At 44.4% G+C, this 72,089-nt stretch overlaps 1 protein-coding gene across 1 annotated transcript; it reads left to right on the top strand.

Moving 5' to 3' along the window:
* The first annotated feature begins 18,297 nt into the window (after positions 1-18,297).
* On the top strand, positions 18,298-59,381 carry LOC309523963 (uncharacterized protein). The gene is made up of 4 exons (XM_082208274.1): positions 18,298-18,396; positions 55,082-55,137; positions 55,428-57,331; positions 58,460-59,381. The coding sequence occupies exons 3-4, from the start codon at positions 56,320-56,322 to the stop codon at positions 58,627-58,629; spliced, it is 1,182 nt and encodes a 393-aa protein (XP_082064400.1). The 5' UTR covers positions 18,298-18,396; positions 55,082-55,137; positions 55,428-56,319; the 3' UTR covers positions 58,630-59,381.
* Positions 59,382-72,089: the final 12,708 nt, after the last annotated feature.

Below are 72,089 nucleotides of genomic sequence, written 5' to 3'. Positions count from 1 at the left end.
AAATGCTAAATGCTGCCCTTGAAGCACACAGCTCAGGGCTCGCCCACACTTCCACTTGTTCTGCTGCTTTCCCTGGGGGAACACTTGCTGTCTACGTTTGCTCTGATTCAGCATTAAGCAGAGGTGTTTTCCACCAGAGAAAGTGGTGGGACAAACGAAGAACAGCTTGGACTCTTGCCTAGAAAGCACGGAACAAGCAGAAAACCCATGCTTTCTAGGCATGGGACAAGCAAAAGTGTGGACAAGCCCTCATTCTGCTGGGCTCACAGTGGAAACAGGGAAGCAGTGATGCAGAAAGAAAGGTGCTTGCCTGCCGGGCATCCTGATTTGTGATTCTTTGTACTTTTGTCCATTTACTGTATTTATCTTTCCCAATTTGAACTATAAAATGGTGATTTTCTTGAATCAAAATGAGAGCACCCCTAAACATTTTTTTAGGAAAAAAAGCACAACCCTCAGCACATTGTAGTTCTTCTGGAAATACCCAGGCATGAAGGTTTCATGTCCCTGTAAGAAATGTTTGCCTTACCCAGAACTGGAGCTGTTAAGAGGTGCAACAGCTGTGGCAACACCTACACTTTCGAACTCCCTACCCTTTAATACCAGGTGGGCACCTTCACTGTACTCTTTTTGGTGCCTTCTAAAAAGATTCTTGTTTAGAAAAGCCTGCCCAGATGACGTTTAAAAAGTTCATGTGAGTTTTAATCTGTTCTTAGACTATTGTTATTTGAACTTTTCAAATATCTTAAATTATTGTTCTTGGGTGTGTTTTTTTGACATCTGTTTTGTAAACCGCTTTGAGGGTTTTTTCCCCTTTATACTCAAGCGGTATATAAATTTTATGAAGTAAATAAATTATTGTAAGAAATACACAAACCTGGGAAGGAGAAGACCAATTTCCTTTGCCACCAGCTGGGTTTCCCACCCTGAAAAGAAATATTACTAAATTCTACAGTTTTGTGTTTTTTAAAAGAAGAAAATATGATTGCGTGAATGAGGAACTGCGGAAATAAAAGGTCAGTTCCGCTTCTGGGAGGGAAATTAATGAGTCAAAAATAAGCAATGGAGTGTTTTGCAATGTCTTGAAGTTATATCAGGCACCTGGTGTGGTCCTGTCATGATGGGATTTAGGATTTCTTTTTCATGACGAATAAGAGGGAAAATAGGCAACAAACCGGGTGGGGGTTGAGAGAGGAGGGTAAGTTGAAGGCCAGATGTTCTTTGAGAACTGCATGACATGAAGTAATCATTTGACAAGAATGCAAAGGGAAGATCGATCAGTGTGGGAAATGGTTGTGCCCTCTCTTGCCTATGCAGACTCAGAATTCCCTGTTTGGGTAAGTGGCACATCTGCATGATATGCATAGTGAAATAAACCAAAAAACAGACCTGCAGAATCTGGGGAAAAATGAATGCAAGTTTTGAGGCCTCTCCTTAAAGACACATGTTCTTTCTAAGTAGCTGTTTCATTGGAGCACTGGCTAAAGGCATAGTACAAATAGGCTCTAAGTTGTTCCTATGCTCAGGCAACTTTAAGGATCTCCCTTTTCTATTTCAGTGTGTCTCTGCTCTGTTTCTGTTTGACTTAAGAATCAGGCCAAAGGCCAACCTAGTCTGGCATCCTGTTCTCACAGATGCTCCACTGAGAAACCTGCAAGCAGAACCTGAGCACAAAAGCCCTCTCTCAACTAGTGATTCCAAGCAATTGGTATTTAGATGCATACTTTCTCTTGACATTAGAGGTAGTATATGGCTATTGTGGCAAGTAGCCATTGATAGACATCTGACAAGACTTATATGCTTCCACTTTTGCCTTATTTATTTTAATTTATTTCATGCATTTATATCCCACCATCTTCTCCAAGGAACATATCTTCTCAAGGTGACATATGTAGCTTCCCCTCCTCATTTAATCCCCACAACAACCCTAGAAGGTAGGTTAGGTTGAGAGGCAGTGACTGGTCCCCAATGCCAGTGAGCTTCAAGGCAGAGCAAGGATTCAAACCTTAGACCCCCATTGAACACAAAGAGACTTCTGAGTAGACATGTACTATAATGTACTGTCCAACTTTTGGAGACCCAAAACTGGGATGTGTGTCTTCTAGGACATGCTCCTGAGCGAATCACATGATCCACACCTTGCTCTTGCCCTGAAAATGCTTTTTTGAGCTGAGATCTTGTGCTGCGAAATCGCAGGCCCCCCAAAAAAGCATGGTTTCTTTGGCTGAGAGTCCAGTGTGAGAGTGTACAAGATCATGGCACCCAAAATGGCTGCCATTATTTTGCGTGAAATAACAGAATGACATGTTTTTTTCTGGGGCACTTGGCTGGTATGCTATAAGATAACTGTATACAGTGGTACCTCGGGTTACATACGCTTCAGGTTACATACGCTTCAGGTTACAGACTCCGCTAACCCAGAAATAGTGCTTCAGGTTAAGAACTTTGCTTCAGGATGAGAACAGAAATCGGGCTCCAGCGGTGCGGCAGCAGCAGGAGGCCCCATTAGCTAAAGTGGTGCTTCAGGTTAAGAACAGTTTCAGGTTAAGTACGGATCTCTGGAACGAATTAAGTACTTAACCAGACGTACCACTGTAATTAATTCTTATATGAGTGCCTAGCTGTAGGCTCTGCATAGCAAAAGACATTCCTAAGCCTCTTTGCAGTTTTCCCTTTTGGGGAGAGTTTTTTTTTTAATTATTTTTTAAAAATATTAACACTTAACATACACTTATTGTGTAGTATTCTAGGGAATACCTGGTCTCAGATGAACCCACCAGAAGAAAGTTTCCGGATGCTAGGGAAAAAGGAAGCGCAAACCACAGAGATTCCAATGACCATTAGAAAATGAGTCTGAAGCAGGAAAAGTGCACTAATGAGGAGGGGAAAACAGCAGCTATTTAGGACCCCAGGGATTTCTACTGCCTGATGTCTAAACAACTCACTTATTAATTGTGGCTCTGACTTCACTCACTAGCTAGAGATATTGGCAGTTAGGAGCAGTCAGCCTGGCATGTTTCAGAAATCACTTAGAAGGACACCTGCACATTTTGCCTCATAACTTTCTTCTTAGAAACTTCTTCCTTTCCCTCTTTTTTAAGAATCTGGGGCTCCCGTTTAGGGGTGCATCTCTGCGGACACAGCATTAGAGCCCCGTCCCCGAACTAGGGACTGTAAATTACTAGAATTCCACAGTTTCTTGAAGGCCAAACCATGAAATCATATTGGATGTACACACATACCTGTCAACTGCCCTGGAAAAACTGGGACATCCCATTTTTGCCCCAGTGAGAGCATGACAGCCATTTTGGGTGCCTTGCTATCTCATAAGATCTCACCTGGAAAAAAGCGTTTTTTTCAAGTCTGTGATCTCACATGGCAAACCAAAATGCATGTTTTGGGGGCGCTGTGTCTGAAAAAGCCCCCCTTTAGGTCCACTAGCCCATGCGGGTACCATTGACTCATGTGGGATTTTGGATCCAGAAGATAGTGTCCCAGATTCAGCCCGCAGCGTGTTGGAGGGTATGTATACAGTGTCACCCACCAAGTGAAACAGTACTGGGGTCTCAGCAAACTTCCTGGTTTTGCTGTCTATAATTTATAGCTGGTGAGATGTGCTTGACCAGTGGTTCAAAAGTGACACATGCTTTCATTTCATATGGGCCATTTTGGTAGGTTAGAAAATGACTCAAATCACCACCTTCCCCCCTGAAAATCACCCTGAAGTGGAGAAGCAGCTCTAAGCCCCCTTACTTCCCCTTGTGGGCTGTTAGCTTCATATTGTTGTTTATGAGTGAAGCAGCTGGTGTTTCCCCATCAGACTTACTATCATTTTCCCTCGATAAGACTTAAAAAACATTACAGCTTTATTCCATGGATCTTGAGTATTCAATTACAAGCATGCATCATTAAACATTCCTCTGTTGAGAAGGTCGATGTTTTGGCAGGAAGGGGTGTTGATGTCTTTATGGACGGAAAAAATGGTTTTGTATTATATCAGTTACCTCACAAGATGCGATATTGGGATTTGGGGATGTGATCCTTTGGAAAATGTATTACAGGAGCCAGTTTCTCTCTTGCTAGGCTTGTGGAAGAGATGCTGAACGCAGATCATGTGCCAGGGAGGTGAAAATAAACCGAGGAATATCCTTTCTACATTAATCTATATTCACCATGAGTGTGGGTGTGTATCGGAGAGAGACACAAAGCTGAATACTAGAAAGAGTGTCTGTGTGACACTAGTGGCTAAACTAGGGATTATTTATTCATTTAGATCATTTGTACCCTACTCTTCAGCCAAAAAGCTTCCCAGAGTGGCTCACTTAACAATCAGTTAAAACAAGACAGTCCCTGTCTGCAGGCGTACAATCTTTTTTTTAAAGAGACACACAAGGGAAAGGTGACAGGGAGGGAAGAGGAAAAAATAAAATTCAGACCCACAGCTAGCACAGCTGAGGGCCAGGAGATGCCTGTTTTAGCTGGTTTCTCAGTAAACCCGCCAAGAGCGAGCCTCCTGCTTCCTGTTTCTGCCACTGAGGCAGCCTGAGGGAATGGCTGCCCCCCAGGTGCCAGCTGAGGCGAGAGGAGGTCCGATGGGGCTCATCTGCCACAACAGAGCCAATGGAGGGAAACCTGCTTCCCAGCTCTCCCATTAAAGCAGTTTGATGGAATGGCTGTCCCTAGGTGGCAACTAAAGGTGTACATGGTTTCCTCTTTTTATCCTTACAACAACCCCTCGAGGGTTGTTTCTCATTCTAAGCATCTAGGCTGAGAGACAGTGACTGGCCAAGGTCAGCCAGTGAGTGTATGTGGCCAAGTGGGGATTTGAACCCAAGCCCCTAGTCCTTTACTCTCAGCATTACACCATGCTGGCTCTTAGCTTAATTTACCTCACAGGGTTGTCTACATGTCTGGGTAGACTTGTCTTAATTTTTATTTTTATTTTTAAAGCAGGCACTGAAAATAGTACAGTCATACCTCAGGTTACAGATGCTTCAGGTTGCGTTTTTTCAGGTTACAGACTTGCCAAAACCAGGAAGTACCAGAACGGGTTACTTCCAGGTTTCGGCGGTCACGCATGCGCAGAAGCACTGAATCGCAACTCACGTGTGTGCAGATGTGGAGCTGCAGGTTGCGAACGTTGCTGGTTGCGAATGTGTCTCCCGCATGGACCACGTTTGCAACCCAAGCGTCCACTGTACAGTGAAGGGATCTGCCTGCTGTCAATAGACAAGGAGTTCCACAGTGTAGGTGCTGTCACACTAAAGGATTAATTTCTTACAGATGCAGAATGGGTATTATGTAGTTCCAGTTCCAGTGAGTCAAGTGAGTATTTGTGGGGTAAGGTGACACAAACATTTGTGGACTAGAGTACATAGAATTAGGTGCACATGCTAATCAGGGCAGCAAAATAATGTTCAAAGGCTGGCAACTCAAAGGGTCCACAGCCTCAGTAGCTCTGTCTTTTCTTTGGACGACATGCAGTATTCCCACCTCACATAAGAAGAATCCACAAAAGTTTGTCCTTAAGAGGTTTTCTAGGAAGATTTAAGGTGCTACTAGATTCATTGTTGTTTTCAAGTTGTAATGTATTGTAAAATAAATATAACTTCCAGGAGGATTGACCCCCCCCCCAAGTAAATATGTGAAAGAACATGCACCAACTAAATCAAACAAAAACAGTCAGGTCACCTGGATACGTGGGTGGTGCTGTGGTCGAAACCCTTTTGGGCTTGCTGATCAGAAACTCGGTGGTTCAAATCCCTGCAATGGGGTGAGCTCCCATTGCTTGGTCTCAGATCCTGCCAACCTAGCAGTTCAAAAGCATGCCAAAAAGTTCAAGTAGATAAATAGGTACTACTCCAATGGGAAGGTAAACTGCGTTTCCATGTGCTGCTCTGGTTTCACCAGAAGTGCCTTAGTCATGCTGGCCACATGACCCGGAAAAACTGTCTGCGGACAAATGCCAGCTCCCTTGGCCTGTAAAGTGAGATGAGCGCCGCAACCCCAGAGTCGTCTGTGACTGAACTTAACTATCACAGGTCATTTACGTTTACTTTTTTATGGTGTTAGACAGTGCTTTTTTTCTTCAAAAAACATGTTTAGGGGTACTCTCATCTTCCTACTCATATTGAAATACTGTCCCTCAATGAGAGACACTGCTTGTTTTCATTGTGCCAGCCAGCATGGCCCCCAGCATGTTGGATTGAAAGTTTATGATCCAATCAGTGAAGCTGCAAATGTTATTCCAAAGCAGCAACAACTCATCAGGCACACACGGCTATGTGAGAGACAGCAGTAGGAGTAGGATATTCCTTCACATTGTAAAGTTAAAAGAAAAACCAATTATTCTCCCCCCTTTTTTTATAATCACGAATATCACAGAAAAGTAGTATGGAAACTTGAGGAACTCTGCAGCATAAATGCCACTTGGCTGAATGATAGGCCTCAGCAGGGCCTGCTGGAATTGGACCTCCAAGAGCCTCTGAAGCAATGGGCCTCTGATCTCCAGTCTAGAGAGCCTATCTAGAAGTACACCATGTTGAGCAATGACATAACTATTGTCTTTTCGTCTGCTTTTAAGTGTTGAGATTCTATGGAACTGTCCACTCCATTTACTGGTTTTATGAATTTAAATTGGTTATGAGTATTGGTTTTATCTTCTCCCCTTGGCTCTTATTATAGTAGGTATTAGGGCTGGGTAATATGTCTTCCAAAACTGGCTTGAAGTCCATATCATGGTAATGGTTTCATAATTTTCGACCTAGCAATATATTGAAAATCATGCGTGCGTTATGCAAAAATCATGGTGTGGGGAAAACCATGAAAACAGCCAATGACTCTATATAGCTCCATCCTTATTTCAGACATCATGATACATTGGTATATCATGATGTATAGCTGGTGATGTATCCCGATGTTGAAAACCAGATATCGCTCAACCCTAGAAGGTATAGCATTGTTGTATGTATGTATGTATGTATGTATGTATGTATGTATGTATTTTTACTACTAAAAGAGAGCCAGTGTGGTGTAGTGGTTAAGAGCAGTGGACTCGTAATCTGGGGAACCGGGTTCGATTCCCCACTCCTCCACATGCAGCTGCCGGGTGACCTTGGGCTAGTCACACTTCTTTGAAGTCTCTCAGCCCCACTCACCTCACAGAGTGTTTGTTGTGGGGGAGGAAGGGAAAGGAGAATGTTAGCCGCTTTGAGACTCCTTCGGGTAGTGATAAAGCGGGATATCAAATCCAAAACTCTTCTCTCTTCTACTACTACTAGGGACGCGGGTGGCGCTGTGGGTTAAACCACAGAGCCTAGGACTTGCCGATCAGAAGGTCGGTGGTTCGAATCCCCGTGACGGGGTGAGCTCCCATTGCTCGGTCCCTGCTCCTGCCCACCAAGCAGTTCGAAAGCATGCCAAAGTGCAAGTAGATAAATAGGTACCACTCTGGTGGGAAGGTAAACGCCGTTTCTGTGCGCTGCTCTGGTTCATCAGAAGTGGCTTAGTCATGCTGGCCACATGACCTGGAAGCTGTACACCGGCTCCCTCGGCCAATAAAGCGAGATGAGCAGACAACCCCTGAGTCGGCCACGACTGGAGCTAATGGTCAGGGGTCCCTTTACCTTTACTACTACTACTACTACTACCACCCATCCTTCACCCTAAGATCCTAGAATGGGTTACAACATGAAAAGTTTTAAACAACCTGGAATCATAAAAATAAGGTGTCATTGGCTTTCTATATTGCTGTCTTTGGATTTTCTTTTTCTGTGCATCTTGTGCTCAGATCCTTCTTGCAGGGTTCTCACAGGGAGATCTGTTTGGCCGCTGTGAGATCAGGATGCTGGGCTCTGTTACCCCAAAGGGCTCTTTTTATGCTCTTATGTTCGGATTTATATAGAGCAATACCCAACTGTAGCTGCTCATCAGCTGCTCATCTGTGCAACAAACTTCCGTTTGTGCAAATGGGGCTTCCCCTTCCTCTCCCTCAGCAGCCCCTGCAGTCCCCCCCAAAAAAAAAACTGCTTCAGGGGGTTGAAGACCATCTAGAACAGATTGGTGGGTTGAGGGAAAGGGGCTGCAGCGGGAGAGGAAGGGCAAGTCCTGTCTCATCCTGTCTCATCAGTTATTTGTTGTTGTTGTTTAGTCGTTTAGTCGTGTCCGACTCTTCGTGACCCCATGGACCAGAGCACGCCAGGCACTTCTGTCCTCCACTGCCTCCCGCAGTTTGATCAAACTCATGCTAGTAGCTTCAAGAACACCATCCAACCATCTCATTCTCTGTCGTCCCCTTCTCCTTGTGCCCTCCATCTTTCCCAACATCAGGGTCTTTTCCAGGGAGTCCTCTCTTCTCATGAGGTGGCCAAAGTATTGGAGCCTCAGCTTCACGATCTGTCCTTCCAGTGAGCACTCAGGGCTGATTTCCTTCAGAATGGAGAGGTTTGATCTTCTTGCAGTCCATGGGACTCTCAAGAGTCTCCTCCAGCACCATAATTCAAAAGCATCAATTCTTCGGCGATCAGCCTTCTTTATGGTCCAGCTCTCACTTCCACACATCACTACTGGGAAAACCATGGCTTTTACTATACGGACCTTTGTTGGCAAGGTGATGTCTCTGCTTTTTAAGATGTTGTCTAGGTTTGCCATCGCCTTTCTCCCAAGGAGCAGGCGTCTTTTAATTTCGTGACTGCTGTCACCATCTGCACTGATCATGGAGCCCAAGAAAGTAAAATCTCTCACTGCCTCCATTTCTTCCCCATCTATTTGCCAGGAGGTGATGGGCCCAGTGGCCATGATCTTCGTTTTTTTGATATTGAGCTTCAGACCACATTTTGCGCTCTCCTCTTTTACCCTCATTAAAAGGTTCTTTAATTCCTCTTCACTGTCTGCCATCAAGGTTGTGTCATCTGCATATCTGAGGTTGTTGATATTTCTTCCGGCAATCTTAATTCCGGCTTGGGATTCATCCAGCCCAGCCTTTCGCATGATGAATTCTGCATATAAGTTAAATAAGCAGGGAGACAATATACAGCCTTGCCGTACTCCTTTCCCAATTTGGAACCAATCAGTTGTTCCATATCCAGTTCTAACTGTAGCTTCTTGTCCCACATAGAGATTTCGCAGGAGACAGATGAGGTGATCAGGCACTCCCATTTCTTTAAGAACTTGCCATAGTTTGCTGTGGTCAACACAGTCAAAGGCTTTTGCATAGTCAATGAAGCAGAAGTAGATGTCTTTCTGGAACTCTCTAGCTTTCTCCATAATCCAGCGCATGTTTGCAATTTGGTCTCTGGTTCCTCTGCCTCTTCTAAATCCAGCTTGCACTTCTGGGAGTTCTCGGTCCACATACTGCTTGAGCCTTCCTTGTAGAATTTTAAGCATAACCTTGCTAGCATGTGAAATGAGTGAAATTGTGCGGTAGTTGGAGCATTCTTTGGCACTGCCTTTCTTTGGGATTGGAATGTAGACTGATCTTCTCCAATCCTCTGGCCACTGCTGAGTTTTCCAAACTTGCTGGCATATTGAGTGTAGCACCTTAACAGCATCATCTTTTAAAATTTTAAACAGTTCAGCTGGAATACCATCACTTCCACTGGCCTTGTTATTTGCAGTGCTTTCTAAGGCCCATTTGACTTCACTCTCCAGGATGTCTGGCTCAAGGTCAGCAACCACACTACCTGGGGTGTACGAGACATCCATATCTTTCTGGTATAATTCCTCTGTGTATTCTTGCCACCTCTTCTTGATGTCTTCTGCTTCAGTTAGATCTTTACCACTTTTGTCCTTTATTATGGTAATCTTTGTACGAAATGTTCCTTTCATATTTCCGATTTTCTTGAACAGATCTCTGGTTTTTCTCATTCTGTTGCTTTCCTCTATTTCTTTGCATTGCTCGTTTAAGAAGGCCTTCTTGTCTCTCCTTGCTGTTCTTTGGAAATCTGCATTCAATTTCCTGTATCTTTCACTATCTCCCTCGCATTTTGCTTGCCTTCTCTCCCCCGCTATTTGTAAGGCCTTGTTGGACAGCCACTTTGCTTTCTTGCATTTCTTTTTCATTGGGATGGTTTTAGTTGCTGCCTCCTGTATAATGTTGCGAGCCTCCATCCATAGTTCTTCAGGCACTCTGTCCAGCAAATCTAAATCCTTAAACCTGTTCCTCACTTCCACTGTGTATTCATAAGGGATTTGGTTTAGATTGTATCTTACCTGTCCAGTGGTTTTTCCTACTTTCTTCAGTTTAAGCTTGAATTTTGCTATAAGGAGCTGATGATCTGAGCCACAGTCAGCTCCAGGTCTTGTTTTTGCTGACTGTATAGAGCTTCTCCATCTTTGGCTGCAGAGAATATAATCAATCTGATTTCGATGTTGCCCATCTGGGGATGTCCATGTGTAGAGTCGTCTCTTGTGTTGTTGGAAAAGCGTGTTTGTGATGACCAGCTTGTTCTCTTGACAGAACTCTATTAGCCTTTGCCCTGCTTCGTTTTGATCTCCAAGGCCAAACTTGCCAGTTGTTCCTTTTATCTCTTGATTCCCTACTTTAGCATTCCAATCCCCTGTAATGAGAAGAACATCCTTCTTTGGTGTCACTTCGATAAGGTTTTGTAAGTCTTCATAGAACTGGTCAATTTCAGTTTCTTCAGCACTAGTAGTTGGTGCATAAACTTGGATTACTGTGATGTTAAAAGGTCTGCCTTGGATTCGTATCGAGATCATTCTATCATTTTTGAGACTGCATCCCAGTACAGCTTTCGCCACTCTTTTGTTGACTATGAGGGCCACTCCATTTCTCTTACGGGTTTCTTGCCCACAGTAGTAGATATGGTAGTCATCCGAACTGAATTCGCCCATTCCCGTCCATTTTAGCTCACTGATGCCCAGGATGTCAATATTTATTCTTGCCATCTCATTTTTGACCACATCCAACTTACCCAGGTTCATGGTTCTTACATTCCAGGTTCCTATGCAATATTTTTCTTTACAGCATTGGACTTTCCTTTCGCTTCCATGCATATCCACAACTGAGCGTCCTTTCGGCTTTGGCCCAGCCGCTTCATCAGCTCTGGATCTACTTGTACTTGTCCTCCGCTCTTCCCCAGTAGCATGTTGGACACCTTCCGACCTGAGGGGCTCATCTTCCAGTGTCATAACTTTTATATGCCTGTTGTCTTTGTCCATGGAGTTTTCTTGGCAGGGATACTGGAGTGGCTTGCCGATTCCTACTCCAGGTGGATCACGTTTGGTCAAAACTCTCCACTATGACCTGTTCATCTTGGGTGCCCTGCTCGGCGTAGTTCATAGCTTCTCTGAGTTCTTTAAGCCCCTTCGCCACGGCAAGGCAGTGATCCATGAAGGGGCTCATCAGTTATACCGTGTCACAAACAATCTCAACAAAACTTTACAAAAACGAATTGCAGAGTATTTTTAAAGCCTTGTTCTGCTAATGGTTTAACTCTCTTCAGAAGGGACCTTTGGGATCAGCATTTCTCCTCACACATTTTAGCTGCTTGTTAACCTTAATTTCTTTCTCTCTCTATTTCTGAGAATTGTTTTCTCTAAGCACCTAGTTTAAGGGGGTTGTTTGCATTAAAAAACCCTTTGCCGTCATCCTGAAGGAATGTATCAAATCTGGTGTCAATAAGCTTAATTGGTGTGAAAGCCTAATTAGGTTTTGGGGCACTGATGTGGATTTTGCCCCCTGCTGAGACTACGATGAAAAATCAAGGGAGGAGGAAGAGAATCAGAAAAGGTGCAGAAGAAAGAAAGAATGAAAGAAAAGAAAAGAAAAGAAAAAAGAAAAGAATAAAAATAAAGGTTAACGGGAAAATCTTTTCTAGATAGATTGGCTTTCGGCTCAGGTTAGTTTCAAATATGTGAAACTAAAAAGGGCATGGAGGTGAGTTCTGTAACCTCTGATAGCAAAAGTACATCCTTTATATAAATTAACACTAGCAGCAAAGTTCACTCACACACTCCAAAAGGTTTTAGATTGTGTTAAGAGTAAGAATTACCACCAACTCCCTCACTGAGCCTTATGCCATTCTCATGCTTAGTGGGGGCGGGGCAGTCATTTCTACAGTTAGCCAGCGGAGGCAGCAACATTTCTCAAAATGTTTTTTGAGGGGTGGGGCAGAGACTTTTACTGCTAGTGGCAGCTGTGGCCACAGACACAGGGCTTTTGTTTTTTACTCTCCCCCTTTTGCCATTGGCAGTGGCAGCAAAAGAACTACAGTGGTACCTCGGGTTAAGTACTTAATTCGTCCTGGAGGTCCGTTCTTAACCGGAAACTGTTCTTAACCTGAAGCACCACTTTAGCTAATGGGGCCTCCCGCTGCCGCCGCACCATCACTGCGTGATTTGTGTTCTCATCCTGAAGCAAAGTTCTTTTTTTTTTAATAAATATTTTATTAAGTTTCCACAATAAAAGACAAAGAAAATACAAAATCACAAAAAAACTATACAATACAAAAATACAAACATTAAACACATCAAAAGAAAAAGAAAAAAGAGATAAAAACACATATAATAACAAAAAACAAAAATTCCCTCTTTCTTAATTTCTCATCTTCAATTAGCTTATTTTCCGGACTTCCTCACATCTCCCGTTCTTATATCCCTTTTTTAAAAAAATTAATTCAGCAAATTCATAACGTATTAATTTGTCTGTTGTTAATCCAATCTTACATTTTACTTTGTTGCTAGAGCCCCTGCAATTCATTTCAATGTCCTTAACATTCATAAATTTTACAATATTTCTGCAAATAAGTTTTAAATTTTCTCCAGTCTTCCTCCACCGTCTCCTCTCCCTGGTCTCGGATTCTGCCAGTCATTTCCGCCATCTCCATGTAGTCCATTAGTTGCATCTGCCAATCTTCCAAGGTGGGTAGATCTTGTGTTTTCCAATGCTTTGCGATGAGAATTCTTGCTGCTGCTGTAGCATACATAAAAAAAGTTCTATCCTTCTTTAACACCGATTGGTCCACTATGCCCAGGAGGAAGGCCTCTGGTTTCTTCGGGAAAGTATATTTAAATACCTTTTTCAGTTCATTATATATCATTTCCCAGAAGACCTTGATCCTTGGGCACGTCCACCAAAGGTGAAAGAATGTACCTTCAGTCTCTTTGCATTTCCAACATTTGTTATCGGGCAAATGATATATTTTTGCAAGCTTGACTGGGGTCATGTACCACCTATACATCATTTTCATAATATTCTCTCTTAAGACATTACATGCCGTAAATTTAATCCCGGTGTTCCACAACTTCTCCCAGTCAGCAAACATAATGTTATGACCTATGTCTTGTGCCCATTTTATCATTGCCGATTTTACTGTTTCTTTCTCAGTATTCCATTTCAACAGCAGATTATACATTCTCGAAAGTACCTTTACATTGGGTTCTAACAGTTCTGTTTCCAACTTTGATTTTTCCACCTGGAAACCAATTTTTTTATCCAAGTTATAAACTTCTCTTATTTGAAAGTAATGTAGCCAGTCCCGCACCTTCTCCTTAAGCTTGTCATAACTCTGCAATTTCAGTTTGTCACCCTCCTGTTCTAGAATTTCCCCTGAAGCAAAGTTCTTAACCCAAGGTACTATTTCTGGGTTAGCAGAATGTGTAACCTGAAGCGTCTGTAACCCAAGGTACCACTGTACTACATTGCCAACCAAGTGTGCCACATAATCCCATACATCCTAGAAGATGAGACAAAAAAAAATGGGTGTACTTGGAGAGAGACATAATTGAAAACACTCCCACCACAGCATACCCTTTCCTCCAAAACAATCTAAGGAAAATCCCCACAACACTAAACAGGTTCACAAAGACCATGCTTAAAGCAAGGAAGGAAGAAGAAGGCAAACTGTCCCCAACCCCAACCCCTTATCCCCCTGGCTCACCACCCACTATTCCACCATACAACACAAAATCTCCAGGTAATCTCACTCCAGTATGGCTCCCCTTTATCACATACACTGCCCAACAATACAACAACATGAACCCACCAACAGCATGTGATTCAATATAGCTACTTTAATCCAACAACTCCTCCCTCACACACGAACAAACACATCTCACTGCAGCCAACCAATCAACAACACCTTAGGCCACCCCAACCTCTCTCACCACCAAGGAAACATAACAAGCGAATAGAAAGAGAACCTACCCAAGTGACGCTGACTGAAAACCCCCACATATACACTAAGTAAAAAAACATAAGCTTTACCACCCCATCCCCTCTCTCTTGCTCCCCCTCTTTTCTTCCCAACCCTATACAGTGGTACCTCGGGTTACAAATGCTTCAAATTACATATGCTTCAGGTTACAGACTCCGCTAACCCAGAAATAGTACCTCGGGTTAAGAACTTTGTTTCAGGATGAGAACAGAAATCGTGCAGTGGCAGCGGGAGGCCCCATTAGCTAAAGTGGTACCTCAGGTTAAGAACAGTTTCAGGTTAAGAACGGACCTCCAGAACAAATTAAGTTCTTAACCCGAGGTACCATTGTACTGCATATAACACCAATGTCTCATGACAAATGTAACCAATCTGTAGAAAACGCAAGCTGAAGAAAGAGACAATGCATGTGCTTTTGTAAACAAGGAAAATCTTTAATAAAAATTATTTCTTAAAAAAACTCTGATCTTTTGGAGAAGTGGATTTGTTGCCCAAGACCTCCTAATCAATTACACTTGCACAACCTGAATTTGCTGGCATGTAATCAAATCCCACCTGAAGATAGTGACAGTCTGGAAAGGCCCTCATTTAGTCTTACACTCTTGGGGGACCCATTTCATGTGACACAAGTCTTAATTGCCGTTTCTCTGGACTAAAAAGTCCCATGTACTACAACCTTTCCTCACAGGGGAGTCACTCCATCCTCTTGATCATTTGGGTTGTTGTTTTCTGAACCTTTTCCAACTCTACTGTACTGTGAGGTAGTACACAGTACTCCAAACACACTGGTGTGTAGTAGAATGGGTTTCCCACTTCAGGTGCCAAAATATATTGGACAGGTCTGCCCCTGTGGAGAAAAGGTACAGCTACAAACCCTTCTTTCTACAGCACATAATACAGTACTCCTGAATTGCTTGGCATGCGTGAACTATAAAGATGGGCTCATTTGAAGCATGAGATAACAGATACAGTGCATTTCCTTCCTATCTACCCACACCCACACACCCTGGCCACATAGAATGAATGCTCCAGTTATAGCTAAAGTTAATTGACCAGAAACCAGGCAAGCCAAGATGTGAGGCTGTGTTGTTTATCATGCCGGGAAATAATCAAAGCAGGGAAAGGGGCTGCTCTGACAGCGCCCACCTTGTAACAGACGTTGCTTTGGTGGAGGATGGTGGCGGGAGGTGAAACATTCCCTTCCTGTGCCTTTAGCAGGTGGATGTTAAATCTGAGCACAATGGGAGAGGCACCTGTTGGGAGCTGAAAGCCCCCTTGAGGGTTTGGCACTAATTGTCCTTTCACAGCTGGGAAGATTATATGTAATTTGAGCACTCTGTGCTGGAGCTCTTGCCGCAGCCCCTGAGAAGCATTTTAAGGAGGCAGGGGGTTGCCTCACCCACCCCCAGGTAGCACCACAATATGATCTTTCATGAAGTTTTCATTTCATCTTGCCCTGCTGTGGCCTGCTTTCTGGAAGTGGGGCCATGAAAGGGGGAAGGAAAGAGGGAAACATTGCAAGAGGGAAACTTATTCCCCACTCCACCCCACAGGATAACATAATCTTGAATAAATTGCACAAGTGTCCTCCCTCCTCTCACCCCATTTGAATTTGCTTTGAGAGAAAGAACTTTGGGGAAACCTTGAAAGGAACTTTACAGGCAGTGCACAATATGGTTTTCGGATCCTTGCAAATATGGATGAGATGATTTTCCCAACTCTGCTCCTTTCCTTCATGGTCCCTCTGGCTCATTCTGACTCGCATTTGACTTTGGGCTGAGATAAAACACCCCTCCCTCCTCAGTCCATTGCTGCACTCAGGAGGCAGCAAATAGTTCCAGCAGAGGAGGGGATTTCAGCAATTTTGGGTGGAGAAGTGGGCAACATTTCTCAAAAGGTTCAAGAGGGCTTATTATTATTGATGGTAGCAACATTTGTGGTTCATTTTTGCTATTTCATAGCTGCTGCCTGTTTGTGGGGAGGGGGTACTATAGGGGGGAAGTCCCTTCCACTGGCAGCCATGTTTCCCCCCAGAATGATATGAAATCCTGGGAATAGGGGGTCATCACTAGGCAGCCAAAGGGAATACAGTGGTACCTCGGGTTACATGCGCTTCAGGTTACAGACTCCGCTAACCCAGAAATAGTGCTTCAGGTTAAGAACTTTGCTTCAAGATAAGAACAGAAATAAGGCTCTGGCGGCACAGCAGCAGCAGGAGGCCCCATTAGCTAAAGTGGTGCTTCAGGTTAAGAACAGTTTCAGGTTTATTCAGAAAAGAGGAGAAGAAAAACCATAATAGTAGGAAAAATTCAAAATGTTGAGTGATGAAAAGGAAAAAGAAAAAGAAGGAAAGTAAAATCAGATTTAGTGATACTGGTGATGAGAAGGCAGGAGGTTTCTTTTTTTAAAAAAAAAGATGCGCACGCACGCATGCACACACTTATTTAATGAAAAAATTAAAAAATTAATAATAATAAAAAATGAGTAAGAAATAAGAAGTGAATAAAAATGGATGAATACTGAATGATAATGGTATTAATATAAAAGGGGGGTTGTGTATATAACTAATGTAGAAGAAGAAGAAGAAGAAGAAGAAGAAGAAGAAGAAGAAGAAAAGAAAAAAAATAGAAACTAGAAAAAGGGGCTGTGGGGCCCCCAGGGGCTTGGGTCCCTAGGTCAGACCCAGGAAATGGCCTCCAATGGTTCAGGCCTCCTACATGAGTGCTGCCATTACAGTTCTTCAAAGGATTTTAAAAATATTGATAATAAATGAACTGAAAATAAAAATAATAAAGGTTTTTGCTGTGCCTGTCTGCTCCTCTCCGCTGGCAGGGGAGAACCTGCACTGCAATTGTTTTTCTCCAAGGTGCAGTTCCTCACTGGACCCTAGTCTACTCTTTTGTGCCAACCGCCAGGGATATTGGCTTGGGGTCAGCCCTGGGGTGTTCCCTCGCAGCCTCCCTGATATTCCCGGTCCCCTCCTACTGTTCTCCCTTGGCGGCAGTGGTAAGCTGGTGTGCGGGGCGGGGGGCTCTGCTTTGTTTAGCTCCGAAGACTTCTGGGCCCCAAAGAAGGGGTGGTCTCCATGCGGCTTCTTTGCTTGTCGTTTGGGGTTCTCCAGGCTCCCCTTTGATCATGGTGGTGGCAGTGATGGCTGTGCGGGGACCAGCCGGGCAGCTTGGTTGGTGCTGGTGGACCCTAGAAGTTCAGCGTGGCAGTGGCGCTCGCCATCTTGCCTCACTGGAAGTCCCCCAAAAGATCAGAGTTTTGCAGTGGACTGGGAAGTGTGGGATGACACTTACTTTGATGCAACACCCTAACCTCTCCACAAACGAATGGGAATGGGTACTCACTAAATAGCCAATATGGTCAAATCTCCCTGCAAACAAATCAGAATGACTGCTCAATAAACAGTCATCTGGAAATGCCTTTAGTCACTTGATGCGCTGAGGGGGCTGTTGCTTTATTCTTAATGATTGTTAGGTGGGTGTGATTTTTGACAGGACTTTGGGATGCAAAGTGGGGCAGGTAAACCTCTGTTTTTCTGCCATGGTCTGACCAAAATTGGGCCCCCCAGTATGCTATTAGCCACAGAAGCTAAGCTCCCACTGGTGCTTCAGGAGCATGTTTTGTTACTGTGTTGAACAATCAAACTGTCTTTGACTTAGGGCTTCCCAAACTCCTGAGCCTCAAATTCTTGAATGGATCCCAGGGGTCATGTGCCTCTTGGAACAGCAGACAGAGCTAAGGGCAGTTGGTGACTGCAGAATGAAGATTGTAAGCCTCTCCCAGCTGGTTTCCAGTGTGGGATACTCACCCATTTCCCCAGATGTTTAAGGAATCAATGCATTGTGCCTGTATTGCTCAGTGAGAGTGCATCGCTCCATGCAAGGCATTTTAGGGTGGAATTGCCATATTTTGTTTGCTTGCTTCTTACAGAGCATATGATGCCCTCAGCCAACTGTGGTCATCCTGTATTTTTCTGTGGTTCTTCTGTCTTTTCTCAAGGCACAGAAAGTTCAGCTTTCTTCAGAAGAGCGGAAGAGCAGTGCAGTCTCCACGGATGTAGAGTCCTCTGCTGTTAGCCTTCCCCCCCCTTAAAGGGCGGGATCTGGGCAGTAAGGTATTAATTTGGAAAGTTAGCCTATCATTGCCCACCATGAAGCTGTGATCAGAACTGACTCACTGAGTCTCATGAAGATGCTGTACTAGTGTCCCGCAGGTAGGCTGCTCTTATTTATTTAATTTATCATCCACCTTTTTTCTCCAAGTTCCTCAAGGGGGTGTAAATTATTCTTCCCCTTTCCTTAGTTAATCCCCACAACAACCCTGTGAGGTATGTTAGGCTGAGAGGCATTGACGGTCCCAAGGGGCTCCATGGCCAAGTGGGGATTAGAACCCTGGTCTTCTAGGTCCTAGTCCAGTACTCTAACAAACAACCAGAAGGTGGTACCTGACTAGGAAATTCTGGTGGGCTCAATTTCTGGGCAATTCTGTATTATCACACAGAGATTTGTGAGTTTTTAAGCCATGCACTTTCCAGCATGGTTTGGTGAGTCTTAAAATGAAAATAAGAACTATTTTGGACACTATTATTACCTTGGCGTGAAAGTAAAATTATTCTAGAAAGGAATTTCTGTTCAGAAGAGAAGAAATAATAACTTTGCTAAGGTTTAAGAACAACTGCTGCTGCTGCTTCAGCTATCTAGTTTTTCTGTTGTTGCTGGCACCAACTCCCCCTCCTGTTTTCTGTAATTCCAGTCAGTTAAGACTCATTCGTTCGTTCCCTGCAGATTGTGAAGCCGCATTATTGATGGCTTTCAGTTCTGAGTTGCATAGACACCTCTATCAACTGGCCTGTTTTCAAGCAGATTGAGCTTTGCAGCTGGAAATTAGCATATGTAAATGCATAAATGATAACAAAGCATTTGCACCTTTGCACCGGTGGGAAGTGGTGGGAAGCTGTTAAGATCCAGCTCTCCTGTGATTTCAGTGAAGCCAACTAACTGTAGAGGTGATTCAATCTAGCAAACTCACTCCATGATAAAATGAGAAACAGGATCAACTGGGGCAGAGGAGATGTGAGGATTTTGCTGGACATATCCTCCCAGCAGCCCTGGCCAACAAGGCCAGTGGTCAGAGTGACCGAGGGAGATGCATTCCAGCAACATCTGGAACGCCACAGGTCCAGACATCCTTATCTTGAAAGCCTCCACGGACTTGGCTCCTTATCTCTCCACTCATATCCTGAAGCATCCCTTCCTGTGATCTTTGTTCATCTAGTTCCACCCCCCGCCAAAAGTATGAAGAGCCCTGCTCTTGCCAAATATTTCTCTGCATTTGCTGTCCTGCTTCCTCTGCCTTCCAGAAGCCTGCTGCAAGACCAGCTCTCATCCTTCCCTCAAGTCTTTCCTCAAAACCCACTTTTTTTCTTTGAAGCCTTTGGGAAGATCATCTAGTTCAGGCTCCATATCCTGCTTGCTGTAGGGGAGTGGAAAGACCTTTCTTTATGGCAAGGATTGCATTCCCTTGTTGGTGGTGGTGGGGAATCTGTCAGAGACAGCATGTCAGCAGAGGCGGATTTTAGGAAGGTGAGACTCAGTCTCCTGCAATGGGCACCAGGCCAAGAGGGCACCAAAGAGGGTGCTGCAACAGGGACGAACAATAGAAGGCCGAGGGTGGGGCACAGAGTTTAGGTGTTGTATAGGGTGCAGCCGAAAGTCCATCACTGATGCCAGTGGAGGTACTCAGCCTTTACTGTCTCTGGCCATATCCATAGGTAAAGGTAAAGGGACCCCTGACCATTAGGTCCATTCGTGACCGACTCTGGGGTTGTGGCACTCATCTTGCTTTATTGGCTGAGGGAGCCGGCGTACAGCTTCAGGGTCATGTGGCCAGCATGACTAAGCCTCTTCTGGCGAACCAGAGCAATGCACGGAAACTCCATTTACCTTCCCGCCGGAGCAGTACCTATTTATCTACTTGCACTTTGACGTGCTTTTGAACTGCTAGGTTGGCAAGAGCAGGGACTGAGCAACGGGAGCTCACTCCGTCGTGGGGATTCGCACCGCCGACCTTCTGATCGGCTAGCCCTAGGCTCTTTGGTTTAACCCACAGCGCCACCCGCGTCCCACAGGCCACATCCATACCATATGTTTAAAGCACTGTCATATCACTTTAAATAGTCATGGCTCCCCCCAAAAGAATCCTGGGAGTAGTAGTTTGTTAAGGGTACCGATATTTATTAGGAGACCCTCATTACCCTTCCAGAGCTACAGTTCTCATAGTGATTTAAAAACCAATCCCTCTTCACAGGAAACTCTGGGAACTATTGCTCTGGGAGAGGAGGTTCCTGACAATTCTCAGCACCCATAACCAACTGCTGCTCCCAGGATTCTTGGGTATTTGGACGAGCCTGCCCTGCTGTAAGTAAGCTAAAGAACATATAGCTCATGATGGATGGGTCAGTCAGTAGAACATGAGACTCTTAACCTCAGGGTAATGGGTTCAAGCACCACGTTGGGCAAAAGATTCCTGCATTGCAGGGGGTTGGACTAGATGACCCCCGTGGTCCCTTCCAACTCTACAATCCCATGATTCTATGATATAGTTGTGACAATGGCATATTCTTCCCTTGATTACTCTTCCTGCCTCCACTTCCCTCTGGAGTTTCCTCTGTGTCTTATGTCTAGATTCTTAAAGCAACTTCCTTTTAGCAGTGCCTTGTTGCCTGAGAGGTCAGGCCAAAGTGCCTGACATCATTTGTAACATCAGTGACATTGATGACTGACAGGTGGGTAGACCTGTCTGCCCATCAAATTTGGCCTGCTAGGAAGATCTTGATAAGGAACTGACTCAGTGGAATCAGAAAGGTTCCCTGCCCTGATTGAGATGCAGCACCTTGTGGCAGGGAGCTGTCAAACCTCTTTATGTGCAACAGGTGGCGCTATGCAATCATGGGTTTTTTCAGGTAGAACTCTCCTGAACTCAGCTCGGCACCTCTCAGGTGGGTGCCATTGCCATTCTAAGAGAACAAGGGAGGCAATCATGGTACGTTCTGGCACCTCTTTTTCTAGAAAAATAGGAGTGTATATTATAAAATTCATGAAATGCTAACAACAGCAACAACAATCAATTAGTTTTTCAGAAATAAAATTTTTATTTGTAGGTATCGTAATAGCAACTGAAGGAGGATAAAGTGGAAATGCTGATTTAATATTCCTTTTCTTCCCACTCACAAATATGACAAACAAAATCAGTATGTAGTGAGCGTTTTCTTTTTCTTTCTTTTTTAAGTAAAAGTGGAATATGGAATAATGATTTAGTGTTTTAATGTAACTTTATGTTTAACTATGATCTTTCAACAACATTGTTAAACGAAGTGAATAAAAGTTAAGGTTTAAAATAGGTATGGAAACCAGTACCAAATCCATAATATCACTACATCAGCTTTATATATGTCAATCAATGGGGGGAAAGCTGAACACCAAAATGATGGGGGGGGGGAGTGGATGCCTCCTCACCTGCCTCCCCCCCCCCGCTAATTAGCAGCTATATGTAAGGGCTCCATCTAGTGGTAATTTTTATTGTTACAACTCCATTTTCAAACACAGCCCTATTTGCTGTCCAAATCAGAAAGTCCCTGTTGAGGTGACATCCCCACACATTCAGCCAAGCACCTTAACACATCATGTCTAGGCATGTTTTCTGGCTGTGGGCATACAACTATTCAGACTTTTGGCTGACCATATGGAAGTTAAGAGGAGGGATAGCAACCGTGACCTCATCTCCACCCTTCATGGGACATAGGGAAATGGCTGTGGTATTAGCAATGGTTTTTTGAACCAAAACCAAGCAACAGGCTACAAATTTAAGTTGGAGAATGGATGGGGAAGGAGGTTGTTTAGCCCTTCAGTCCATTTCAGTCCAAGGAGGTTGTTTCCCCCTTCAGTCCATTTTTCCTGCTCAAAATCACACACACACACACCCATTGCTTTTCTCCCACAGGGAAAAAGGTACTGGTAGGAAACACTAGAACGTATGGGTATCCAATGAAGCTGGACTTTGGAAGCTTCAGGGCAGATAAAAGGAAGGACTTCTTTTCACACAGTGCATAGGTAAACTATGGAATTCACTGCCGCAGGACGGCTTCAAAGAAAGAAGTGGACAAATTCATGGAGAATAAGGTAGTAACCATGATAACTATGCTGTGTTTCCATGGTCAGCGGCAGCAATGCTTCTGAATACAGTGGTACCTCGGGTTACATACGCCTCAGGTTACATACGCTTCAGGTTACAGACTCTGCTAACCCAAAAATATTACCTTGGGTTAAGAACTTTGCTTCAGGATGAGAACAGAATTCGTGCGCTGGCGGCGCAGCAGCAGGAGGAGGCCCCATTAGCTAAAGTGGTGGTTCAGTTTCAGGTTAAGAACAGACCTCCAGAACGAATTAAGTTCTTAACCTGAGGTATCACTGTAATACCATTTACTGGCAACCTCTGGAAGAGAGAATACAGTGGTACCTCTTGCTACAGACACTTCAGGTTACAGACTCCGCTAACCCAGAAGTAGTTCCTTGGCTTAAGAATGTTACCTCAGGATAAGAACAGAAATCGTGCAGTGGCAGCCCAGGGGCAGCAGGAGGCCCCATTAGCTAAAGTGGTACCTCAAGTTAAGAACAGTTTCAGGTTAAGAACGGACCTCCAGAACGAATTAAGTACCCGAGGTACCACTGTATGCTCTTAAGCTCTTGTGCTCTGGTCCTGCTTGCGAGTTTCCCACAGGCATCTGTTTGGCCACTGTGAGAGAACAGGATGCAGGACTAGATGGGTCACTGGCCTGACCCAGCAGGCTCTTTTATATTCTTACTAGTAATAATTCTAGTAAAGAAAAAATGCCATAGACTTGTTCTCTGTTTTAAAACTCTGTATGTGAGAGTGAGTAAGTGAGTAAGTGAGAGAAACAGGCAGAGAGAGAGAGAGAGAGAGAGAGGGAGAGAGAGAGAAAGGAGCATAGAAATCTGTTGCACATGGTGATAGTTCCAACACACAAGTTCTTGGACTTGAGTGGGTGACCTTTGAGAGGCATGTGCTGGCTGGGCGGCCACTGCTAAGATTAGGTTTCTCATCTGTCAGAGCAGGCCTGGCCTCTGCGAAGGAAAGGAGCGTTTGTGTGTGACTTGCTGTAGCGTCGGAGGCGCAATTCCAAAAATCACACATCCAGTTATGAGACACTTTGGCTTTCAGGCCTGCCATGTAATGCTATTTCATAATCCTCCCTGGCCTGACTTGAACCAATGATGAGAGCAGGGGGAGCTGAGATGGCTTTGGTGAACTGGGTTGTTGGTCACCACCAGGCCTTCTCAGCGGACACCACCTTCTTTGCTGCTGTGCTGCGTCTTCTTCACATGAGCAGAGGCTGCTGATGGAGTGGCATGCCCAGTAAATCTGGGTCTGCACCTGAGCAGTCTGTGAATTCAGCTCTGCACCAGAAATCCAGACTCCTTCAATGATTAGTATCTTGGCATTGCTCTGTTGTGTGATGAGTCCCAAGGCACTGTCAAGCTCAGGCTTAGATTGGTAGGCGTGAGGAATGGGGGAAAGAGGATGGAACAGAATGATATGGGGTTGTTGAGATCAGGGAACAGAGGTTGGAGGTGGTAGGTACTCCCATTTTCCAGAATTTGGCAGCTCTGGATGGGGAGGCAGGAATCACACCTCTCCCATCCCCTCCCAAGGAGAAAAAAATTCAGTGGCCTCCAGGGAAGGTATTGACTGGGAATGGAAGAACTAGAGTCAGAAGAAGGCACAGCCATGACCAGGTACCACTTCCACCACTGGAAACAGACCCACCCTGCCAGATGCAGTGTGCATGCACATACACATTCCTGCAAGTCACAAGAGTCTCACAAGTAAGCTCACCACACCTTTAAAAACTTGGCAAGTGGGTGGCAACCCATTGGGACAGCTCCATTGCTTCCATGCACCCTGATCTCGACTTCCTTAAGCTCAGGGTGCTGTATCTAGCTTGGTTAGTTTATCCTTTCTCATCATTCACTTTGTGTGGACACATCAGCAAGAGGTAGAATCTTAATGGCAGTCTGGTGGGATATGAAACGGGATCAGATTGACAAGGACCATTACTCAGATATTTCATCCACTTCAAAATCAGCTGTTTTGTTTCAGGTATATTTTGGGGGCAGTATGAGACAAAGGATAGAGAATTGGAATGGCTACCATTTTTTCCCTAAGAAAGCCATATTTTGAGGGGGGCGTTAATTAAAAAAGTGCTTTTTTACATTCAGAATGGTTGCCTCCATCCAAAACTGAATCTTCTGAGGGCTGGCATTGTATTAAACAGTGATCAAATATCTACAGGAGATATGCACATTTTCACAGAAGGGGTGGGTTCTTCCTTTCGGGTATCATTTTCTTTGAGTAGCAAAGTGTTAAAAACCCCTTCAAACAAAAGGCAGTGACTGAGCAGGCTTGTTGAAAACATATAGTCACAAGAGTTCCATGCAACCATTTTTCCAAACCTGAACCACTAAACACTGTGTAGGCTTGTTTTTTCTTTCTTTATCATAAGAATGTCTTGAAAAACAAAATAGAAACCAGAGATGCCTTATTTGAGCATCCTCTCTAATTTAACACAGGGATGATAAGAGAAAAATGGGAGGAAAGATGACATGGGCTAAACGGGGGTGTGGAAAATCTACATTTGTTTCAACTCCACTCATTTATGTCAGCTTCCCCCAACCTCCTGAACCTATGTTCTCCAAATTCCAATTCAGGACAGATAAAAGATAGTACAATGCATAGTTAAACTATGAAACTTGCTCCCACAGGAAGCAGTGATGGCCACCAACCTGGATAGCTTTAAAAGAAGATTTGACAAATTCATGGAGAATAAGGCTATCACTGACTACTAGTTATCATGGCTATGCTCAGTTGAAGGCATTAAATGTTTTGAAATCCAGTTGCTAGAAGCCACAGGAAAGCAGAGTGCTCGAATCCTGCTTCCGGCTTTCCCACAGACACATCTGGTTGGCCACAGGTCTGGACCATTGGTCTGATCCAGCAGGCTCTTCTTAAATGTTTTGAACTGTAGCTCAGCCCTTGTCAGTGCTGTCAATGGTCAGAAGGCTGATAGGAATTATTGTCCAAAGTATTTGGGGACTTCCCAGGTCAGGAGGAATAGTTTGCAGAGGTTCTGGGAGGTGGCTCTGAGCACAAAGTGTAAAGGGTGGCGTCATTTCAAGAAGACATTTGGTCAGGCGAGGGTGATGAAAATGGAGGAACAAAGATCACATGCAGCTGTAGGGTCAATTTGGGTCACATATTGGATCTACCTTTCCAAACCAACATGCAGAATGAAATGTAGCTATCTTTCAAGATTCTCATCTCTCCAAATTTTGCGATGCAGCTCTCCAGAGGAAAGAAAACATACAAACAGAAGCACACTGGAAGAGCCCTGGAGTTGGAGGAGACCAAAAGCCCATCTAGGTCAGCATCCTGTTCTCAAAGAGGCTGATCAGGTGCTCGTGGGTAGTCACTCAAAATACATGAAAATGCATCATTAAGAGAAATTGTAAATATATATTAGAAGAAAGTGCATTAAAAATGAGTACACTAGAAGGTGTGTGCACAAAAATGGTGATGAATTCTTTTTTTAAAAAAAAGGGGCTGGAGAAATGAGGAACAGAGAGAGACCAAAATGAATAGATTCATCTATCCTTATATGCAGGGATGTATGAATCGAGAGAAAAGCAGGGGCAAACCCATAAGGAGGTTTAAAGACCAGGACAGGGAGCTGAGTATGTCATAGCATCATAGAATTGTAGAGTTGTAAGGGACCCTGAGGATCACCTAGTCCAACTCTCTGCAATGCAAGAATATGCAGCTCTTCCATATGTCATGTTATAGCAATACCATTTTAAAAATGATTCCTGTGTGTGGAATAAAAATCAAGCCTTCCCATTGTGATTAAGGTAAAAGTCTGTTCAAGACTCTGTTTATTAAGACAAGGCAGTTGTGTTGGAAAAGACACCCCTGTAATCATTCATACTCTCTTCTCAGGTGTTTGATAAGGTGCAATACTTGCAGCAGGGGTGCCAATTTCAATAAAATAAAATATTGTGGGGGCCCAGGTAAGCCCCACTCCACATAACTGATCACATGAATTAGGGCACACACACCATTTGAATGGGGATGCCAATCAACTTTGTGGGGGCCCAGCCCCTCTAATCTTTTATTGTGGGGGGTTGCAGCCCCCATGGCCTCTAGGAGTTGGCTTCTATGGCTTGCATACAGAGCTTAACAGTTTTTATATGGATGACAAAGTTGTCACAACTTGGTTGATAACAGACCCCATGAAACTAGCTTTGCAGGAAAATGGAATAGCTGCTCAAAACCTCAAACGTTCCATACTACCTTCACCCTTTCCCCTACCTTCATGATGACCACCTCTCTCCCTCTCTTTCCACTCTTAAGAGAGATAGATGTCCTTCAGATAGAAACAGGTTCAGACCTTTTATAGTCCAAGGCCTTTGCAGACCCCAGGCCCATACATCCTGCTTCGATTTGTGAAAGATATCCCTTCATTTATTCTGTGTTTCTGATATAACCCTCAATGGAAAGCAGGAATAGGTTCCTGCTTCAATACACCTTCCCACACTTCATTCCTCATCCCCTCTGCTTTTGACTAAGAGAAACAAGGTGTGTGCAGCCTCAAGACTGCTTCGCACATGACAGACTCGACCAGAAGATGCACCTGTTACACCACGACCACTTTGTGTAATGTCAGCTCGTATAAAACATTTCAGCATCCTGCACATTCTTCACAAATACACAATGTGACAGAAATCAGGTCCTCCCTTAAAGAGGGCACATATTGCGGTGAGACCTGGAAACCGACACCCTGTGTTGTGGGTGGGTAGAATTGGTCAGCCACAAAACCCGATTGGTAGGTCCCTCGTAGCTGGGTGCAATCTAGCCAATGGGACGCAGTCCAGACGGTTTGAGGGACCTATTTTGCCCATGCACGTGACCCAGAGCTTCCTCTTTCGGTGCGTGCATTCAGAACACCTGCCTACCTCTCCCTACTTTTAGGGCTTTGCGCTTGACCTTGCTATGCCGTTGCGTGTTGTTGGGACAGGGGCACAGCAGGAATTTCCCCCACTTGGCTAATTGGCTGTTGCCATTTGGGTTTTGCCTGCTGCGTAGCAAATCGTCACAACTTGTTAGGTTGCGGATAGGCTCTGGTTCTGGTGATAGGAATGGGAGAATGCTCTCGTCATCCCTATGTGAAGGGTATTCCGTTAAAGGAATCCAGGGACTCGATGGTTTGGTCAACCCCCGAGAGGGGGTTGTGCCTGGGACACTTGGGTGGCGGAGATAGTCTGTTCCCAGCTTTCCGCTTATCCAGGTGTTCACCCTTGGCTAACCTATGCTGGAATCCTGGGTCAGCGCTACCTGCATGGCAGGGAGCTAGTCGAACCAGAGTCTATGCAACCAATCACTTTCTGTAATCAATAAAGTTGTGGCCTAAATTCTGCCAAAAACCAAAACCAAAATTTTTGAGTCAAGTGTGAATTTATTTAGGGGGGAGGTTTCTGGGTCTGAACACGCAAATACCTCTGTGTGGGCCAAGGGCACTTTTTAGTGCAAAACACCACTGCATCCCAGTTCTCTGATGCGTATCCCCTGAAGGCAGAGTGGGAAAGTGCATCCTTTGCATCCAGAAGGCTAAAAGTTCAATCAACCAGCATACTGAGGCAGTCGTGGGAGTAGCAGTTCAATGGCAAATTGAAAATTTCTCTCCATGATACTCTCAGCCAAGCCCTCTCACAGCCACACCCTCTTCCAAGATTATACAACCTTCTACTATCATATAACAATATTATAATTATACAATAATAATAATTAGGAATGCATTGCGCTTGTTAGAGGCCCGCCACCAGGCCTGCCTGCCACTGGCAAATTTGCAGGCATGCTTGGATCTATGCAGTGCTTTCTTTCTTAAAAAAATGTTTAGGGGTACTCTTGTTTTGACTCAAGAAAAACCACAATTTTATAGTTCAAATCGGGGAAAATAAATACAGTAAATGGACCAAAATACAAAGATTCACAAAATGTTACAAAATGTTTAGTGGTATGTGTACCCCTGCGTCCCCCCAGAAAAAGCACTGGATTTATGTCTCCAGTCAGCAAGGCAAGCATGTACGCATCCCCACTGGCCAGGCAGTTCCTGCACCTGGAAAACCACGCTTGGGAGGTGGCAGTGCCGGCCTGCAATGCCAGACCCTCCAAGTGTCCCTATTTTCCAGAGACGTCCCTGATTTAGAAAAGTCGTTCCAGTTTCTGATTTGATCCTGGAATGTCCCACTTTTCCTTAGGATGTTGCTATTTTCATTGGAGAAATGTTGGAGGGTATGGAGTTATCTGACCCCTGAGCCGTCTGAAGGCAATCTTGTATAGGGAAGACTTTTAAAACGTTTTATTATATTTTTATATATGTTGGAAGCTGCCCAGAGTGGGTGGGGCAACCCAGTAAGATGTGTGGTGTATAAACAGTAAATTTATCATTATAGAATGGGACATCCCTATTTTCATCAGAGAAATGTTGGAGGGTATGCAATGCAGCTGCACCAGGATGGTAAGTGAACTTATCACATTTTTGCATTCTGGCACAACAAAGGTAGGGCCAAAACAAACAAACAAACAAACAAACAAACAAACAAACACGGAGAATGAAATGTTTCAGATTTTCAGCAGGAAGTTATGGGACAGTCGCTGATTGGAAGCAAAGCAGTGTGACTTCCCTGAAATCTTTGCAGGCGCAAACAGTATTGACAGCAGGATGACACATAACCACCATGATAGCATCATGAAAACAATTATGAATACCCAGTAAAATGGATGTGTGGAAGGTCCCCTAGTTACTGCATTCCAGGCATTTGGTCTTAGGTGTAAAGTATTCACCCCACCCCAGTTTCTAACGCTTTGTGCTGTCTCCCTGTGTAGAATGGCGTCCTGCCCCCTGCTCCCAAGATGAGTATGCTTTGCTTTGGCTGGTTGGTGAGAAGCTATCTGTGGAAAGCTACGGAGTGTAGCCAGTGGTCTATATTTGTCCTGAATCAATATTGCTGTGCAAGTAGGAATCCAGGATCAACAGGAATTCATGGAAAGTTTTGCTCTATCCCTTGCAGCTTACAGCTTGGTGCTCTCCAGAAAACACTTTTGTCTTTCTAATCTGCGGGTCCAGAATAAAGCAAAGTGGTGAAAAAGAAAAGACAAGAAAAAGAGGGAAAGTCTGAAATCATATGAGTATTTTTGGGAATGGAATTATTTCCTTGGCCCTAATGGTAATCTTTATTGAAAGTTTTCCCATTTCTAGTCAAACCTAGGTGAAAGCCAGGACACAGCTGCTACCAAATGGCTCCAAAAATGTTGTGGATGATTTTCGAGCACAAAACTCTAAAGGTAGCAAGCAGCCTGGAGGCACAGATTACACTGAAGAGCAGAGACCAGCCAATTTTTTTTGCGCTCTCTTACACAAAGACTGCCACCCATCCATAAATGTTGATAATTGGGAAGCCTTGTCCATAAACACTTGCTATGTTAAGAGGAGACTGTTCACATTTCCTCATATCCCAAGCAACAAGACAACATTTCATGAATTTGAGATGATGCATTTGGGACGTGGGTAGCGCTGTGGGTTAAACCACAGAGCCTAGGACTTGCCAATCAGAAGGTTGGTGATTCGAATCCCCGTAACGGGGTGAGCTCCCATTGCTCGGTCCCTGCTCCTGCCAACCTAGCAGTTTGAAAGCACGTCAAAGTGCAAGTAGATAAATAGGTACCACTCCGGAGGGAAGGTAAACGACGTTTCCGTGTGCTGTTCTGGTTCTCCAGAAGCGGCTTAGTCATGCTGGCCACATGACTCGGAAGCTGTACGCCGGCTCCCTCGGCCAATAAAGCAAGATGAGCGCTGCAAGCCCAGAGTCGGCCACAACTGGACCTAATGGTCAGGGGTCCCTTTACTTTTCATTTGCCACTTTAGGATTGTGAACATAGTGGCCCGTTTTCCATAACAGATCCCCAATGCCTTAACCCAAGAAGAATATGTGAAAGCACCAAACTGGAGGATGGGGCAAACTCACTGAGGTTAAGGATATCAATGACTACTAGCTCTGCCTCCACTGTCTGAGGTGGTAATGCTTTTGAATAGCAGTTCCTAAAAACCACAGGAAGGGAGAAGACTCTTGCGCTCAGGTCCTACTTCAGGGTTTTCCAGACCTAGTTGGGCTGTTGGCCTGATCCAGCCATGCTCTTCCATCCCCCAATTCTAACCAGTATATCAGAGACAATGAATTCAACAGAAGGACTCTTGTTGTAGGGCATTATAATAACTCAGTCGGTAGAGCATGAGACTCTTGATTTCAGGATTATGGGTTTGAGGCCCACGTTGGGCAAAAGATTCCTGCATTGCAGGGGGTTGGACTAGATGACCCTCGTGGTTCCTCCCAACTCTACAGTTCAATGATTCAATGAAATACAGTTCTTGTTTAAACTTGAAACATCATTTCTGACAGAAAATGTGCCTGTAATAGTGAAAGTTTCAAGCTTTATTCCTCATTGCATTTTTGTTAACAAAAATACTCTCCCCCCCCCACTCTATTGTGCCTCATCATTAATCTACACTTAGTCCAGGGAATAAGTTGTCATAGGAACCCAGGTGCCACGAGTCCTTGCTGCGGATCTGACGTATAAAGAATCCTTGAATTCTCAGGTGTCGCAGGCAGGAAAAGAGCAAGGTTAAAAAACACCAGATTGCATCTTGTTGCTCAGCACCCAATTTAGAATCAACTGTAGAGTTGGAAGGCACCTCAAGGGCCATCTATTCCAACCTGCCCCCCCCCCGCAATGCAGGAGGAGTCACCACTAAAATTACTGATTCTATCACAGAAGGAAAGGCTGGTTCCCACTGAAATAAAAAGCACAAGCCCATTGACTGCATGCTTTCTCCCATAAAACCTTCAACTGGCAACCAACTCTTTGGATGGGGCTCTCCTCCAGGTTTCTTTTCTTGGTAAAGTTCTTTTATCTCGTTTTATAATGTAAATGAAACCGAGAGAACCATTATAATAACAGATGAAAATTAAAAAGATGAAAAACAAAACTATAAAACAGGCACTTGCAATGAGTACTGTTGCACCTGCGTTAAAACCACTCCATGTTTCATTAAAAATGAAACAAGTTTTAATTTTGACTGACTGCTGTTGCTTTCCTCTTGCTGCATATTTTAGTACAGTGGTACCTCAGGTTAAGAACTTAATTTGTTTTGGAGGTCTGTTCTTAACCTGAAAATGTTCTTAACCTGAAGCACCACTTTAGCTAATGGGGCCTCCCGTTGCTGCTGTGCTGCTGCTGCACAATTTCTGTTCTCATCCTGAAGCAAAGTTCTTAACCCGAGGTAATATTTCTGGGTTAGCGGAGTCTGTAACCTGAAGTGTATGTAACCTGAAGTGTATGTAGCCCGAGGTACTATTATTGATTGGATTTTATTGTTTGTTTTTTAAAAAATTAAATCTGGAAAGCTACTTTGTGAACACATTGTGTGGAAGGGCTGAGAAAAATTAATGGCTATCTATCATCTATCTATTTTTTCATCAGAAAAGATGACAAAATGAGGCAGCATTTAAGTCATTAAGGTGAAAAGGGGGCTGCGGAAAGACATTATTGTTTAATATTAAAGACTGGTGGAAATTATTGGAGATAAAATTGATACATTTGATTAGAGAAAAACTATTGTTGAAATAGAGGGACCGGGTGGTGCTGTGGGTTAAACCACAGAGCCTAGGACTTGCCGATCAGAAGGTTGGAGGTTCGAATCCCCGCGACGGGGTGAGCTCCCGTTGCTCAGTCCCTGCTCCTGCCCACCTAGCAGTTCGAAAGCACGTCAAAGTGCAAGTAGATAAATAGGTACCGCTCCAGTGGGAAGGTAAACGGCGTTTCCGTGCGCTGCTCTGGTTCGCCAGAAGCGGCTTAGTCATGCTGGCCACATGACCCAGAAGCTGTACACCAGCTCCCTCGGCCAGTAAAGCGAGATGAGTGCCGCAACCCCAGAGTCGGTCACGTCTCTGTAAAGGGTGCCTTTACCTTTTTATTGTTGAAATATATTAACAACAATATTTAAAGGTAAAGGTACCCCTGCCCGTACGGGCCAGTCTTGCCAGACTTTAGGGTTGTGCACTCATCTCACTCTATAGGCCGGGAGCCAGCGCTGTCCGCAGACACTTCCGGGTCACGTGGCCAGCGTGACAAGCTGCATCTGGCGAGCCAGCGCAGCACACGGAACGCCGTTTACCTTCCCGCTGGTAAGCGGTCCCTATTTCTCTACTTGCACCCAGGGGTGCTTTTGAACTGCTAGGTTGGCAGGCGCTGGGACCGAACGGGATTCGAACTGCCGACCGTGCGATCGGCAAGTCCTAAATGCTGAGGTTTTACCCACAGCGCCACCTGCATCCCTGATAACAATAACTAGAGAACCCCTTTTGAATTGTTTGTGTTAAAAGGAAAATGAATTAATCTGACTCACTTTTTCAGATGCACTTGATCAGAGAAAAACTAGTGTTGAATTTTAATAATAAGAATAAGAGAACTTTTGAATTATTTGTGTAAAAAGGAAACTGAATTAATCTGAGTCATTTAGGTTGGATGATTGGGAAAATATTGCCTAACAGAAAGTAGATCAGTTGGTTATCATTCTAGACTAGAGTGAAGATTTTGAATAATTTCTTTTCTGTAACAGCCAGACGAAAAATCAGAAGTCCTTTCTATTTTCCCTCATTTTCTCACTTTTCTATCTTTTAGTTTCCCTTTGCTGTTTCTCTTTATGTTTTCGTTTCTATTTCGATTAGTTATTTTTAAATTTTATTGTATTATGAAAAAGTAATAAGAAAATCTGATTCTGTAAAAAAGAAATTAATAAAGGGGTTGGATTTAGGTTGTTTCTGGAGTGTGATAGGAAAGATGCCAGGCCAGTGGAAAAAATACAGGCTAAGCTCCCTTTCCAGGCCAGGGCCTCACCTGGGATAGAAGTCACTAAGCGTGACAAAAGGTGTTCATGGCCCATTACAGTGAAATTATTGAGTCCATGACAACGAAGTTGCTATGGTCACGTGGAGCAATGACTTGCGTTACAGGAAAATTGCCACCTTTTAAAACTAGGCTTGGAACAGTGGGGAGAAGGGAGACTAGCAGAAATAAAGGGAAGAATTGCTTGGCAAGGGAGTTTCTGGGAAGGAGAAGCAGGAGGTGGGGAGAACTCCATGCAGGGGGCTGAAGGTCAGGGCCATGAGGGCTGACTGGACACAGAGATGTTGCTTGGAAATAATAATAATAATAATAATAAAAATTATTATTTATACCCCGCCCATCTGGCTGGGTTTCCCCAGACACTCTTCCAACAGAATATTAAAATACAATAGTCTACTAAACATTAAAAGCTTCCCTAAACAGGGCTGCCTTCAGATGTCTTCTAAAAGTCTGGTAGTTGTTTTTCTCTTTGATATCTGGTAGGAGGGTGTTCCACAGGGCTGGCGCCACTACCAAGAAGGCCCTCTGCCTGGTTCCCCGTAACTTGGCTTCTCGCAGTGAGGGAGCCGCCAGAAGGCCCTTGGCACTGGACCTCAGTGTCCGGGCAGAACAATGGGGGTGGAAACACTCCTTCGGGTATACTAGACCGAGGCCATTTAGGGCTTTAAAGGTCAGCACCAACACTTTGAATTGTGCTCGGAAACGTACTGGGAGCCAGTATAGGTCTTTCAAGACCGGTGTTATGTGGTCTTGGTGGCCGCTCCAAGTTACCAGTCTAGCTGCCGCATTCTGGATTAGTTGTAGTTTCCGGGTCACCTTCAAAGGTAGCCCCACATAGAGCGCATTGCAGTAGTCCAAGCGAGAGATAACTAGAGCATGCACCACTCTGGCGAGACAGTCCATGGGCAGGTAGGGTCTCAGCCTGTGTACCAGATGGAGCTGATAAACAGCTGCCCTGGACACAGAATTGACCTGCGCCTCCATGGACAGCTGTGAGTCCAGAATGAATGCCAGGCTGCGAACCTGGTCCTTCAGGGGCACAGTTACCCCATTCATTATTTTTTTTAAAATAATATTTATTACTTTTCCAACAATTTAAACACAACAAAAAAGGAAAAGGAAAAAAAGACAATACAATACAATACAATACAATACAATACAATACAATACAAAGACACTACATAACACTAACACATTAAACTAACAAAACAAAACAAAAACCGTTTAAAACACATCAAACAATTTCAATATCTTATCTTTCATTCACTTATTTCAACGACCTCCTCACACCTCCCTTTTCGTATTCCACTTCTGTTAATTGTTTCAGCAATTCCTTTCCAATCTTCCTCTGTTTTCTATCCTATAGTTATCTTGACACATTCTAACCTTATTTTTTCCTTTAATACTCTATTAATCTATTTACACAGTTACCCCATTCAGTACCAGGGAGTCCTCCACACCTGCCTACATCCTGTCCCCCCAAAACAGTACTTCTGTCTTGTCAGGATTCAACCTCAATCTGTTAGCCACCATCCATCCTCCAACCGCCTCCAGACACTAACACAGGACCTTCACCGCCTTCACTGGTTCTGATTTGAAAGAGATGTAGAGCTGGGTATCATCTGCATACTGATGAACACCCAGCCCAAACCCCCTGATGATCTCTCCCAGTGGCTGCATGTAGATGTTGAAAAGCATGGGGGAGAGGACAGAACCCTGAGGCACACCACAGGTGAGAGCCCAGGGGTCTGAACAATCATCCTCCACACCACTTTCTGAACACTTTCTGGAATCTACCCTCTTCCCAAATCTGAGTGACTAGCTGCAAAAAACTTTGCAAAATCATTGCAGGAGATCATGCGGCCCGTACGTGGCCCCAATGTAGCAGGTGGTTCTGCTAAACTGCGAACCACCTGAAAGTGTCTCCTGCTGCTGTTTTCTGCAGGTGCAATAGAGGCAGTGAAGAAAGTCTTCTCCGCCATCGCTACCGCCACTTGGTAGGCTTGACATTGAGCTCTAACTTGTGTCTGGTCAGCTTCAGAATGCTTTATCCGCCACCGGCGTTCTAGCCGTCACAGGGATTGTTTCATTGCCCTCAGATCCGTGGAAAACCATGGGGCTGTCCAGGCTCCATGCAATCGGAGAGGGTGCTTTGGAGCCAAACAGTCAATAGCCCTGGTTAACTCCACATTCCAGCGGGCCACCAGGGAATCAGCTGAAAGGCCATCAACATGGAATAAAGCATCTCCTACCATTTCCAACCATCTCTGGAAACCATTTGGATCCATTAAGTGGCGGGGGCAAACCATCCAAATTGGTCCCACCTCCCTGCAGAGGGGAAGGGTCGCAGAGAAGTCCAGTTGCACCAGGAAGTGATCAAACCATGGCACTTCTTTAGTTTCGCTTTTTCTTAGTCTCAGATCACCAACATCCATAGAGGTGAACACCAGGTCCAAGCCATGTCTGTGGTTATGAGTTGGGCCAGACTTATTCAAGGACAGCCCCATGGAGGCCATGCTTTCCAAGAAGTCCTGAGCAGCCCCTTGTAAGGTCGTGTCAGCATGGATGTTAAAATCCCCTAGGACAACCAAACTAGGATGTTCTCCAGGAGAACATCCGCCACGACCTGAATCAGCTTGGGCAGGGAATCCTTGGTGCTGTAGGGAGGTCGGTACACCAAAAGGAATCCTGTACTGCCCCTATTGCCCAACTTCCAGAATATGCACTCAGAGAACTGGGTCTTCCCAATAGGATGCCTGGTGCAAACTAATGACTTCCTAAAAATCACAGCAAACCCCCCTCCCCACCCACATGACCTGGGTTGCTGTGCGTAAGAGTAACCTGGTGGACAAGCAGCGGCAAGGACAGGCCGATCTGCTTCATTCAACCAAGTCTTTGTCACACATGCCAGGTCATGGATCAAGTCACGGATGGCAGTGGTCTTATAAATCATTGACCTGGCATCGCACAGCAGCACCTTCAGGTCATGTGGGTATCCCTTGCTGATTCCAGTATCCGTCCATCAGGACCTGACCCGGAGGCAGCGGTACTCCTCAAACAACGACTATACCTGCCTCCTCAGTAATGACATGGGTTGGTCTTAGTGTAACTCCTCCTCCTACCCGTGATCACTGAGATTGGTTGTCCCAGTGCATCCCCCTCTGTGGAACCTGCCCCAGCCATTTTGTTGGCTGGAACCCACTCCCAGGCAGCCCTGACCCCTCCCCTTAAGAACAAAATAAAACCTATATAAAAACAAAAAAAAAACCCCAAAACACAATAAAACCATACAAACCAAAAACAGTAAAAATTACAAACATACCAAAATTAAACAAATTCCCAAACCCAACTAAACATCCATTCCACTCCCCACACCCAAAATTTTTTTAAAGGGAAAAAAGAAATTTAAAAAACATTTTAAAAATAACTCTGCACTGTTCTGAGTGGTGAGTGGCAGGTACGGGGCCCTCAGGCACTCACGCAGGGGAGTTCTCCTGGGCAGCAGCAGCGGTGGCAACCGTCCTTATGAGGCTTGTCAAGCCCCGCCCTGGGCCAGGTGGTGAGTGGCAGGAATGGGGCCCTTAGGCACTCACGAAGGGGTGTCCTCCGCAGCAGCAGCAGCGGCAGCAACTTCTGAATGCAATGCTGAGCTGCTGTGAAGGACAAGCCCCTCTTCAGAGTGAGTGTTGTCAACTCTGCACTCCCCCCATAATCCAGGTAGCGATTATGTGTTAACAAACCATTTTCTCAAAGACACAAAAGTCTTGATTTCCAGCAGAAATACGGCCTTGGGTAAGCACCTGGGATGCCAACCTGAAGAAAATATTGTGGGGGCCCAGGAAAGCCCCTCTCCGCCTAATAAATCACATGCTGCAGTGCACACACACCATTTGAATGGTAATGCCCATCAACCCTGGGGGAGGCCCGGTCCCCTCAAATATTTTATTAATAAAATAAACTCCCTAGGAGTTGGCTCCTGTGCCTGGAACCCTTTGGAATCTTCCTACTGCTTGCTAGAGACTGAGGTAGCAGGTGTGACCCTTGTAACGATGTTAATACGCATATGCCAGTATGTCTAATGGGGATGTGTCCCAAGTGTTTTAAGTAGCCCTCAATGCCCTTGGCAGTGCCTCTACATCAGCACCAGAAAAGGAAAGTGTGATGGACAGACCATTGGGTCATCCTCCTGGAGACCCTTAACACATCATGGCAGGGAGGAGAAATGGCCAATGAGGAAAAAGTGATGATGGTAAAAGGAGAATTTGGCATTTTAAGTGGCAGATAAGGCCTGGCCAGGGAAGTAGCTAATGGTGCTTAGGAGACTGTCAGGCAGGATATACTGATTTAATTTCCTTAGGTGGAGGAAAAGGACCTAGAAAGGGGCTAGAGGTATTTCACAGGCAGAGTGGGCAGCCATACAAGGAAGAAACAGGTTCAATAGAAGGAGTTCTATTGCGGGGAATTATAGGTAAAGTTCACGTTTAAACTTGAAGCAGCATAACTGACTAAATAAACTGAATGTTGTTGGCATATGTCTGTCTTGGGAGACAATGGAGGAGTGTACCTTTGGGGTGAAGTCAAAACATTAGAGACTTTCAGCACCTACTGTGACTGTAGAGACCGATATCTGCAGCTGGGACAGATGAAGGCATCCAGTTGTGCTGCTGCAGATGCACCATGGCCTTTTTTCACTCTCTGCTCCTCCCAGCGGTCATTCCTCCTCCAGTCAATGCTGTGGATACAGGACCTGACTGCCTGTCTCTAGGCACTGTTCCCAGCCTTCATCTTTGTAATACAGAGTTGGTCTGCCTATGGGCCTGGTGCCTGAAGCCAGCTCCCTGGAGAGCAGGGGTAGGCAACCTAAGGCCCAGGGGCCAGATGCAGCCCAACCGTCTTCTAAATCCAGCCCACGGATGGTCTGGGAATCAGCGCGTTTTTACATGAGTAGAATGTGTGCTTTTATTTAAAATGCATCTCTGGGTTATTCGTTCCTTTTCTCCCCAAAATATAGTCCGGCCCACCAAGTGGTCTGAGGGACGGTGGACCGGCCCACGGCTGCAAAGGTTGCTGACCCCTGCTGTAGAGCATATCCTTAGGGATCCTGCCATCTTCCATTCTGTGGACATGACCATAGACATTGCTGAGGCAGGAATGTGAACATGCTGGCAATGTGGGCTTGGGAGGGCGCATCTTTGCTTGAGACTCTGTCGTGCCATGTGATGCCCAAAATCTTCCTGATGCAGTGCATGTAGAAGGCATTGAAGTATTGTGCCTTTAACATTGAAACCTCCAAGCTTTATCCTCCATTGCTTTAAAAACACGTTAGCCTTTCCACTAACCTTCAGCTTTAATCTATCCCTAGTACAGGGAATAAGTTGTCATAGGAACCCCTAAGTCAAATGTCCTTGCTGCAGAGCTACATTATACTCTATGACACATGAAAAATCCTTGGCGTCTCAGGTATCATAGGCAGGAAGTCACCAAGGTTAAAAAACACCTTTCTCGATCACATCCCGATCCCCCCTTCACTAAGTGAGTTTGTCACTGTGGAAGCAGTATACATGGGTCTGGGATCTGCAAGGACCTGGGCCTGTAAAAGGCTTGAGCCTGTTCAGAACTATGTCTCCCTGGAACAAAAGTTAGCATGTTGGAGGCTTTTGACCACCAATACTGTACTGCTTTTCCTGTGCTCCCCCCCCCTGCAAATCTACTTGTTGTGGTTTCATACTAACCAGGTTTTGACAACTTTGTCATCCCTATAAACACTGTTAAGCTCCATATGTTGGTAGAATATCTTATTGATTAGTTCCCAAAAAAGACATGGAGTTCTTTTCAAACGCAATTGGCTTGTCTTCATAAACAGAGTCTTGAAGGACTGACATTTGCCCTAATCGCAGCATGAAGGCTTGGTTTTCTTTTGTAGCCACAGAAAGAATGCCTGGTTTCCCACCAAAATGAAAAGCACAAGCCTTTGCTGTGCCCTGAACTCCCATTAACTGCATGCCTTCTGCCACAGGCCTTCCAAGAGGCAACCAGCTGTTTGGATGCAGCCTTCTTCCTCCAGGTTTCATTAAAGACAAACCCACTTTTAATTTAAACTGTCTGCTGTTGGTATTTTCTTCCTGTTTGCATATTTTGGCACTTTTAATAGTTTTAAAATGCCTCATTTTATCTTATTTGTGTATATAGTGCTATTCATCAAAAAAGATGACAAAATCGGGCAACATGGAAGTAAATAAGGTGAAAAGGGGGTTGCAGGACTTTTTCCTAGCATGAGGAGTGGCGCTGCCTTTCCAGGGGGTGCAGCTCCCATGGGGGCTATGCCCAGAAGCCAAAGGCACAAATAGCTTTTCTTGGATTTTCAGTTGTATAGAGAACAAATAAGAAATATACAGTAAAGTCCACATAAAGCACTGCTCTTCCCCCGGAGCAAAACAGGAGAGCAGGAACATTAGCACCATATATAAGAGAACCACACATCAAAGAGAGGCAAAAATAAGTACAAGGTACAGGAATAAAAGCTGGACCTTGACAGAAGACAGGGAGAAAATCATGCAGATCAAATTACCAGTTTTCAACAAATGTTCCTGTCTGCAAATGCATTAGACATGGGCTGCCTCTGAAGACAGTTTGGAAACTTCATCTGGTGCAGAATTCAGTGGCCAGGTTGCCTATTAATGTAAGACAGTTTGAGCATATAACTCAAATCCTGATCTGACTTCATTGGCTGCCAATTAATTTCCGGGCCTAGTTCAAAGTGCTGGTTTTGACCTATAAAGCCCCACATGGCTCAGGACTGCAATACCTCAAGGACTGCCTTTCCCCATACAGTATGTACTTACCTGGACCCCGCAATCATCCTTCTTCGTGTGCCTCCTCCACAAGAGGTCTGAAGGGTGGCAACATGAGAACGGGCCTTTCCTGCAGCAGCTGTCCATTTGTGGAGTGCTCTCCCCAAGGCTGCTTGCCTGGTGTCTTCATTACATATATTTGGGTGTCAGGCAAACACTTTCCTCTGTAACTAGGCCTTTGGTCTTTAACTATCTATGACCTTTTAGAAGTGGGTGTTTTTGATGTATTTCTTTTTCTTTTAATGTATCTATGGTGGGGGATTGTCCGTCTGTCTCTTTGGCTTTACGTCACTTTGGTTTTCCCTGGGAAAAAGAAAGCAATTAACAAATTCAATTAATCATCATCATCCCCATCTCCCACCATAACATACTAAAATATTATGACTGCTATTTGCCCTGCAGCAAACCTAGGATATGGGTAATCTTTTCTAAAATTGCAGTGTTCCAATTGTTCTTACAACATGCTTGCATAGCTGTCAAGTGTCCCTTATTTGAAGGGACAGTCCCTTATTCCAGCGCCATGTCCCACTGCTGTCCCTTATTGATGGATGTCCCTTAAATGTCCCTTAAATGATGTCCCTTAAATTTCAAAGGCAGCAGCTCCTCTCCCTCCCTCCCTGCCGGCCAGGGAGGAGGGAGGCTCCAACTGTATTGCTTGGCTGTGTTGCTCACCCAATAAGAAGTCTAAGAACGACTGGGGGGGTGGAGCTTGCATGCCTTGTGTGTGGCTAGTTAATGCAAGCTGAGGAGGTTTTTGAATGCTGGACGCCATTTTGTTGCACGTGCTGCTGCAAACTTTGCAGTGCAAAGCCAGGCCGGGGAGCCATCTTAAGTTGAGGCTGCATAGGCTTTGTGGTGCATGTGATTCAGATTCTATTCAGTTGAACCTCTGGTTACAAAGTTGGTTGGACAGTGTTCTCGAAGCTACCAGCATGATTTTGACCAGACTGCCGGAGGACAGGAAGACTGGAGTGCCTGGAACAGGTGAGGCTGCAGGTCCCTTGTTTTGGCTGCTGGTCCCTTATTTTCAAATCTGTAAGTTGACAGCTATGCATGCTTGCAAGGAATAGATTGTATTAAAGTTTGCAATGCTATACTACTGTTCGCATAGAAGCAATCAGTAAAGAATATCAAAAGTTCCTTAGAATGTAAATCCTTGTTTGAGCCATTAAACAGGGATAATATGAACAATTCTGGGGAGTGAGCAATAGGCTCAAGTGATAAGAGCTACAGGTACAACTTTCTCTCTCACACAGACATACTGTACATCTCCTCACTGTCCTTCACATAGGCAGGCAAGCAGCACGATCACAGTTCATATTAAAGCAAGATAAAGTGTCATGTGGAAGCTTTGAAGAATACTTTTGTGGAGTTCACAGAGCTACCATCCTGTAATGTGTTCCACATAAATGACTCAGGCCACATTCCCACAGTACATTTAAAGCAGTATCAAACTAATTTAAATGAACTGAGCTGCATTTTGTTAAGGCTGCTGAGAGCTGTGCAGAGGCCTCCTATGCCCCTCACCGAGCTGCAGTTTCCAGAGTTTCCTGTGACAGTTTAAACCACTCTGGGAACCATTGCTCTATGAGGGAATTAGGGATCTCCTCTCAGCTCTTAGCAACCTTGACAAACTGTAGCTCCCATAATTTTTTTTGAAAGAAGCCATGACGGTTTAAAGTAGCATACTCTCCAACATTCCTCAGATGAAAACAGGGACACAGGCATCCCTGGGTGGCCTCGAACCACCAACCTTCTGGTTAACAGCCAGACACACTGACCTATGGCAGCACAGTGGGTCATCTAGTCTAACCCTGTGCAATGCGGAAATTAACTTTAAAATCCCAGTGAGCTTCATGGCTAAATGGGGACTAGAACCCCGGTATGGTCTGACACTCTAGCCACTATACCGCACTGGTGTTAAAAAGCTTCATAGGGTTGGCAACTTTTCTTTTCCTAAGAACAGCTGTCACTGCCTTTAGCTTTGGATACCCATTAGGCAGAAATTCATCTGATAAAACATTTTTCTTAGCAAGTTTGATCCTTGCAAGCTTTATTCATGGACCTGAGTTATACTGGCTGACTGTTTTTAAGCCTTTTTGAAATATTTGGAAGAAATAATTGATTTAAAAAACCACACAACCCAACTCCTATATTTGTAGCAAGATTAACGTATGGTGTAATATGGCCTTGCAGTCACATTGCCGTAAATTTCAATATGCTTATCTGGCATTAGGAGCATAGGAATTTGCCTTATACTGAGTCAGACCATCGTTCCATCTAACATGTCTACATGGTCTAGCAGCAGCTCTACACCTTTTCAGGCAGGAATATTTTTCAGTCCCCACTGAAAATGAGATGAGCCAGGTACTGAAAATGAGATGAGCCAGGGATAAAAGCTAATAGTTAAAAGTGATTATAACTCACATAAACTTAAAACAGATAGAAACAAAAGACAAGCAGTTAAAAGCGACTGTAAGGGAGGAAACATGAAGCAGCACAGGTCTTGCATTATGGGTCTTCAGTTTAGGCATGATTTGTGCCACAAACCATCCTTCAACAGATGCCCATCATAGGACTGCAAAATCTAGCAACTGAGAATGTGACACCTTGGAGTAGTAGGGAGATACAGAGTTGCACTAGGAATTTGTGTAGTATAGGCAAGATGAACCTAGCTCATGTGTCTGTACAGTATTGGCAGTGAAAAAGTGCGTGTTCCGTTGTTTCCCATTTCCCAGAGCCACACGGGCATTTCCTCTCCTTGTACGGTGTCTTCCTAAAATGGCCTTCTGGATAGTTGAAGGGAGGACCTGGCAATGGGCCATAGTGAAAGCACTTCACTGTTTTGGAATATATGGCATTTGGGAGATGAGGTATCTCCTGGTTTCACTAATTGGGATTTTCAGGGACCTGGCTAGATCTGCTTGGCATTCTGTCTCTTCCACGCACTGTTTAATTATTTTTTTAGCTTGTTCATAGGCCATGTCGAGAAGAATCTGTGGGGTGAGGCCTAGAGTTGTTATGTTTATCACTGCCTGTTGCCATGTTGTTTGGAAATCATCCTTAATAGTTAGGGGAGCAAGGCCATGTGGGAAGGAGGATAGTCTCAGCCAGTAATTAAGTGTGGCAAGCCACACTCTGGCCTGAATTCTTGTGAATCCAGTTTCAAGGTAGCATTGGAGACGTGTTTAGGCAATTGTAGGGCTGATCTCAAAAAATTAGATTCTACCAGTCCTAGTGTTGCACAATTGGCGGAGGAGCCTAGGTGGGCACCATACCCTGATGAGATCATCAGGGAATGCCTGTAACTTATAATCTTCCTCTTTTATCTTTATCCTCTTAATTCTCTAAGCAAAACTTCCAAAACCAAGATGAAAAGCAATGGGGACAATGGACCCCTTGCCTGGTCCCCTTCTGTATCCCACAGGGTTTTGTTAGTTCTCAATTAACAATTATATGAGCTGTCTGTGGTGATTTTATCCTTCTAAAAATATTATATCCAAAATTCGTTTCTTGTGAAACTCTCAAGAAAAATACCCAGTTCATATTTGTCAAAACCTTTTTTCTGCATCAAGAGAAATCAGTGCAGCACGCTTCTCATTGTCACAGTTCAAATATTCCGAGATATTTAACACATTTCTGACATTGTCACTTAACTTTTTTTTAGGTAACAATCCACTGTGGTCATAATGAATAAAGTATTGTAGAATTTTAAAACCATTGTAAATACTTTATAGTCATTATTCAATTAAGATATCAGATGGCATTTTTTTACTAAGGTAAAATATTGGCCCTCTTTAGGTATAAGAGTAATGTTGGCCTCCTTCCAGTTATCTGATATCTTACTACCCTGCAGATTATTATTCATTGTTCATTGTAAGGATTATGAATGTCCATCTTCCAAAATATGCGGGGGGGGGGGGGAGAGATAGTAAGCAGCTGCTAAATAAATGCTTACATTTCTGGCATTGGGAAGATGTGGTTTCTTGTTTACCAGGATATGCATACTTTGAACCGAATATCCTAAAAATTCTTTCTTTGGCTCTGCCAATTAAAATACAGAAGCAGCTTGCTCTTTCTCACTATCTTAGTTTGATCTTTGTGCACTCATTGTAAAATTAATGTGAATATTTTCATCCACCAGCTGTTGAAGGCAATGGGAGCTTGAGTAACAGTGGTGGTCTTTTGGATTTGAAGAGAGCATTTGGACAGTTCTTGCTTCTTATCAAGATGAGAGGGAAGGACCCATTAGGTGTTTCCTGCTTTTCTACATGCACCTTATAACACCCCCCCCCCCAAACAGAGGTTATTGATTCCTGCCCCCATCCCACCTTTCCTATGCATGACCAGCAGGTCACATATTCTTATTGGTTATTTGCTCCCAGTCTAGGACCCCTTCCTAGTTACTATTCCCCCAAACAGCAATGAGTTGGCAGCTACTAACTGTGAGGACAATGGAACACAGCTGTAAGAGTGACACATCTTGAAGAAGAAAATCTTTTTGTGGGGTACCCTTATGAAAGGTTTGGAATCAATGTGCTGCATCAAAATAGATCTTAAGCTCTGTGGAACAATTTCACTTCCCATTTTATACTAGGCATCTTTTGGATGTGTTAGGTCAAAACATGACAACTGGAGATCTGAGTAGGTTATACTGTTTCAGTCTGGCCCACTTTGGAATTGGTTTGACAAGTGGTTCAGAATTTCATTCCAAAATACTTAATTGGAAGCAAGCTCTACAAAGAGCCTTGCTGGATCAGTCAAAAGATGCAACCAGTCCACTTCCCAAATGGGCCAGAAGATTCCTCTGGAAAACTCATCAGCAGGCCTTGAAGGCCATATCGCTTTTCTGCTGTTGCTGCCCAGCAACTGATATAAAGCGACAGTTTCTGATCCTAGCAGTTCCATATAGCTATCACGACTAGGAATATAGGAAGCTGCCTTATACTGAGCTAGACCTTTGCTCCATCTAGCTCAGTATTGTCTATATTGACTGGCAGCAGCTCTCCAGAGTTTCAAGCAGGGGACATTCAGTAGCCTACCTGGAGATGCTGGAGACTGAACCTGAATACACAGTAGTGCTTAACACTGAGCTTTGGCCCTTCGCATTGATGTTCTAAGCCTCTTTTAAAACCACCTAAGTTAGTGGCTATCATGAATGTTGAGATATCATTAGCAGCCTAAAATTTTTTATTATTATTATTATTATTATTATTATTATTATTATTATTATTATTTGTACCCTGCCCATCTGGCTGGGTTTCCCCAGACACTCTGGGCGGCTTCCACAGAAACCAAAAATACACTAAAATATCACACATTAAAAACATCCCTGAACAGGGCTGCCTTAAGATGTCTTCTGAATGTCATGTAGTTGTTGATCACTTTGACATCTGATGGGAGGGCGTTCCACAGGGAGGGCGCCACTACCCAGAAGGCCCTCTGCCTGGTTCCCTGTAGCTTTGCTTCTCGCAATGAGGGAACCGCCAGAAGGCCCTCGGCACTGGACCTCAGCATCCGGGCAGAACGATGGGGGTGGAGACACTCCTTAGGGTATACTGGACCAAGGCCATTTAGGGCTTTAAAGGTCAGCACCAGCACTTTGAATTGTGCTCGGAAACGTACTGGGGGCCAATGTAGGTCTTTCAAGACCGGTGTTATGTGGTCTCGGCGGCCACTCCCAGTCACCAGTGTAGCTGCTGCATTCTGGATTAGTTGTAGTTTCCAGGTCACCTTCAAAGGTAGCCCCATGTAGAGCGCATTGCAGTAGTCCAAGCAGAAGATAGCTAGAGCATGCACCACTCTGGCGAGACAGTCCGTGGGCAGGTAGGGTGTCAGCCTGGGTACCAGGTGGAGTTGGTAGACAGCTGCCCTGGATACAGAATTGATCTGTGCCTCCATGGACAGCTGTGAGTCCAAAATGACTCCCAGGCTGCGCACCTGGTCCTTCAGGGGCACAGTTACCCCATTCAGGACCAGGGAGTCCTCCACACCAGCCCGCCCCCTGTCCCCTAACAACAGTACTTCTGTCTTGTCAGGATTCAACCTCAATCCATTAGCCGCCATCCATCCTCCAACGGCCTCCAGCCACTCACACAGGACCTTCACCGCCTTCACTGGTTCTGATTTGAAAGAGAGGTAGAGCTGGGTATCATCTGCATATTGATGGACACCCAGTCCAAACCCCCTGATGATCTCTCCCAGCGGCTTCATATAGATGTGAAAAAGCATGGGGGAGAGGACGGAACCCTGAGGTACCCCACAAGTGAGGGCCCAGGGGTCTGAACACTCATCCCCCACACCACTTTCTGAACATGGCCCAGGAGGAAGGAACGAAATCACTGTATAACAGTGCCCCCAGCTCCCAGCCCCTCTAGACGGTCCAGAAGGATGTTATGGTCGATTGTATCAAAGGCCGCTGAGAGATCCAGCAGAACTAGGAAACAGCTTTCACCTTTGTCCCTAGCTTGTCGGAGATCCTCCACCAGCGTGACCAAGGCAGTTTCAGTCCCATGATGAGGCCTGACTCCCGATTGGAAGGGATCCAAATGGTCCGCATCCTCCAGGCGTGCCTGGAGTTGTTCAGCAACCACTCGCTCAATCACCTTGCCCAAGAATGGAAGATTTGAGACTGGGTGATAGTTGGCCATACTGGCTGGGTCTAAATATTTTTTTTTAAGAAGCGGTTTAATGACCGCCTCTTTCAGCAGATCTGGGAATGTTCCCTCACAGAGGGAAGCATTCACCACCCTGCAGAGCCCATCACCCAGCCCTTCCTGGCTTGTTTTTATTAGCCAGGATGGGCAAGGATCAAGAAGACAGGTGGTTGGTTTCACGCGTCCAAGCAGCCTGTCCACATTTTTGGTGGTAACGGATTGAAATTGATTCCATGCAACTTGACCAGACAGGGCTCTAGCACTCTCCCGCCCCAGCCCTGCTCCCATGGTGGTGTCTAGCTCCTTCCAAATATGAGTGATTTTATCTGCAAAAAACTTTGCAAAATCGTTGCAGGAGATCTTGGGGTCTTTACAAGGCCCCGGTGGTAAAGGTGGTTCTGTTAAATTGTGGACCACCTGAAAGAGTCTCCTGCTACTATTTTCTGCAGATGCAATGGAGGCGGTGAAGAAGGCCCTCGTCGTGGCCATTGCCGCTTGGTAGGGTCGACGTTGAGCTCTAACCTGTGTCCGGTCAGATTCGGAGTGAGTTTTCTGCCACCGACGCTCTAGCCGATTGTTTCATCGCTCTCAGCTCCGAAGAAAACCACGGGGCTGTTCGGGCTCCATGCAATCAGAGAGGGTGCTTCGGAACCAGACAGTCGATAGCCCTGGTTAACTCCGCATTCCAGCGGACCACCAGGGAATCAGCTGAAAGTCCATCAACATGGAATAAAGCATCTCCTACCATTTCCTACCATCTCTGGAAACCATTTGGATCCATTAAGTGGCGGGGGCACACCATCCGAATTGGTCCCACCTCCCTGCAGAGGGGAAGGGTCGCGGAGAAGTCCAGTTGCACCAGGAAGTGATCTGACCATGGCACTGGTCTAGAGCATCAATGCATCAAATCTAGAGAAGGCAGAATTATGTGCATAGGAAGATTAGAAATGGTTGATAATTCCCCCCTATATATGGATGAAATTGGGATTTCTTTCTTAAATAAATTTATATCCTGCATGCCCTCCAAAGGAGCCCAGGGTTACAAGCATAATAATAATAATAATAATAATAATAATAATAATAATAATAAACCTATTAAAAACAGTTTTAAAGCATCCTAAAAGTTAGGTTGAGAGTATGATAAGGCAAACATAAATACAGATTATGAAACAATGCATATATGTAAACTATACCATACAAATTTTACTGCCATGTTATTCTGGCACACAAGGCAAAAAATCTCACAAGTTCCACTCCTCTCCCCTGGTTGAAATAAATACAACCGTAACTGAGGGCTCGCCCACATTTCAGCTTGCACTGTGCCTAACCCATGCTTCCTAGGCACTGGTCTGAGGGTTTCCTCCTTGTGTAGCTCCTTCCCAATGGAAAACCCACTATTTCAAGATAAATTGGGCACTCTGGGGAAAACACAGATTTCTGTTTGCTCCGATTAAGCGTTCAAGGGTGGTTTTTCCTGGGAAAGCAGCGGGGCATAAATTTCACTCCAGGGACATGTGATAAAGCTGTGGAGTTTTAGTTCATAAATTTGGTAAACAGGAAATCTTTCGCAACTTGCATCACTGGTTGGATCCCATAAAGACTAATGGGCAGTTCTAGATTTTTCTCTTTCTCAAGGTGTGCTTTGAAGATAAAGGTGATACAGAAATCATTAGGTTCCAGCCAGTGGGCAAAAGTGCAGCAAAACCCAAAACAGAAGGAAAGGCTGGTGGGGGGCTTGGTTACTCGGTATTGCCTATTTTGGTTTATAATATAAAACAAGAGAGAATTGTGTCTCTGCAGCTACATCTGAGATCTATCTCTATTTGTCAGCTTGACAATGGTTGTATGCCTGTGTTTTTAAATGTGGCCTGAACAGTACCAATTCTACCCGATAGAAAGTTTGAGGCAAATCAGAGGAGTCTTTGAGGAGACAGAAATGATCTCACCTTCTGAGCATTTCCCTCTTCTTGCATTGAATGTTTTCTGGCCTGTCATATCTTCTAAATGGTTTAGCCTAAAAATGTCAGATTTGTTCTAATCTGTTAGGCTTGGCAAGGGCCGGCGTCTTTTGACTAATCTGTGTGGGTGAGAGAGCAGCCATGTGGAAAGGTGTGTGGGCCTGTAGGGTGCATGTGTGTGTGTGGCTACTATTGGATTCATTGCACTATCAAAGCCATCTCTAGTTGCAGTCAAGGGTGGCAGCAGCTGGGTGTGTTTATTTGTTTTTTAAACACCTTTATTAGGACTGACCAAAGTGTTACAAAGTTGTGAGCAAGCTTCTGAGGTCCCAAAACTCTTCATCAGGCTGGATGCTGAGTAAGGCCACATTCATATCATACATTTAAAGCACTCTGATACCACTTTAAACTGTCATGGCTCTCCTCAAAGAATGCTGGGAAATGTAGTTTGTTAAGGGTACTAAAAGTCCTGTATTCCCCTCACAGAGCTACAGAGTGGTTTAGCAGTCAATCGCTCTTCACAGGCAACTCTGCAAACTGCATCTCTGAAGGAGGAAAAGAGCTCTCTTAGTAATTTCGTTCGACTTCCAAGGTATGACTGTATATAAAAACACAACAAAGCATCAAACATTAAAAAACAAAATATCCTATATGAGCAACAAACAAACCAATAAATCAATAGAAACCAACAACAACAATAACAATAATAAACAGCTTACAGTTATACACAAATTAAAATAACTGCCAACCCAAACTAAACATTTAACCAACATCAACCCAGCAAAAACAAAACAGAGGAACCAAAATTAGTACCATTTAAAAATATTCAAAACATTTTAACTAGTTGCCCCAACCCAAGAGTGCATGCATGAGAAAGTGATGCTGGGGATTTCTAGACTAAATAATGAATGACCTGACTTCCAGCTTAGATGATGTTGCGTCCTGATGGCACATGCTTTGGCAATCCTCTGATACATACTTGGTGCATATATCTTTCCGCCACTATAATATGTGCCTCCAATGTTATTTCCTTATTCTTTGAGAACATTACAAGTAGCAACATAACATTATCAATGCCAGTTAATGCTGCAAAGGGGGAAGAAGGAGTTGGAACAGATGGCCTTTGGATCCCTTCTCAGTTGCTGCTGCTGTTATTAAATGATAACATATATTTTACTTAAAAGAAATCAAATCCTTGGAGAGGGGAGAATTAAATCCTGACAACCAATCCCCATTCTGCTTTTTGCATGGAAAATCCTGGCAACTGGTCCAGACGTGGGTTTTTACGTTCTAAAGCAGTCAGTCCACTGAGCTAGTGCAGAGTGCACCGTAACATCTCTGCAAGTGCAGGACAGTGAGCTCACTGACTTCCCCCCTCTGCTCTCTGTGGAATACATCAAGTCAGTTCTCATTATTCAATACTGTTATTTCTCATTTTTGTGGTGAAGATCATTGGGAAGAGAACATCCTGTTTTCTGATGCCTAACATCCCCTGGTTTGGGGAGTGGGGGAGAGAGGGCAAATGTTCTTCCTCCTCCTTCGTATTTCTACTTCTATAAAGCTCTTTTGGACTGGGGGTCTGGCAGGCAGAATATTTCCCAGCTTCATACACGTATTTGATTTGGCAGGGACAGTCCCAGTGGAATTGCGTTTTGTATTAGAAGCAGTCCCCTTCCCCCCTCCCAGAAATTAAAACAACAACATGTGATTTATTAATCTTGGTATTTTATTTAGCAGATAAATGCTGGTATGACTTCTCTCTCCATGATTTATAGCATTTGGATCCTGCTTGCTTGTTGCTGAAATCAAAATTAATATGACTGAATGATAAATCAAATTTAGGATCATGTGGGTTCTTCATCTCAGTGGCCCTTCCATAGAATGTGGATCTAAAACATTATTTTAATGTAGTTACTTATTGGTTAGGGCCAAACCTAGGCACATGAGTACATTTCCACCTTAGTGGACAATAACAAATTGCTGGTGATGGTGTAGTTGCTGATAGAGAGGAATCAGTGCCAGAGCAAAAGGGTTAATGAGGCGGTTGACTCACCTTGCCTTGTGAGTGGGCCAGCCCTGACGGATACATAGTTCATGCATTCAGGCTCAAATGCCTGAACATGCTTTGTGTTCCAGGCTTTTCTTAGAAGGCAGAAGCACCAAAATCATGTGGCCAGGCAGCTCGAGACCCCACTGGGGTCTGACATTCACCAGCCAAGATCCTGCTCTTGACAGAGCAAGTGATGCTGTGGTATCTTTCACTGCACTTTCCTGTTCTAGGGCAGATCTGCAGCCTTTTCTTAAAATAACATTTGCTTTTTTAGCAGTGGGAGGCTGTGATTCAGACAATTTCAGCCATCAGGCAAGCAGCCTATCATGCAATCCTGCTTGCATGCCTTTGGCTCAGGATAAAGCAAAGTGAAGGTTGAAGGTCAAAAACTGCTGACCAGCATTTGATCCGCCCTCTCACGTGGATTCCCCTGCTCTGCCCCTTGCCCCAAAAGCTGAAAAGTACATTCCTACTTCTGGACAATTTTTTGGCAGCTTTCTTCTGCATAATATATATTGCTAAGCAAACGACTGAACTCCATAGATGACCTGGTTTGCTTACGAGTTGGAGGAAAGTCTGTCGTGTCAATCTGGATATGCACAAAGTGAACGCCAAGCCCTTTGGCATGCTGTAACTATGTGTTGATTGTGAATAGGCTTTTCCAGCCAGAAAGAAAAAAGAAAGAAAGAAAGATTCTGAAGGCCTTTCTCTAAGATTTTCCATAAGGTCACCTTGCAAATCATTTGAAGTCACAAATCATTGTTCTTTATTTTCAAACTGAACTATGAGCAGAGGAGGAAACTGGCAAAGTCCACTTGCATCTCTCTTAATGAGAAAAAACACACACCACAGGATCAGGACAGCTTCACACAGAAGCATAGAATTGTAGAGTTGAAAGGAACACCAAGGGTCATCTAGTCCAACCCCCTGCAATGCAGGAATCACAGCTCTGACAGATGAGCATCCAATTTCTGTTTAAAAACTTCCAATGAAGGAGAGTCCACCACCTTCCGAGGGAGACCATTCCACTGTCAAACAGCTGTTACTTTAAGAAAGTTCTTTCTAATGTTTAATCAGAAGCTCCTTTTTTGGAATTTGAATCCATTGGTTTGGATAGTTGCTGTGATCCTATGACTATTGCCATGGACACTGCTGGTATAATATACACACTGCCCATTTGTGTGGTTATAGTGAAGGATGTATAGTGGTACCTTGGGTTACATACGCTTCAGGTTACAGACTCCACTAACTCAGAAATAGTACCTCAGGTTAAGAACTTTGCTTCAGGATGAGAACAGAAATCGCGCAGCGGCGGCACAGCGGCAGCAGGAGGCCCCATTAGTTAAAGTGGTGCTTCAGGTTAAGAACAGTTTCAGGTTAAGAACAGACCTCCAGAACGGATTAAGTTCTTAGCCTGAGGTACCACTGTACTGCACTAGCAATGCCACCAATGGTCTGGTTCAGAAACAAACAATACCAATGGTTAGCACTAGCTAGCATTGTGGCCTTAATCATTGTTACAACCTGTAAGTGGCAAATTCAGAAGTGCAAGGTCCTTTAATGATTGTCACAGCCATGCCTCCTTTAGCCTTCTAAGATTATTCATAGAATAATAGAATTGTAGAGATTGAAGGGACCCTGAGAGTCACCACCCCCTGAATGCAGGAATCCTGTCCACAGCCATCCCTGGGTGGGCTTGAATCACCAACCTTTTGGTTGACAGCCAGACACACTGACCCATTGTGCCATCTGATATCTCTATTCAACCTTCTAACTTAACTCAATAATCTTGTAATTTAATAGTAATAATAGTAATAATAGTAGTAGTAGTAGTAGTAGTAGTAGTAGTAATAATAATAATAAGTTCATTGCAATGAGTAGTTCAGATCTCCATTTGTTGCTTTTCAGCTAGAGCTACTATTCTCTGTGCAAATACAGTGGACGCTTGGGTTGCAAACGTGATCCATATGGGAAGCATGTTCGCAACCTGCAGCACCACGTGCGCGCACGTGTGGGTCGCAATTCAGTGCCTCTGTGCATGCACAAAGCACGATTTAGCAGTTCTGCACATGCGCAAGTGCCGAAACCCAGAAAAATAATAATATTTTTTTAAAATTTATATCCTGCCCTCCCCAGCTGAAGCCGGGCTCAGGGTGGCCAACAACAATAAAATAAGACAACATTTTAAAATCATTTCATTAAAAAATTACTTCAGATCAAATTGATGGCAACCATTGGGTAGAGTTCTGTGAAGATTGCCAAAGGAGGGAGTCAGGCTGTGCCCTGGCCAAAGGCTTGGCGGAACAGCAGTGTTTTGCAGGCCCTGCGGAAAGATGTCAAGTCCCGCAGGGCCCTAATCTCTTGTGGCAGAGCGTTCCACCAGATCGGAGCCACAGCTGAAAAAGCCCTGGCTCTAGTTGAGGCCAGCCTAACCTCTCTGTGGCCTGGGACCTTCAAGATGTTTTTGTTTGAAGATCATAAGTTCCTCTGTGGGACATACCAGGAGAGGCGGTCCCGTAGGTACGAGGGTCCTAGGCCGTGAAGGGCTTTAAAGGTTAAAACCAGCACCTTAAACCTGATCCTGTACTCCGCCGGGAGCCAGTGCAGCTGGTATAGAAGTAACCAACTCTGGTACTTCCGGGTTTGGAACGGTGTGCAGCCCGAAATCGCAGAACCCGAAGCATCTGTAACCCGAGGTATGACTGTACATGGGCAAACAATTTGGAGTGCTGCAGTATCTTGCACAGCCTACTCCTGAAATAGAAGCACCTTGTGTTTTCAGTGTCCCAAGATGCTTAGCTTTGGAGCACACAAAACAACAACTTCCCAGTGCTCTTTCCATGTGCCTTCTCTAAAGGGATATTAGGAGCCAATCCTCCATGGTGGTGCCTTACTTCATTTTGCTCTGATTGGCCCCCATCAGCACCAAGGCTGAAAAGACTTATCAGTGGCTAAAACTGCCTTGATGACTGGGCAGTTCAAGGATTTTGGAAACATGGACCTTGCTGCAGAAATAGTACTGGACCTTCAACCCCGGGGAACCCAGACCAGTACAACTCTACTAAGATCACAAAGTGAAACCATGATTTAAGATGCTAAGTGCTGTGTTAAGGGAACAGCCACTTAATCTGCTCTTCCCTTTGCAATCAGAGAGGTGGGAGAGGTGGTGACCCGAGTCATCTGATCTCTCTCTTTCCTTCTTTTTTAAGAGAATCGGAATCATAATCCTTTGGCCATTGTGTGGACATTTCCCCATGTGGCATACCACATGTTGTTTCAGGTGTGTAGTAAGTGTAGCTGCATTCACCATCTCCTTCACCACACAAAAGGGTCAGCACTCTTAACTGGCAAAAGTGTTAACCCAGGCATAGGCAAACTTGGCCCTCCAGATGTTTTGGGACTACAGTTCCCATCATCCCTGACCACTGGTCCTGTTAGCTAGGGATCATGGGAGTTGTAGTCCCAAAACATATGGAGGGCCGAGTTTGCCTATGCCTGTGCTAACTGCATGGCTAGAACTGATGATGGGACTAAGGAAACCAACTGTCCATACAACAACATCTTCCTCTCTGTTGGGAATGCTTGTCTTCATCCGTAATCCTTTCAAAGAACATGAATCACTTCCTTTCATGGTGAGATGCTCAAACTGTGTGGCAGCAGTGCACCCTCAGCTGCTCCTGGAAACGCTGTGATTTCTGCATTGCAGGAGTTAGACTATATGACCCTTGTGGTCCCTTCCAACTCAACAGTTCTATGATTCTGTCTGCCACCAACTACTCCTGCTATCTCTCTGAATGACTCACAGTTCTCTCCTCACTGCCTAACCTGGTGGGACAGGATAAATTATGTCAAATATATTCACGGAGTGGAATGTATTCCTTTGATCAATCCCAATGCAGTGATCAGGGGTGCCAACTTGAATAAAATATTTGGGGTGCCCATGTAAGGTTTGCCTCATATAATTGAGTACATAATTTTGTGCACGCACACCGTTTGAAGGCAATTCCCATCACCTTGCGGGTGTGTGTGTCACGCTTAAATGCTTTATTGGGCGGGCTGATTACCCCTCGGCCCCTAAGAGTTGCCTCCTATGGCAGTGATATGGCAGAATGAGTTGCCCTCAGAGGAGTGTGTCTGATGTATCTTGGTATGAGTCACGGCTCTGATCAGGTCTCCATTTAATTTTGAGAAAGAACCTAGAACAGTGATTCATACAAAGACATGGGGGGGCATCCCATAAGAATAAGCCATTCCTACTTTTTCCCTTTCTAAAAGTGAATCTTTTTTGCAGGGCAACATTGGAACATGCCTCCTGTTTTAACCCAGACATCTGTTGAGCTCCTCAGGGTGAGAAACATACTCAAAATAGTCTCCCATGATGTCAAATAGTTTCTTTAATAACATGAGGGCATTTACAGCTTTTCATAGTCTACATTATTAGGGTGTTCCCTTTATTTCCCTTTTACAAATATATTTGACCATAAATGTGCATTTATTGAAAAGAGGCACTTGACATCACCTGCAGCTTTGAAGTTTATTTGTTTTTGTAACTTTAATTTTTTGTTCCTTGCCATGATGAACAAGATCTCCTACCTCCCCCTGCCCTTTGATCACCCAACTTTTTTTTTCACTGGCAGAGCATGCGACTCTAGATTTGAATACTGAGCCATTCTGCATTAAGGAACAGAAGACCCAATCCACTGAAGAATTCTCTTCCATAAGTTCCACTAAAATTAAAAGGAGCCCCCAGAAGATCAATTGTTCACTTCTTTTCCAGCACCGTCCAGAAAGAAACAATAAGGCAAAGTGGAAAGTTATTATTTTTACAAGGTTAGCTTTTCTGCCCTTTGGAAAGTCCCGTTTATCCACCCTCCCACGCTCAACCTTGGTACTCAGGTGATGCAGCATCTAAGCTACCCAATGCCTCCGGTGTTGCCAGCTGTTGGATATCTGGTTCTAAGAGATGTTGACATTGTCATTAAGGGAGGTGGTTGCTGAACCAATCAGACAATCTTCTTTGCAAATCAGCGACCTTGGCTGGTGGATTAAATGTCCTCAGCAGCATCTCAAAAATATTAGCTAGGTTGCTACAATTAGGCAATGGTGACTTCAAGGCTACTGGGTGGGCCTTTCCTCCATCCCTTTTCTAGCTGCTGGATAAGAGAGCAAAAGCCAGTGTGTGAGAGAGAGACAGACAGAGAGAGAGATAGAGAGAGCTGAGCTGGAAGCAAACCAAAGACAGAGACATACTTGCTTTATGCTCAGTCCAAAACTATAGGAGAAGCAGGATCTTTAGGGCTGTTAATGTTGTGAGCCATTCTATCCTATGCTCATGTTGTTTATATGTGTAAATAAAACCATATAGCCTAAAGACACCACGCTCTCTGCCGACCATCATTCCAAGGAAACTGAACTCCGGACAAGTGCCTGGAACCCCTGGACTCGCTCACTGCTGGGAGATTGGGCTGGTGTGCAGCACTGGTGTTTTTCCTGCAGGAACAACTGTGAGTGAGTTGTGCCTGAGTCGAAATGGAGGGAGAAATGGCAACACTCCAGGATCAAATGAAGTTGCTATTCCAGCAGAAGCAGCAGCAAATGGAAGACCAGCAACAAATGCTGAGGCAGCTTAAAAGCAGTCTTGAAGAGAAAATGGATGCCTCTTATCAGGGTATCAAAGACTTCATGGATAAACAGCTGCAAGAGGTGAAAAGTGACCTAAAAGCCCAGGCAAGGGACTCCAGGAAGAGAATTGAGGAAGTAGATGGCAAACTGACCAACCTGGACTATAAGGCGTTTAAGGCAATATCCAGAACCCAAAATGCTTTGGCTGACTTGGAAGTAGCCAATAGATATGAAAATGAAGATATTTATAAAGGATTACAGGCACTGGAAATGAAACTGCAAATTGTGAAGGAAGAGTGCCAACACACCCGTGGAGCAAGTGACTTGGTGAGAAACCAGCAACCAGCAAGTGTGCGCAAGAAGACCCCCCCTAAGGGGCAGGCAGGTGTAGCTGATGAATTCAAGAGGCTCTCTCTGTATGATGGCAAGACTCCCTTGGAAGCTTATCTTTCAGAGTTTGAAACAATCTCCCAAGTAAATGGCTGGGATGAAAAACAAAGGGGGGAATTCCTAGCAGCCAGTCTTAGTGGGTCAGCTCAGGAAATCCTGCAGCATCTCCCATCAGAGAAAAGGCAGAGCTATCCTGATCTGGTGAAAGCCTTAAGTCGGCAATTTAGACCAGGGCACCGTGCTGAGCTAGCCAGGGCCCATTTCAGGAGTAACAGGAAGAAGAAACTAGTGATCCCTCCAGACTTTGCTGAGGACTTGAAGACTCTTGCAGAAATAGCATACCAGGAGGGCAAAAAGGAAACAGAGGATGCACTGGCAAAGGAAAGGCAGAGTGATATGGAGGGCAGCTGGAAGGTGCCGCGCCCAAAGAACCTGCAGGAAGCCATAGAATTCACCAAAGAGATAGAAACATTTCTTGCCGAGACCAGAAAAGGAAGAGGAAAAGCTTTCTTGCAGGAAGTCTTTGAGGGTAAGTACACATCCTTTTCTACTGCAAATGGGAATGTGGGACAGCCTGACTGTGCAGCTAATGTTTTAGATTGGTTAGAGGAGTTCCTAAACTTGGTTGAAAAACCCAGGTAATTGGCAATGGCAAAGGGTTGAGGGATAATGTGCCATTGAGGTGCTGGCACTGTAACAAAATTGGCCGCAAAAAGAGAACTGCTATCTTGCCAAGGGAAGTCATGCGAGAGGTTCACAAGTGCCAAAAGATGATGAATGAACCGGTGTTGGAAAATGGGGTGCCAGCAAGCCGAACGGGCAAAGCTTGGAGGGAATAAGGGAAGTCTCGCAGTGTGTGCCCAAATCTGGGTAATTAGACTGTAATAATAGTAGCCTGGCAATTAGCTGTGAGGCTGATGGTGTGAAATGCACAGAGATATTTCATATGGAATCAGGCATCACTGTTCTTTAATCTGACATACCAGGCTTATTCAGAAAAGAAATGGCTCTTGTAAGAAGGGCTGCCTGGTCTCAGATAGAGACCACCAGTAGTAATATTAGTATATTAGTTTTATAATATTATTATATTAGTATATAATATTAATAGTAATATTAATTAATATAAACAAATTAATACTATTAATTTAATTTCTTACCTTTCCACCCACCATAAAGTCCCAGGGTGTGTTACGACAACTTAAAAATTTCTATATTAAAAACACTTTAAAACGAATTGCAGTTACATGTATAGGGCAGCTGCTATATAGATGTAGATATGATGTTATCAATCAATTATAAAACTATTACAGACAACAGCAGCATTTCAGCAAATCTGCAGGCTCTGAATAGCCTACATTTCATTCACCAAACGCCTGGGAGAAGAAAGAGGTTTAACCTAGAATCATATCAAATTTGGGGCATTCTGCATCTCCGGTGGAGAGAATCACACAATCAAGATGTCATTATAGAAATGGCCTGATTCCAAGCCAACACCCAGCATGCTGGATTAGCAAATGCTACTTGATCACATAGCGGCATTTCCAGAGAAATCCATCTGGAACAGTTTTCAAAGAACCAAACAGGTGACAGAGTTTCTTAGCCTCTGAAAGAGACTTTTACTTTTAATGAAATTTTGTTTGTTTGTTTGTTTCTGAAGGGATAGAAGAGGAAGACGAATACGAATACGAAGACGAATATGAAGACGAATACGAAGAGGAAGAGGAAGAGGAAGGAGAAGAAAAGCCAGATCCATACCTCCCCCCCTTCTCCACTGACAAGAAAGATCCACCAGAAGAGGAGGAGCTGGGGGCCTGTGCCAAGCCTTAGTTTGTTTCTCTTAGATGCTTTAATAATTTGCAATATAAGGGTTTGTCCACACTTCTACTTATCCAGTGCTTTCTATTCACTGGTCCAAGAGGTTTTCCTTTTGCCCTGCTATTTCCACTGGGGAAACCCACTGTTTAACACTGAATTGGAACAAATGCCAGACCACAGAAAACCTAAAAGATGTTTGTTCCAATTTAGTGGTTTTCCAGGGGGGGAAATGGTGGGATAAACAGAAGAAAACATGGGAAAAGTGGAAGTGTGGATAAGCCTTGAGTGGGGGGGGGGGCTGCACATTGGAAATGAAATTTCCACTCTGCTGTTTCAACTGATGACGTTTAATTTTGTCATTTGCTTTCTTTCTTTTATTTTTATTATCTGTCTTGTGGTGGTTGTTACATATTGAGGCCCCGTAACCAGCCCGTTCCCTAAGGTACGATTGCAATACTTCAAAAAGTGAAAATCCAGACACAAAAGTTGCTGAGCTTCTTTTTAGTTCCCGGACATTTCAGCAATTTCCACCTGGATTCCCTCGCACTTGAGCCGGAAGCTGCATTTTGTGCAGAATGCTGCAACATGATTGCTGACAGGAGGCCCTGTCAACACAACAAGGAGGGTGGTGATAAAATAGCGAAATGCAGTGTAACCATTATACAGTTAGAAATCTAAACAACCATGAAAATTACAGGAGTGATCTTTTTCTTAATGAACATGCATATATTCGAATCTTGATAGAAGAAGAATCCACCCATAAATCAACATTCTGACGTAGTTCCAGTATACATCACATTTCCTCCTCCAGGTGGGCTTAATCACTGAGCTAAAAAAATTAAATAAAACAAGATTCCAGTCAACATCTATTTCCATATAAGGTAAATATAATGTGAAGAGAACTTATACATGCAACAATACTTTGTGTAGTAAAATGTAGACAGTGAGCAATTATTAGTTTAGAACAAGGGTAAATATATTAATGTAAAAAATGACAAAATAACTCATCTATATGCCTTGTTAGCATATAACACTCAGTGCTCAGAGATCTGCACTGGTTGCCAATCTGATACTGTGCCAAGATACACACATACAGGTTTGTATGCTGCCCTTCCACAGTTTAAAACCATGCTCAAGGCAGCTTACTACTTGGAAAAAAAATGCATAATTAAAAGTATAACAAAACTAGTCATAAACAATGAAAAAATAAAAATAAACAACCAAATTGAAACAATTTCCACATAAATAATAACATCTAAAATAAAATACAAAAAACATAAATAACAGCATAAATAACAGCATTAACAATCCCAACAACCCCCTGCTAAACAATACCTGAGTGCAAGAGTCTGTTCAGCAGCCTCCCAGACAACGTGGGAAAAGGCTTGCAAAGCAGGGAGCGGGTCTTCTAGGACTCACAGCCATGCTGGTTCAAGGTGTTACTATTAGTATACAAAGCCCTTAACTCAATCATTTAGTAACTCAGCACCTTTGGAACTTGACATCCAGCAGGCTCTGATGTTGTATTCTTAACACCTGCTAAAAACATCCTTGTTTAGGCAAGCCTACGTAGATGCTTAGAAATGCTGGTGTGAATTCATTTTAGTGTTGTAACTTTTTATTGTGTGTTTCTTGTGTGTGTTTGTTAATTGTGTGTGTGTTTATTGTGTGTGTGTGTTTATTGTGTGTTGTAATGTGTTGTAATTTCCCCTTGATTCTATTGCTTTGTCTTTTTGTAAACTGCTTTGAAATTTTTGCAGTCAAGTAGTGTATTGAGTTTTATGAAATAAATGTATCAAATAAACTATCTCCTAGGGTCAGAGCTGGGAAGCAGGGCTCACTCCATCAGCTCCTCTCTGACAGGCCAGCTCCATCAGACCTCCTCTCCCCTAAACTGCCACCTGGGGGCAGCCTTTCCATCAGGCTGCCTCAGTGGGAGAGATAGAAAGCAGGAGGCTCGCTCTGTCAGCTTTGTTGGAGGTAGATATAAGGGAGTGCGGCCAGTTTGGTTGCACTGGGCATGGAGCCAAGGGGGTGCCACAATTATGTTGTAGAATGGAAGGCAAGAGATGGAAGGGGTACCGAATTTTGGTGTCGCACAGGGCACCGCTGAAATTTGAGACCTCAAGGTCTGCCACTGCTGGAGGCTCATCTGTACTCGGGACCTCTTGTCACTCAGCTGCGCCAGATGGGCATTGTAGGAACAACTGTTTAGAAATCAGTGCTTGGATTTGATTATGATGTTCCTCTTACTTCCCTGTCACTTTTCTCTTGTGTGTCATGTTTTATTTTAGATTGTAAACCTGTGGGTATTAAGTATCATGTTTTGATTGTATGTAAGCTGCTTTTAGAACTGCTTTGGCTCCAAATAAACAAAATAAAACAAGTTTTGATCTGCCATTTTGCCTTCTTTTTGGCAACACTGTTTCTCCTAGTATATTATTTTCACTAGCATATGCACTTTACACATGCTTTGCCCCATTAAATGCATTTTTGCACATATGACTTCGCTGAAGAACTGCATCACAAAATTCAGGGAAGTGCAAATTTCAAAGAATGGTTGTGTTTTGGTTTTTCGTCTTGTTTCAGCAAGTGCAAAATAAGCAGGTTGTCCTTAAATTATGAACCGAATCAGATTTCTCCCCTATCCCTAGGAATGTGTGTGGATTGCTTAATTCCCCTCACTCACATCCCTCTCTTGATGTAAAAACGACTCCTTTCACCCCCCACCCCACCCCGCTTCATGAGTGAATAACGCAGGCATGTGAACATATACTGTATACAGCCTCTGCCAAGTCATCTTTGATCACCACAGCGCAGTCAGAATCTATTGCGAAGTCATAACGAGGATCATGGGACACGACTGGCCCAGTGGACCAGAGGCTTTTCTGGCAGATTTCAAGGCTAGGCCACACATTCCATGTGTGAGTGCTGGGGAGGGGAGAGTGAATGCTGCTGAAAAGGGGTTGACCCCCAGACAGTGTCAGTGGTTAACAACATACCATATTGAATTCTGAATTCTTATGCTTTTCCTGTCTGCATAACTAGGCAGTTTTTCAATATGTAAGGAGGGATTTTTTAAAAAAAGATTTCCCTGAAGTATGGATTCCCATAACAAGGCTGCAATTTCTTCCCGTTTGGCAAACTTGCACCTGTTTTGCCTTTGGCAGTAAAGACAGGGTAATGAGGTAGACTAATGATGCAAGCTCTGGTTCAAAACCATCTCTCAGTAGGATGCCTTTCCTGTGTTTGTGCTCCCCCTTCAACCACCCTCCCCCCTGCAAACCCACATTGGGCGAGGAGCTGGGTTGCTGCACTAAGATCTTTGACACACTGACCCTTTTTTTTGGGGGGGTGAACATTCAGAGTCCTTCTTTGTGGCGCAGTGTCCTTTATGTAATGTCTCAATATGGCATAATCCAAAATAAATTAGATGGTGAAACAGTATATCATCATCCTTCATGTATCGATGGGGGATTCCCACCCCTTAAGTATCTAAAAGACTTCACATAAATCTTGTTTCCCTTGCCCTGTTGTAACATAGTTTGGTGAACAAGAGACCACATGAAAATAAATTTATAAAATTATGCATGACAAGGAGAAAGTGTACAGTGGTACCTCGGGTTACATATGCTTCAGGTTACATACGCTTCAGGTTACAGACTCCACTAACCCAGAAATATTACCTCGGGTTAAGAACTTTGCTTCAGGATGAGAACAGAAATCGTGCTCTGGCGGCAGCAGGAGGACCCATTAGCTAAAGTGGTGCTTCAGGTTAAGAACAGTTTCAGGTTAAGAATGGACCTCCATAATGAATTAAGTACTTAACCCGAGGTACCACTGTATAGAGAAAAGTCCCCCTTCTCCCCCTTCTCTCATAGCACCTCAACTTATGGACATCCAATGAAGATTGATGTTGGAAGATTCAGGACAGGCAAAATGAAGTACTTATTCATTCAGTCCATGGTTAAACTGTGGAACTCCCTCCCACAGGAGGCAGTGATGGCCACCAGCTTCTCTGGCTTTCAATGAGGATTGGACAAATTCATGAAGGAGGAGAAGGCTAAAAATGCATACCATAAAATAGAAATATGGTGAACATGTCCAAGTGGATGCCAGCAAGGTTAAATAGCAGTGTCAAGAAAGCTATAAAAGGCAAGAAGTCTTAAAAAAAATATGCAAGCCTTGCTCTATGAAGCTAAAAAAGGCAGCCCAAAACAAAAGTAGGTTTGATATAAAGCAAAAAATATATAAAGCAGACAAATACAAATTGTCAAAGGAATAAAACCAACCAACCAACATTTCTGTATACAGTGGTACCTCAGGTTAAGAACTTAATTTATTCCGGAGGTCCGTTCTTAATCTGAAACTGTTCTTAACCTGAAGCACCACTTTAGCTAATGGGGCCTCCTGCTGCTGCCACGCCATTCTCATCCTGAAGAAAAGTTCTTAACCCAAGGTACTATTTCTGGGTTAGTGGAGTTTGTAACCTGAAGCGTATGTAACCTGAGGTACCACTCTATACAGCAGGAGGCAGAAACCAACTTATACAAACTCATGTGGGAGAGCTGGGGCGCAGAGTTGCCTCCTTTAGCTCCATCAGACCTCCCCTCCCCTTATCCCAGCCATCAACTGGGAGCAGCCATTCCATTGGTCTGCCTCATTGGGAGAGATAGGACGCAGAAGGCTCCCTCCATCATCTTTGCTGGAGGCACAGTTCCATCCAGCACCTCCTACCCAAGAACTATGCCAGCTGGTCAATATAGAAACAACAGTTTAGAAATTTGTGTCCAAGTTTTTGTTTTTGTTTTCCTCTTCCCTCCCTGTACATATTCCTCGTGTGTGTGTGCATCATAAGTATACAGGTAGGGGACTGTTTTTGTTTTGATTGTGTGAATTGCTTTTTTCTGGGGGGACACAGGGGTACGCATACCTCTAAACATTTTGTGAATCTTTGTACTTTTGTCCATTTACTGTATTTTTTCCCCCTGATTTGAACTATGAAATGGTGATTTTATTGAGTCAAAATGAGAGTACCCCTAAACAGGTTTTTTAAAGGAAAAAAGCACTGATTGTGTGTCAGCCTTTCTACAGAGCAGGGTATACATGCTCTAAATAAACAAGTAAATTAAAAAATGCAGTATAGGCTCTCTGCCACTGTAAACCATGACAACTAAATGGAACCTCAATATTCAGGGGCAGTATACCTTTGGCTATCCAGTTTCTAGGGGTATTGAATGTTGGAGGGTCACCTTCTTCTGTGCCCAGCTTTTAGGCTTCCTATTGGAGACAGGAAAATGCTGGGCTGACTGAGCCTTTGGTCTGATTAAGCAGGACCGTCCTTATGGGCTGGGCTATGTGATACTGTATTATGGGCTATGGTGTTTCATCTTCAAAACAAAGTATATTCATAATGAATATCAACAGCAATGCTTACCTGTTTCAACCTTTTCATTTTCCAAATTTGTAACTGTTTTGTATCTGGAGGCCCTAAGGTAAAGATTACTTTAACTCTTTATTCTACTTAAAAACAAACCCTAAACTTAAATGTGGTATTACTTTAACAAGAAAAAAAGTGGTTTATGAAAATCAGGAGCTTAACTTAACTAGATGGGAACTGTTTTACCGCAGGGAGAGCATACGGGTTTCATTTCCCTCATATTTACAGCAGTAATATTAAGTTATAGGGTGGCACAAACTCACGCAACGCCCAAAGGCAGCAGGACTTTTGAGCTGGTCTCTACAGCGAGAGAAATTCACACACTGAAACTCACAGTGGCATTAAATTTTTAATACATTTGATTCCTTTCTTTTTTTTAAAAAAGGAAAAAAGACTGTAATCAGTAGAGTCTTGAAGCAATTAAAGCTTCCATGTTTCAAACATATAGCTGTTTAGGAAAAAGAAACCCAGTTCAGACACTAGGCTCTGTGGGGGCTGGAGGTTGTACACACACAGAACATGTGTCATGATGCTGGGTAATTATGTGCACTTTATTCTCTCCACCCACGTGGTCCCTCTCTGTTCCAAAAGATATGGGGAAATTGCACATACAGGGCGAATCACACATTCTTTCATGTGTGTGATTGTCTAGCTCCATGTCAGCTCTCAGCTGGGGGAGTCCTAGACAGAGGCGGACCCAGGGCATGGCTGGTCCAAGGCATTTTACTGCTAGAGGCAAAGGACAGAACGATACAAACACGCCCCCATTCCACATATAGTTGTGTATCCCACTTCAATCCTAGCAGCCGGGCACTGCCTTCCACTGAGGGAGATTCGCAGGGTAGTTATAAAGGAGGAAAGCAAGGTACATGACACACATCTTTCTTCTTCAACAGAAGAATTTCGTTGGGGATCTCAGGAGAAAGAACTAAGGGGCACCACCACTTTCCAGCAAAGAGGCAGAGGAAAGCCATGCGGCTGAACTGGAGCAACCAGCTCACACCTCCTCACATGCTGAATTCAAAGGCAGACTGGGAGTGGGGGGTGGGGGTGGCGGGACAAAGACTATTTCCTCCCAAGGTAAGGGGAAGTGACCTAGCTATGCCTGGCAGGACACCTTACTCTACAGTATTAACTCCTTCATGCATTAATTAGACCTAAGCATAGAACTGTAGAGTTGGAAGGAACCCCAAGGGTCATCAAGTCCAACCCCCTGAAATGCAATTCTGTGATTCTAAGTATGTTGGTTATATTAGGCCGGTTATCCTACACTTTGCACATGTCATCATAAACTGGGTCTGGAAATGGGGGAAGGGGCATCCTATCTAATTGCAGCATCGCGTATTGCCAAATGGGGTTCTGGAGTAGACAAAAAGCTCAGCAGTGCTACATGAGAAGCCTTTCTCCATCTCCCTGACTGGGGTAGAGGTGTCAGGGTTCCCACACATGGGGGTGAAGAGGCAAGTGGCATCTGAGCTGAAGAATCTGTGGAGGCTTGCACTCCATTCCTCCAGAGATCTCTGTGTGTGAAATCATCCCTGTGCTGTTTATGAAACCTTCCCTGCTACGGTTGGGACTTTGGGCAAATGTCTAGCCTAATTCGGCAAAGAATTCTGTGCCTTTGAAGACATACAGCCGATAGGGACTTCAGGTTCTTTAATAATGGGTATTTAGCACATGGCTATAAGGACGCGGGTGGCGCTGTGGGTTAAACCACAGAGCCTAGGATCAGAAGGTCAGTGGTTCAAATCCCCGTGACGGGGTGAGCTCCCGTTGCTCGGTCCCTGCTCCTGCCAACCTAGCAGTTTGAAAGCATGTCAAAGTGCAAGTAGATAAATAGGTACTGCTCCGGTGGGAAAGTAAACGGCGTTTCCGTGTGCTGCTCTGGTTCGCCAGAAGCAGCTTAGTCATGCTGGCCACATGACTTGGAAGCTGTACGCTGGGTCCCTCGGCCAATAAAGTGAGATGAGCACCACAACCCCAGAGTCGGCCATGACTGGACCTAATGGTCAGGGGTCCCTTTACCTTTACCTAGCACATGGCTGTATGAAGAAGCTCAGCCATTCCCCCCCAGTGAACAAACTGGAACATTCAGCATCCTGAGCTGGTGAGCTGAGTGGGCTTCATGCAGCAAGTAAGGCCCACTCAGTGCACTAGCTCTGGTAGCCTAGGGATGCCCAATGCAGGTCTCACAGGAGCTGGTATGGCCCCATGAGATCTCACGAAAGCATTCTAGAGCAGCTTGCTGAGCAGAACTTGCCACCCACCCAGCAAAGCAGAGAGCCTTAAAGCTCTTTATGCACAAGGCAACCCCAAGCAGACCTGGCACAAAAGTAGACCTGGCACACACACAAAGCACAAAAAGTGCTTTTCAACTCTCAGCCTTGCTTGGATTTAACTTGTGGAACTTCAGTCAGCTGGCCTTCAACCACGTATGGTTGAAATTGCACAAGATAAATACATGCAAGATGTGATCATACTGTAACGCTAAGCCAAACCATGGCTTGGTGCCAGCAAGCATGAGGGTTCCTCGAGACAAGATCACAGCTGCTGCACCTTTCCCCTGGTCCTTCCGCTTCTGCTCTGCTCTTTGCTAAGCTATGGTGTTGTCAAAACCTGGGCTTGTGGTTTGTCTCTTCCAGGCAAACCATGAGCTATAAACCCAGGAACAAACCTTGGCTATTGACTGCAGTTTGACTGTAGCATTATGTGTGAACCAGCTCATAGTCAGGGCATTTAGAAAGTTATTGTTCCTTTGATGCCTCTGTGCCATGTTTGTCTTCCTGCCTGAGAATTCATGAAACTACACCTGCAGCAAGTGCAAGCTGGTAGCCTTGCTGGAAGAGAACGTACAACAACTCGAAACCCACCCATCCACACTTCAAGTTATCAGAGAAGATGAGGAATTTCTTGATGGAGCACAGTGGACTGTTTTGCAACATTGACACAGGTGGGGTGCCCCTAAGGAGGAGGAAGATCGCCCAATGCAGGAAACAAACCTCTGGAGGGACATGATACACAGAAGCAGAACTGTCAAGAGCCATGCTACATCACTGGAACTGTAAAATCAATTCCTATTCTCTGGCCTAGAACTGGTGTCTCAATTCAGACACCAGTACTGGGTCAGAGGAGCAAGAGCAGCAATTGCAGACCTCAGAACAGACCAAAGTAGTTGTAGAAGGTGCAGAGTACAGAACAATTCCTGAAACACTCCAGAGGAGGAAGAGACATATGGTGGTGGTAGGTGAATCTCTGTTGAGGGGGATAGAGGCAGCAAAGTGCTAAAGTAACAATATGTCCTGGGAGGTGTGCTATCTTCCAGGTGCAAAGATTCACGATGTGACAGAAAACTTGTCAAGTCTTATAAAGCTCACTGACTAATACCCCCTTCCTTCTGATTCATGATACTGCTGGACACACCCTTTGATGTATAGCAAGGGATTACAGTGGTACCTTGGTTGTCGAACTTAATCCATTCTGGGAGTCCGTTTGACTCCCAAAACTGTTCGAAAACCAAGGTGCAGCTTCCAATTGACTGTAGGAGCTTCCTGCACTCAAGTGGAAGCCACATTGGACGCTCAGCGCTCTTCCTCTCATTGGTGACTTAATTTTTTGTTCTTTATAAAGGATAGCATTGGGAAATTCCTTTCTGCTTTTCAGCTCGAGACAGGCATTGTCAAGTGCAGTGGTACCTCGGGTTACAAACACTTTGAATTACAAACACTTCAGGTTACAATCCACCAACCTGGAAGTAGGACCTTGGGTTGAGAACTTTGCCCCAGGATAAGAATGGAAATCGCGTGCTGGCGATGCGGCAGCAGCGGGAGGCCCCATTAGTGAAAGCGCACCTCAGGTTAAGAACGGTTTTGGATTAAGAACGGACCTCTGTAACAAATTAAGTTCGTAACCACAGGTGCAGCTTAAGCACATCAGTTAGGTGTGGCTCACCAATAAGTTGGAGAATTTTTGAACATTGCATTTTGGATGGCATGTTTTCTTTCTTCTTTCCCAAGGTGCAATTATTATTTTAACTGATAACACTTGTTTACTAATTTGTGGTCAACATCATCTTTGTAATACAATATTTACTACTACTGTCGTCAATTTCAGAATTGTTCACCAATTCTGAGAGGAACTTGAATCTTTTTTTGCAATCTGCTCATATGGGTCAATCCTCTTGCATAGCTGGATTATGAGGCTCTACAATTTAAGAAGGATATTGGCAAACTGGAATGTGTGCGGAGGAGGGTGGGCAAGGGTCTGGAAACACGGAGAAGAGGGATGATAGGATAGCCATCTTAAAATATTTGGTGGGCTGTCACATGGACAGTAGAGCCAGCGTGTTTTCTACTGCCTCAGAGGGTAGGACCCAAACCAGTGGCTTCAAGCTACAAGAATAGGAGATTCCTATCAAGTGTTAGGAAGAACTTTCTGACAGTGGCACAGACTCCCTCAGAAGGTGGTGGACTATCCTTGGAGATTTTGAAACAGAGCTTAGATGGCCATCTGTTGGAGTTCCTTAGCTGTGATTCCTGCATTGCAGGAGCTTGGACTAGATTACCCTTTGGATCCTTTTCAATTCTATAGTTCTATGAATCTAAGCCTTTGCATAAAGGTAAAGGTTCAGGGACCCCTAACCATTAGGTCCAGTCGTGGACAACTCTGGGATTGCGGTGCTCATCTTGTTTTACTGGCTGAGGGAGCTGGCGTACAGCTTCCGGGTCATGTGGCCAGCATGACTAAGCCGCTTCTGGTGAACCAGCCCAACGCACGGAAACGGTGTTTACCTTCCTGCTGGAGCAGTACCTATTTATCTACTTGCACTCTGATGTGCTTTCAAACTGCTAGGTTGGCAGGAGCAGGGACCGAGCAACGGGAGCTCACCCCGTCGCGGGGATTCGAACCGCAGACCTTCTGATCAGCAAGTCCTAGGCTCTGTGGTTTAACCCACAGCGCCACCTGCGTCCCTAAGCCTTTGCATAGTTCAATATTAAAAGGATTGGAAGAATGTTCTTTGACTTCACCTCTTTCCCCACCTTTCCTTTCCCAATACCAGTTCATCTCTCAGCAGTTCGTTTCAATTATTTAGACATCCCCCCAAAAAAACTTCTAATAATGTAGGATTGTGACTGCAAGGCTGAATGCCACTGAGCCCTGTTGGTTTATTACACCTGTGTGACCGCTGTGCTTGACTTCATGCCACAAAGAGCCAAGTTCCTTTCCCGTAATTCCAAAATAGCTGTGAAACATACAAATTCCCAGGCTTGACCTCTTTGCACATTCCGTACAGTTTTGGCACTGGAATGTATTTGCCTCCAACCCCAGACGTACATTGCAATGTAACAGATCATGGGACAGGAAATCAATGCAAATGTGCTATGCACTAGCACATTTGGTTCCATTTCTTGGGGGACCATAAAGTGAAATTTAACATGTTAATCTGTGGGTTAATTTTTGTCTTCGGCTGGCAAACTGTAAATGCTTCCAGGCACAGCATGAAGAGTGCATTGCAGAATTCCCCAGGTTTGTTTTTTTATGCAAGAGGCACATTTCTTTTCTAGAATAATATCAGGGGCACACTTCACTCCAACAGTCAGAAAAATGCAAGGTTAATTTCTCTGTCTGCTGCTAGAGCAGTGGAAAACAATCTTCCTTGCAACTGAGGGATGGAATAGATAATATTCACAGTAGGGCCAAGTGGCTTCCCCCCCCCCTCCATAGACCAACCAAGCTATGTATCATTCAGCAACCTGCTCAAACTTTTGCACAGTCAGTCAGGGATGGGAATGTCCTTTACAGACAATGGAACTGCTTCAGGGATTTCCCTCTGCCTGTCAGCTGTAATTATAGAGGGGTAAGCTAGCATCATGGGGACGCGGGTGGCGCTGTGGGCTAAAGCCTCAGCGCCTAGGGCTTGCCGATCGAAAGGTCGGCGGTTCGAATCCCCGCGGCGGGGTGCGCTCCCGCTGCTCGGTCCCAGCGCCTGCCAACCTAGCAGTTCGAAAGCACCTCCGGGGGCAAGTAGATAAATAGGTACCGCTTACCAGCGGGAAGGTAAACGGCGTTCCGTGTGCGGCTCTGGCTCGCCAGAGCAGCGTTGTCACGCTGGCCACGTGACCCGGAAGTGTCTCCGGACAGCGCTGGCCCCCGGCCTCTAGATGTGAGATGGGCGCACAAACCCCACAGTCTGTCAAGACTGGCCCGTTCGGGCAGGGGTACCTTTACCTTTACCTTTAAGCTAGCATCATACCTCATATAGAGAGGTATAGCATCATACCCTCCAACATTTCTCCAGTGAAAAAAGGAACATCCTGTTCTACCCCAGGAAGCTTCTCCCACGTTTGATCTTGCCAAACAGAGAGACTGGATCTAGACGCGTCAAAGAAGCGATTCACTTAAACGCATTATGAACTTCGTAAAGGGAAGTTCCGCTGGCAAAAATGGAACTCAATAGCGCCATCTGGTGTCATAGTGCTTTAACACATATAAAGCCCTTTATCTTTACAAATGTAGCCAAGGCCATAGACATCATATACACATCTTACCTTGGTCACCTTGAGCCAATTACCACCTCTCCACTGAACCTACCTCACAGGATTGTTGTAAAGAAAAAATGTGTGAGGGAAGGGATCGTGTACAACACCTTCCACAGATAAACAGAATGAAATTAAATTTTAGCTGTAAGCTGGCTTGAGTCCCTGTCTGGGAAAAAGGCGGGATAATGGAAACTCAGAATGCACAGGAACATATCGAAGAGTAAATTCTATTGAACTCAGCGGGGCTTACATCTGAGTAAAAATGATCTCGGTTGCAGTGTAAGGCTGCCCAGTCTTTACCCAATTATCTGAGAGTAAGCTCCATTGAATGCTGTGGGACTTACTTATGAGTAGACAGCGTAAGGCTCTATTTACAATAAAGGAATCAACACTGCATTTCCTAAGAAATGGCTGGCCGTTGAAGCAATGCAATTGAAGAATTTGCACTGGATTGGTGACCTTTTCCTTCAAAATCACAGGGAGGACTTCATATGCCAGTATCACCATTTCCTTCATTTGGGGTTGGTATTTTATTTTCAGGATACACAGGTCTCCGTTCTTGCACCTACACAAACAGACACACAACTTTTAATTGTACTTCGAGATGGGGAGGGGAGGAAAAAGGAAAACTGGGACATTACGGGATCAGAACAGAAACCGGGACAGCTTCTGTAGCTCTGGGACTGTCAGAGGGTATGTAGCATGAGGGACTAAGATGGGAAAATTGAGATTCAAATCCCTGATCAGCTATGAAACGCACCTTAGGCAGTTGCTATATCTCAGGCTAAATTATCTCATAGGGTGGGTTTGAGGTTAAAATCCATGGATGGAGAGCTGTTTACACCCCCCCCCAACCAAGCTCCTAGGGAGGAAAGCAGGGATAGTGAAAGTTCATTGGTAGAGAATCTGCTTAAGAACATAAGAAGAGTCTGGCTGGATCAGACCAATATGGCCCATCTTGTCCAGGATCCTGGAATCACAGTTGCCAACCAGATGCCCCCGTGGGATGCCTCAGGTGCCAAAATGTCTTGGGCCAGCCCTGCTTAAGGATAAAATGCAGTGGTGAGGAAAGTCATGACAGAATTGAAATGAAATATTGACTCTGCAGCCTGTAGCGGCTCAGGGGCACTTTCATTTATCATGCCTTCATATATTCCAAAACAAACAAGCCCACCACCACCACCACTGAATATAAGTGGAGCTCTGGCCCAAACTGAGGACTATGCATATGTCTAATTCTGCCACCCCCACCCTGCTCCTTTCATTGTGTTTTCCACTCAGTCCAAAACATGACAGCTTCGTACTCACAGATCTGTTTGAGACTCTCTGGCCTTTTCACTTGTTTTTAATCATGGGAAATAAATGAAAATCACATGTGAGCTGCTGCTTTGGTATTTGCAAAGGACAAAACTATGGCAGCAATTGCTTGCTTAGACACACAAAACCACCACAATTATATCTTTGTTTCTATTCTCTAAAACAACGTGCTTTCCCCC

The sequence above is a fragment of the Podarcis vaucheri genome (assembly GCF_965113315.1).
Source record: "Podarcis vaucheri genome assembly, chromosome: Z".
Classification (NCBI taxonomy): domain Eukaryota; kingdom Metazoa; phylum Chordata; class Lepidosauria; order Squamata; family Lacertidae; genus Podarcis; species Podarcis vaucheri.
Note: the sequence above shows the minus strand (reverse complement) of the source record. Positions and strands in the feature narration are given on the sequence as shown.

Excerpts from the sequence above, each read along its gene's own strand:
- LOC309523963 (XM_082208274.1), top strand. The coding sequence starts at position 56,320 with ATGGAGGGAGAAATGGCAACACTCCAGGATCAAATGAAGTTGCTATTC. Across the intron at positions 57,332-58,459 it reads CTTGCAGGAAGTCTTTGAGG|GGATAGAAGAGGAAGACGAA; the intron begins GTAAGTACACAT and ends TTGTTTCTGAAG.